Raw genomic sequence first — 72,089 nt, 5'->3', positions numbered from 1 at the left:
TGGTGAGAACAAAAGGGGGGAATGTTAAGTTTATGGCTGATGTCTTTGCTTGAGGACAAGCAAAAGCTTAAGTGTGGGGGTATTTAATGAACCTACAATTTATCTATATTTTATGAGGTTTTTGCATGAAATTTTATGTTGGTTTAATTAGATTTTGCCCTATTTTAGCTTGATTGCAAGAAAGATTTCAGGGGGAGCCAAATCAACAAAAAGAAGGCAAAAGCAAGAAAAGAAAGCCCAAAATTTATCAAGTTCAGCCCGGCCCAGCCATGAGAGCAAGAGAATTTCATTCGGCCCAAGAAGAGCAAGTGAAACTCTTTGGAAAATCCAAGGGAAGAAGCCTAGCAAGAAGGAAATTTCGGCCCAGCCCATTTTTAGCCCAAATAACAGCCTAGAGTGTAGCCCACATGAGCTCAAAAGCAAGCTAAGTTGTAGCCCAAATAGCAGCCCAAAGGGAGCTAGGGGCGGCAACTTCTAGGAGTTTCTTGAAGAGAAGGAGGGAGCACTCTAGAAGGTTCATGAGGGGTGTAATACACCCCATTCTAGAGGCTTCAAGAAGGGGCAAGAGCCCCCTTGAAAAACTATATAAGGAGGCCTCTAGGAGGGGAGAAAGTTGTTCAATTGCTTAAGAGGAAGGCTCTCCCACTCTTAGAGGTTCGGCCACCTTGAGAGAAGAGAAGAGAAGAAGGCTAGGCGCAAGGAAGAAGAAGAAGAAGAGCTGAAGGAAGTTCAAGACAAGCAAGCTAGAAGAGAAGGTGAGTTCAAATTGAGGGTTTGTGATTCAAAGATCTTTTGTAATAAATCATTTGTAGTTTCATTCTCTTTTGATTTGAATTCAGTTTCTTTGTTATATTTTCTTTCTTCTTTCTCCTTGTTTCCATTCTTCCTTGATGTATTTCAGCTTGTAAAATTTTAGTTCAGCAATCTAATTCTTTTTTATTCATTCAAATGGTCATGCATTGTACTTGAAGTTTCTTGAATAAGGGTGTGATTGTAGATTAATTCGGCCAACTAACCTTCAAAACTCAGATCTGAATTCTCAGATCTGAGATTGCAAGATTTGAATTGCTTGAAAGAGAATTCAGATCTGCAATTTTCAGATTGGGCGAATTAATCCACAACTTGGAATTCCTAGAGTGCTTGAGAAAGACTCTAGGAATTCAGATCTACTATTCAAGAACTGAATTGAGTGCAAGGTTAGAGATAACTTGCACAATTCAGTTGGTGATCAATTCAGATTTGAATTGATGCCTTAGAAGTGTTTGAAGAAATGCATGCATGGGGATTAGATTCTTGCTAGAGATAGAAGAACCGTCACTCATGCATAGGATGAACATGCGCTTGAGAGAGGTTGTTCATGACCTTGGGGTTTCACCAAACCAAGGCTCAATCATGATTCATTTGAATGATCCAAATTGATAGATTGCTGAATTCTGAGATTGACATTTACTGCTTACTCTTCTAACCTGAATTGAAGGCAATTGGGCCAATGATTTAGATAGATTTTAATTTAGGATTTTTTTTTAGCTTTCATTAAAGTTTTGATTCATTTGTTGATCAGATAAGAAGTGCTCAATTTAGTATTGGTAATTGTTTCCTAAATCCTCGTGGGAACGATACTTCACTCACTACTTTATTACTTGAACGGCTAGTGCACTTGCTAGTTTCACAATGAGCCACACATCAATCTTTAAGTAGTCCCTGAATTCGTCAAAGATACTCGCCACCTCAATCTGATTGAAGGGCCTTGATTTCTCTCTCTAATTGTTCCTCGACTTCCCGTCTGAACTCTTTGAGCTTTTCAAATGACTCAGACTTGTGTCTCATTAGGTACACGTAACCATATCATGAAAAATCATCTGTAAAGGTGATGAAATACACGCGTTGATTTCGTGTCCTAACACTCAGGGGACCACAAACATCAATATGTATTAGGTCAAGTGTGCATGCAGATCTTTCAGGCTTACCGTCAAATGGCCACTTAGTCATCTTACCTTGAAGGCAAGGCTCACAAGTGGGAAGATTTTCTACAGTTAGAAAATCCAAAGGACCATCCTTTACCAACCTTGTGATTCGGTCAACACCGATGTGGCCAAGTCGGTAATGCCAGAGGCACATGGGATTTACTGTATCACGATTTCTTTTCTTGGAATTTTTGACCGACGTAGTTTCGGTTAAGTTCGTTTCTAGAGAAGGATGTAGAACATAGAGACCGTTCTCCAGTTCTCTGCATGCGATGAATTTGTTATTCTGTTTAACAGTAATCATATTACTAAAATAAATAGTATATCCATCAGCACAGTTTAGAAACAGAAATCAAATTTCTTCTTAAGTTCTGTACATAAAGACAATCTTTAAGTACAAGCACTCCTTCTCTAAAAACTAATTCTATGATTCCTATTGCCACAACTGCAACACTTGCAGTTGTTCCCAAAAATAGTGTCACTTCACCTTCACTCAATCTTTTGCTAACTTTGAACCCCTGCAGTGAGTTACACGCGTGAGTTGAAGCCCCGGAATCAACACACCAAGACACAGAAATAACTAACATATTAGTTTCTATGACACAAGTTTCGATGTTACCTTTCTTAGATTCCAGGTAGGTAGGATAGTTCCTATTCCAGTGGCCGGTCTGCTTGCAGAAGTGACAGACATTGGATGCCTTGTTCTTCTTCTGCTTCTTGGGTTTGGTAGTTTTCTTTTGGGGCTTCTTTGCCTTTCTCTTTTTCTTGCCTGATTTGTTAGCTTCAGCAAGCATAACCACAGGCTCATCCTTCTTTAGTAGATCCTCATCCCTCTGCAACATATTGTTGAGTTCCTGGATGCTGACATTCAGCTTATTCATGTTATAGTTCATTGTGAACACATTGAAGGAAGAGGGCAAAGAATTCAGGATGGCATCCACTTGCGTGCCAAAATCTAGCCCGGATCCAAGGGCTTCAAGTTCATTAATGTAGCCCATCATCCGAAGACAATGGTCATGAACTTTCTGCCCCTTGGACATCTACGCGGTCATGAACAGTTTTAGGACCTTCTGTCGAGTAGAACGGTTTTGCTCTTCATACATTGTCTTTAGACTGTCCAATATGTCTTTGGCTAGTTCGATCTGATTGAACTACCTATGTATTGAGTTGTCTAGTGAGGCAATGACAAAGTAACGGGCTAGAGAGTTCTTATCCTCCCAATCTTGGTAGTCCCTCCTACAGGCCTCAGAAGCCCTATCACCCGGATGCTCCGGGGCAGGATTTTTCACCACCTTATCTAACTTTTTAGAAGTTAGGACCAGCATAAGATTTTTGTACCAGTTGGCATAGTTTGGGCCCTTAAGCTTGTTATCATCTAGAAGCTTTGCGAATTGACCGTTTGCCATTTTTTGATAAAACAACAAAATCATTAGTCTACAACCTTAGTTTGATTCAAGTTACCTACATAGATATGGCTTTTAATCTATGTTCCGTTCCCATTTATTCATCTCTGAGATTTCCCCCCTTTCTTAGTGATGGAGATGATGGAATGTCTCTGGAAATGTGGGAAATCACATGGGGTGCATGAAGCCAACTGTTTCAGCTGCATAACTCCACCACCTTTCTCTGATGGATCATATCCACTCATCAAATGAGTTTTCTTTTGGCCTCTGTCAGACAAGGTTCAGAGCCATTTTCAAGTAACCCTTTGTGTCTAGTGAGTGCACACCCATCATATTCAGGTTACGCCAAAGTACCGTGAGAGAGTTCCCATTTTCTGGTGAAGCCCCTCCCACATCGGTTTATGATGCCCCTATCATCTTATGAAACACTCTAACAGATCCAACAGCAAATGGATAGCCCAATTTTATGGTGCATTTCCTCATTACTGATGGACCCATCATTGTGTTAATGACGGAAGGCCTTTAAAGAGTCCATCATATGGATCTCCCTATCAAATGCATTCATATTTGTTGGAGGGAACAAAATTATGCCCTATTTCTAATTTAGGTCAAACAAAAGTGGTTCCCACAGACTTTCATAAAGTCAGATTTCTAGTGGGCCTTAATCAGCTAGGGGGTCTGTATGCATCTCTTTTCAGGGTTGTGGGGCCCACCAAGAAAGGAAGGGTCATCCAATGACCTTAAGGGACACCATGGCAATGATGTGCATTCAGCCATGGTGTGCGCAAGAGCCACTAACGAATCATCATGGGCCAAGTGCTTATGGCCCATGATCGTAGCACATCAAACATCCAATCATCACATGAAAAAGGAGGAATAAATCCAATCAATCAACTGCTGTAAAGCCCATTAAACAGCCCATAAGAAATCCATAACATTAACAATTAATGTCTACTAGGTGTATGGGCTGAATCGCAGTTAGCAGTTTGGCCCATAAAGCTTTTCTCACAAGTGTGGGCTTTTGCAGTTTTAACCTTTTAAAATTGGGCTTTACAGGTGGGCCAAATTAGTTCCTGTAATTGGACATCAAATTTAGAATGAAAGTGTGAAAAAAGTGGACTGAAAAATAGTCCCTTTCAAACCCCAGATTTGGTCTGAACAGTTTTGGTCCAATCTAGTCCGAAATGGTCCGAAACTGATTTTCAATTCAAGAATTAATTCATGAAAGATCTCAAATTAATAAATTTGATTTTAAATAAACACAAATCAACTATGGACTGTTCACACCACCTGCAAAACAGAAGTTAATCACTAGGGTTGCAGTTTCACAAACTGCAAATCGCAGAGAACGATTTCTCCATCTGCAAATCTCCAATGCCGCCTTCTTCTTCCTTCTTCTTTAATCAAGAAAATAAAATAAAAACAGAAATCCTATCTCTATTAATTAATTACATTCTTGATCAAATCCTATACATTCAGTCTAGAAAAAAAATTATTTACAGACAGAATTGAATAGAAAAGGAAAAAAGGGTGTGTAGACCATCTGCGTCAAATCTGCACTGCGATCTCCAGGTTCAAACAGTCCATTAAGTCAAAATAAATAAAGAATAGTTCTAAATAAATTTTGGATTTAACAGAAATTAATTTCAGATCAATCATCCTTAACAAGAAATAATTTCTTGAAATAAAGAAAACAATCTGCACAAATCTTGGCAGAACATCTTCTGTCCATCTGCGCAGGTTCAGATATGATTTTCTTTTGGTTCAAGATTCAAACATGTGGCTCTGATACCACTGAAAGAATGGTAGGATCCATCTAATAGATGCCAAGAAAGGTGTGGAATGGGTGGGCGGACTTCAAAAATTTTGGATTTAACATAAATTAATTTCAGATCAATCGCCCTTAACAAGAAACAATTTCTTGAAATAAAGAAAACAATCTGCACAAATCTTGGCAGAACATCTTCTATCCATCTGCGCAGGTTCAGATCTGATTTTCTTTTGGTTCAAGATTCAAACCTGTGGCTCTGATACCACTGAAAGAATGGTAGGATCCATCTAATAGATGCCAAGAAAGGTGCGGAATGGGTGGGCGAACTTCAAAAATTTTCCTAACTTCTCTCATCTAGGAATCATATTCCCTAAATTTAGAATACAATATTCAAGGATTCTACTTGAACCATAATCAAACCAGATCTGAACCAAAAGGGAACAAGAAGGATTATACCTGATCCGGAGAAATAGTATCTCCCAAAGTTGGTGTTCACGCTCAAAGAAGATGCCAAGATCCACTTCTGCCGAAGATGACACAGCTGTGGATGGAACGGAACCAGCAGGGTACATCCTACACACTGGATCCTTTGCAAGAACCCACTGGAAACTCTGAACATTGAATCCTTTTCAGTCTTTTCTGCAAGACTGATGTCAAGAACTGATTTCTTGACTTCTTTCTCTTACAAAGATCGAATCTTGCAAGAGGGGTTGGCAGCGGGTGGAGGAGAACTCCTAGGACGAAGATGGCTAAACAGCTTTTCTTCTCTATTGAGTATTTGAGATCTAATCTCTGTATGCAGAAGACTTTCTTCTCTCTTGGAAAAACTTGGTTCAAAATCTAGTATTTTCGAATTGGTTTTCTCCTCCTTTCTTTTTGATTAAGAAATCCTCCTAATTAGGAGTTATCCCAATCCAAATCAATATTTGGATAGGGGATAATCTTAATCCTATCTGCATATTAAGTTAGTTTACTCCTGATCTTATCAGGAGGTTACCAGATTCAAATTTGATTTGAATTTGGTCTCCCTGAGTGGGTAAGGTCAAAAGCCCAATCCTTTTTACTAACATTAATCTCATATTTGCCCCATAGATCGGTGATCATATCAGCCTAGCTCGTAATGGGCTTCTGGCCCATTAAGTGTTCAGTGTTTAACTAGTTTCCAATCTACATATTAAGTTAAAACCTTTTTGCAAATCTTTTGAAACCATACATATACATTTATATATATATTAATTTTGCAAAAACAAAATTCCAACGATTGAAATCAACTGCCGGCAGTTTGGTTTCCATCAGAGAGAGTGCATTCCCAATCATTACCATTGTCCGACAATGGGGCTGATCTTGTCACTATGATCACTCACACAGATGAATTCTCAGACTGCCCCAACATATCTAGCTTTTGACCCCCACTAAGGATCTCACTGATTGACATATCAAAGACAGTCCAATCCGACACCTAATGAAGTGTCATAATCGAGTCCAGGGGTCAGGTGTAACTTTCTAGTTTTGCCCATCTATCTCCAAGGTCTAGAGCAATATTGGAAATTTGGTCCGGTTCAAGGGTTCAAGCAATCCCATACTACATGTGCCTTGGGTCTTACCCTGATGGCTGAAACAAGCCATCCCAACACTTGGTGGCACATCAGTATCATCCTTGGCAGCATTAATCTCCCTAGACTTATCCAATAGTTGTGAGCATTTAAAACTAAAACAAGTTTCTATAAGTGTCCAATTTTAGGGTCTTACACAGAAATATACCAAACAACATGAATCAAACATGTACTTTGTTTATTTACATAAATGTCAAAAGTACATCAAATTGGATTGAAGCTAAGGGCATACAAAACTGTCTAACAGTGGCAATGATGAATAGATCTCCCGAGATGTTAGTGGTTTTCTTCTTAGTTGATGTTTCTGGGAGCCTGCGCGCTGCTGTCAAATATTTCTTGGATCCTATGTGCTCCATATATCGCTGAATTTGTTTCTTGAGGGTTCTTTTATGTATCTATTCTGCAACTTCAATGAAATTCGCTTCAGTATACGCTACCTCTTTCTTGTACTTTTTTCAATTATGCTGAGATATTGTGTTGTACGAACTATCTTTGTGTGATGTGCTTGTAGAAGCGATTCGACAGCTTAGGGGCCTTAGAGCCAAAGAGGCGATTTAGGATTCCCCTTTACTTTCATTTGGCCGAGCTACTGGGGGGTCAGCCTGTGTGCCTTAGTGCTAAAAGCGAATTGGCATCCCTTTAGTTTTATTTGGTCGGACTATTGGGGGGTCGGCCTGGGTGCCTTAGTGCTGAAAGCAAAATTGCATCCCTTAATTTTATTTGGCCGAATTGCTGGGAGATCGGCCTGGGTGCCTTAGTGCTGAAGGTGAATTGGCATCCCTTAAATTTTATTTGGCCGAGCTGTTGGGAGGTCGGCTCGGGTGTCTTAGTGCTGAAAGTGAATTGGCATCCCTTAAGTTTTATTTTGCCAAGCTACTGAGAGGTCGGCCTGGGTCGCTAGAACGGATAGCTTTACTTTCATAATGAGTAAAATTTCATACATTCATGGACATAGCTCAGAACACTCTTTCACAAATATATCTCCTCAAGTTGTCTATACTCTACACATGGGGTACTAGCTTCCCCTCTGGTGTTTCGAGCTCGTATGCATTTTCGCCGATTACTTTGAACACCCTGTAAGGGCCTTCCCAGTTTGGACCTAACTTTCCTACACTGGGCTCAGGTACCATGACCTTCCTAATTACTAGGTCGCCAACTCTAAATTGATGTCTCTTAACTTGGGTGTTATAGTACCAAGCCACTCGTTGTTGGTATGTTGGCGTCTTTTGCCAAGTTGAGGTTAGTTCATAAGTCATCCTCATTGGTCTCCTCGTCGTAGGTCTCGAAACGTAAGGTCGACACTTCGATTTTAATTGGTATCATAGCTTTAGTTTTGTATGTCAAGTTAAAAGGTTTTTCACTAGTTGTCATCTTAATAGTGGTTTGGTAGGCCCATAGGACACTAGGCAGCTCATTTACCCAAAACCTTTAGCTCGGGAGAGCCGAACTTTGAGGTCGTGGAGTATTGCCCTATCTGTTACTTTGGCCTGACCGTTTGCTTGGGAATGAGCGATCGAGTTGAAGTTCTATTGTATGCCCATCTCCACATAGTAGTTTTGGAACGTGATGTCTTCAAATTTCTTACTGTTGTCTGAGATTAGTACTTTGGGTAGCCCAAATCTATAGGCGATGCTTCTCCAGAAAAAAAATCTGCATGTTCTAAGCTACGAGTGAGATTGCAAAAACACAAAATTTAATTAACTGAACTGGAATCCATTAAAATAAAATTCTAATAATGCTGAAAGTAAAAATTGCAGAAAAATAAATAAATAACATAAATAAAAAAACTAAATAAAAAATTAACAACTCGGTCAGAGGTAGTAGTCTCTGGATCTATCCTTTGACCCTCGAACTCCTTGAGTTGGGTCTTCTGTCTGCCTGGGCGTTCTCCTCTTCCTCTACCCTTGAACTTCTCAAGAACAGCATTTCGTCTTACTTGGGGGTAGAATCCAACCAAAATTAAATCTAAAAGATTGCCAGAATAAAAAATAATATAAAAAAAATAAAGAAAATGAAAGGGATGGTTGATTAAATCCGGTGGCAGTAGTTGCAGATTGGCTGGACTGCTTGCAGGAACCCATCTTGACAAGATCTAGGCATCCTTCCCTTTTAAAACCCTAGAATTCCTCAAGAAACCTTAGTCTTGTAAATTGGGTAAATTGACCAACCCCTTCTTCAAGGCCCCTATGGTCCTTTTTATAGAGAAAGGTGGACAAAACTGGAATTAGAGAGAAAGAGAGGGGCGACAACTGGGTTTTTGTAGAAATATGGGTGCCCTAAGGTTGAAAATGGAGGGTTAGTATTGTTCTAAGGTGATCCTAAGGCTGAGAAGAGAAGGAGAGGGCACCCAATATTATGTAGGGCTAAGATTTGGATGCCAAGAATGGAGAGAGCAAATTTGGGCGCCTAGAGTTGGAGAAATGTGATCAGTTGGTGTGATGTGGAACCCTAAGGTGATTGGTTGAGGTTTAAAGAGTAAGGTGTAAAACTAGGATGCTGTCTAGGGAGAGATCTAAGAGTATGAGGGGCAGCTAAGGCTTGGATGGTTGAGATTAGAGGTTAAGAGAGAGTAGAGGGTGGAGATTTGATAGCCTATGGCAGATAGAGTTTGTTAGAGGTGAAAAGAATGAGTAGGGAGGCACCCTAGGGTTTGCTATGTAAAGGGGAGTATGCTAATATAGTAGGAGGGGCGCCTATCTTGGTTTGGAAAATAGGAGGTGCCCTCCTGTGCTCAGCTTTTCATAGAAACACCCCCTTTCTCTGCTGGAATTCACACCAGCTTTTCAAAAATTGCATTTCAGCCCTGAAACTTCACTAGTTTTCCCTAGGATTTGAACAAGAACCCTCAGAGGTCACAATACTGAATTTAACTAGGAAAGTGGCACATTTGGACTATTCTAAGGCCTAAAATACCCCTAAAATGATGCCCTTAATGCATCAAAATACAAAATTATCACACCCAACTTAACCATTGCTAGTCCCTTAGCAATTCAGCCTTAAAATTACACTGAGTACAAAGATCATTCCCATTGTAAGATTATTCCTAACAAAATTAGTCAAGTATCATGATTCTAGAATTCTCAAACTTTCTATAGATCAGTATTAGGCTTAAGGGGTAAAACTGTCATGCTTTGAATATTTCAGAAACTTAGCTCAAAAATATTGTATACTCTTCTATTTGCAGTTTGTCAAGAAAATCTGAGATTGATTTCAAAATCGAACAAGTATTCTTCTTACCATTTTTGGCAATGGATTTCTACCCTTGAACTTTGAGATGCACACTTATTTTTGTTGCTACCTTCCACCGCTTGACGCAAATCTTGACACTTGCCTTAGGTGAGGAGACCCGGTTACTAAGTGTTAGGTGATTGCCGTCGGCATTCTCTTTTCCATTTGATGCGAATCTCGACACTTGACTTAGGTGAAGAGTCCCAGTTACTAAGCTCAAGGTATCCACTGTCTCTAATGACTTGAGGAATTTTTGTCTACTTTCTCAATCTTTCTCTTCTTATCCTTTCAGGGGCAAACTTGGTAGTATTTTCCAATTTCTAAACAGTTTCGACAATATTCAAATAAGACCACTTTTGACTCCTACCACTTGCTACCAATTTCTACAAAATTCAATATTCTTCTATCATTTCCTCAACTTTTTCTATTTAGGAATCTCTTTTAATGGAAAAACTTAAAAATTTCTCAGTAAAATTTTTTGTTCTGCATTTCTAAAGGCTTAGCTCTTATTATTATTTTTTTTTTTCAAATTTTCTCTCCCTTTCCTCACCCCCCAACTTAAGTGCCATTGTCCCTAGTGGCATGACTAGAATGTTGTAGAGGGACTTGGGCCAAAGGGAACAATCAGGAAAGTTTGTCCAAGGGGTTCAGGATTTACGAACTGAATTCTGAAACTTATTCAAAAGAAAAGACAAACTCTAACAAGACAACTAAAATAAAACTTCGTTGGATTGCCTCCCAACCAACGCTATGTTTAATGTCTTTAGCCAGACGCATTCATTCACTTCTCACATCTACACTTCCAGACTCACTTTCTTCTTTACACAGACAGGGCTCAAATTAGGCTAACCAAAGCGTAGATAGGGCATCTACAGGGTCGTCCACTACATCTACCTTGAACTCATCTTCCCCTAGGTTTGGATACTTAGTGGCACTAAATATGTTTAATCGAACTTTCTGCTCCCCAAATGAAATGCCCATTTCTCTCGATTTATAGTTGATGTTTGCATTGGCAATTGCTACCAATGGACGTCCTAAGATTATCGGGTTATGGTTTAGTTCGTCGGTTGGGATCATGTCTAGGATGATAATGTCGGGATAGGAAATCCATCATATGGACGCCCAAGATTGTGGAATAAAGGGGGCAAATTTCAAAAATTTTCTTTCCCTTCAACTGGGAATCGAATTCTCTATTTAGAAAATCTTATTTTCAAGAATCATTCTTGAACCACAAATTAAACTAGATCTGAACCAAAAGGAGGAGAGAGAGATAATACCTGATACAGAGAAATAGTATCTCTCAATGGAGGTGTTCACGTGCAAGGTAGAAACCAAAATCTGCTCCCACTGAAGATGGCGCAGTGCAAGGTGGAGCAGAATCAGTAGTGTCCTTCCTAAGAACTTGATTCTTCCCAAGAATCACCTGGACGGCATGTGAATACAACTCCTACCAATCTTTTCTCCAAAATATTGGAATCAAGATCCAATCTAGATTTATCCCAAGCAATGGAGATCGAATTGCTATAAGCGGCGGCTGCAGGAAAGAGGAAGCTAGAAAGAATTTGCAAGGTGCAAAATTCTCTCCTCTGTGATCTCAGCTCTGAAGACAAGACTTGAGCCTGTTGGATATTATCTCGGATGTCTAAAGGCTACCACCCCCTCTTCCTTTTATAGACTTAAAGGGATCAGCTCCTAATCCCATTAGGAGTTGCTAACCCAACATATCTAGATTAGAAGTCTCTTTAAGATAAGGGATAATCCTTATCTTATCTATAGATTAGATTAGCCAGTTACTAATCTAAGTAGGAACTTTCCAAATCTAAATCTCATTTAGATCTTGGACTCTCTGAGTGGATAGGGTGTGGGCCCAATCCTATCAGCAGATCTTATCTCAAAATTCACGCCTTAAAGACTAATCAAATTAGCCCAGTTCAAAATGGGCTTAAGGCCCATTTAGGGTTATGTATTCATCAAGCCTTCCAAACTACTGTCCAGTTGGGCTTCCTTGTATGGTGTGGGACCCAAACATTGATCTACACATTAGCCACATGGGTTCAGCCCAGCCTTTGTTACAAGGCCTGGCTGAATACACTGTTATGGACAATGCACCCCCTGAAACCCATAAGATGGGCTTTATGGGCCCAACACTTACCCTAAGTGGTCCCTGGGCTAAGCCACCTTGTAACACCTAGGGACTGTGGGCAGATGCAAGATTAGCCCATCATGTATTATCCTCAATGGCCTTACACTTAAACTCTCAGCCCATAATGATCATACACTGCCCGACAAAAGAGGACCTCTCCCTCATCTGCAAGGAACAGTGTTGCACTCTCTCAAGTATGGATCCCGGGAATTAAAACCTATTTGCAAACATTTCGAAACCCTAATATATATATACTTTTATATCTCATATAAAATATATTTTGCAAAACAAATTTCAACGATTGAAATCGGCTGCCGACAGTCTTGGTTTCCATCAGTGAGAGTGCATCCCCGATCATTACCTTTGTCCGACAAAGGGGCTGATCCTGTCACTATGATCACCCACTCAGATGAATTCTCAGACTGTCCCAACATACCCAGGTTTTGACCCCCGCTAAGGATCTCACTGATTGGTACATCAAAGACAGCCCAATCTGACACGTAGTGCAGTATCCTAATCGAGTCTAGGGGTCGGGTGTAACTTTCCAGTTTTGCCCATCAATCTCCAAGGTCCAGGGCAATACTGAAAATCTGGTCCAGTTCAAAGATTCAATTAATCCCACACTGTGTGTGCCTAGGGTCTCACCCTGGTAGCTGAGACAAGCCACCCCAACCGACTTGGTGGCACCACAGTGTCAGCCTTGTCAGGATAGGTCTCCCCAGACCGACCCACTGGTTGTGAACATTCTAAACTAACACGAGTCTCATTAAGTGTCCAGTTTAAGGGTATTACACAAAAACATACCAAGGGAACATGAATCAAATGTGCACTTTTATTCATTTACAATAAACTCATAAAGTACATCATTTTGATTGAAGCTAAGGGCATACAAAACTGTCCAACAGCTCCCACTTGCACTTAGGTCCAATCAGGTACTAGCCAGAGTCCCATGCTTTCCATGTGTTTCTCAAACACTTTCTGTGATAGTGGCTTTGTCAATGGGTCTGCTACATTTTCCACGGATGCTACCTTCTGAATCAGGGCGTCCCCTCTACCAACAATCTCCCTCAGTACATGGTACTTCCTCTCGATGTGCTTCGACTTCGAGTGGGCTCGTGGCTCCTTAGCCAGAGCAATAGCTCCATTGTTGTCACACAACAATGGGATGGGTGATGTGCTGGATGGAACTACTCCCAACTCGTGAATGATCTTCATCCACACGGCTTCCTTGGCAGCCTCACTTGTGGCAATGTACTCGGCCTCGGTCGTGGAGTTTGTAGTGGACCCCTGTTTGCTGCTTTTCCAGCAAACAACACACGATCCTATCGTGAAAACATATCCAGATGTATACTTTCTATCATCTGGATTTGACTGGAAATTGGCATTTGTATACCCTTGGATCTGTAGTGAGCTACCATCAAATACTAGACAAAACTCTTTTGTCCTTCAAAGGTACTTAAGTATATTTTTCACAGTAGTCCAATGCTCCTGCCCTGGGTTGGCCTGAAATCTGCTTACTACACTCACTGCCTGAACAATGTCAGGGTGAGTGCACAGCATGGCATACATGATGCTCCCTACAGCAGAGGCATAGGGAACATCCTTCATGCCATCAATCTCCTCAGAAGTCTTGGGAGACATCTTCTTGGAGAGAGTGACTCCGTGCCTGAAAGGAACATATCCTTTCTTGGAGTTTTCCATGTTGTATCTTTTGACTATTTTGTCAATGTAGGCAGATTGGGATAATCCTATTATCCACTTCGATCTATCTCTATAGAGTCGAAGACCTAGTATATAGGAGGCCTCTCCAAGATCTTTCATGGAGAATTACTGTGAAAGCCATACTTTCACGGTAGTCAACATTCTTACATCATTCCCAATGAGTAGAATGTCATCTACATACAGAACCAAGAAGGTAACCTTATCTCCACTGTACTTCTTGTAAACATAGGGTTCATCTGGATTCTACTCGAAGTCAAACGATTTGACGACAGAGTCAAAATGGATGTTTCAACTTCTAGAAGCTTGCTTAAGTCAATAAATGGATCTCTTATGTTTACATACCATGTTTTCCTGACCTACAACTATGAAGCCTTGTGGCTGCTGCATATAGATATCTTCAGTAAGATCGCCATTTAGGAATGCAGTTTTGACATCCATTTGCCAAATCTCATAATCATGGTATGCTGCTATAGCTAGCAGGATCCTAATGGATTTAAGCATGGCCACAGGCGAAAAGGTTTCCTCATAATCGATGCCCTCTTTCTGAGTGTACCCTTTCACCACCAGACGAGATTTGAAGGTCTCAATCCTACCATCGGGGCCCTTCTTCCTCTTGTAAATCCATTTGCAACTGATTGCTTTTACCCTGGAGGGCGGATCTACTAGAGTCCAGACTCCATTGGTCTCCATTGAGTCCATCTCTGCTCTCATGGCTTCCACCCACTTTTGGGAATCTATGTCCAACATAGCTTCCGCGTAAGTCACGGGATCCTCCTCACTAGTCAAGGTTTCCACCAGGTAACTACCCCGGTCATAACCATAACGGACTGGTGGCCTGGATACCCGAGTGGATCTTCTAGGTTGTTCATTACCTGGAACTTGTGGGACATCTCCCATTGCTCCTGAGCTCTACTCATCAAGAACAATTTCCTGACGATGGGTGTCCAGGATATAATCGGTCTCCAAGAACTGGGCATTTTGACTATAAAACACTTTCTGCTCACTTGGGTCATAGAAAAGGTAACCTACAGAGCCTTTTGGGTAGCCTACAAATAGGCAACGGCTGGTCTTGGATTCCAACTTGTCTGCACTCGTTCTTTTAACGTGTGCTGGACAACCCCAAATCTTCAAGTGTCTGACACTTGATTTCTTTCCGGTTTAAAGTTCATATGGAGTGTTCGGAACCGATTTGGTTGGAACCCGATTCAGCACGTAAATCATAGTCTCTAATGTGTAACCCCAAAAGGATGTGGATAACTCTGAGTGTATGAGAAGCGACCGGACCATATCCAATAAGGTCCTATTCCTCCTCTCTGAAACACCGTTAAGTTGTGGTGTAGCAGGAGGAGCTAATTGTGATACTATCCCATTGTCCTTTAAGTAGTCCCTGAACTCGTCAGAGAGATACTCACCACCTCGATTAGATCGAAGGGCTTTAATTTCTCTCCCCAATTGTTTCTCGACCTCTTGTCTAAACTCTTAGAACTTTTCAAAGGATTCAGACATGTGTCTCATTAGGTACACATAATCATATCGTGAGAAATCATCTGTGAATGTGATGAAATACACGATTCCGTGTCCTAACACTCAGGGGACCACATACATTAGTATGTATTGGTTAATCGTGCCTGTACATCTTTCAGGCTTACCTTTAAATGGTCATTTCGTCATCTTGCCTTTCAAGCAATGCTCATAGGTGGGAAGATCTTCTACAGTTAGAAAATCCAAAGGACCATCCTTTTCCAACCTTGTGATTCAGTCAACACCGATGTGGCCAAGTTGGTAATGCCACAGACACGTGGGATTAACTGTATCACGGGCTCTCTTCTTGGGGATTTCAGCTGACGTAGTTTCGGTTATGTTAGTTTCTAGAGAAGGATGTAGAACATAGAGACCGTTCTCCAGTTCCCCGTATGCAATGAATCTGTTGTTTCTTTAGTAGTAATCGTATTACTAAAGAAGACAAAATAACCATCTGCACATAGTTTTGAAACAGAAATCAAATTTCTTCTTAAGTTTTGTACATAAAGACAATCTTTCAGTACAACTTTTCCTTCTCTAAAAATTAACTCCACGGTTCCTATTTCCGTGGTTGCAACAGTTGCAGTAGTCCCCAAGTAGAGAGTGACTTCTCCTTCACTCAACTTTCTGCTTAACTTGAACCCCTGCAGTGAGTTACATGCATGAGTTGAAGCCCCGGAGTCAATACACCAGGACGCAGAAGCAACCAATAAGTTGGTTTCTATAACACAAGTTTCAAAATTACCTTTCTTGGATTCCAGGTAGGCAGGACAATTCCGTTTCCAGTGGCCGGTCTTCTTGTAGAAGTGACAGGCATCCGATGCTTTGTCTTTCTTCTACCTTTTGCCCTTAGTGGCTTTCTTCTGAGGCTTCTTTGCCTTCCTCTTTCTCTTGCCTGTTTTGCTAGCTTCAACAAGCATAGCTACAGACTCATCCTCTTTAATCGGTTCTTCAGCTCTTTGCAACATATTGCTGAGCTCTTGTAAGCTGACATTCAGCTTGTTCATGTTATAGTTCATGATGAACTGATTAAAGGAAGGAGGCAAAGAATTAAGGATGGCGTCTATCTGGGTTGCGAGGTCTAGCCCGGATCCAAGAGCCTCCAGTTCGTTGATGTAACCCATCATCCGAAGACAATGGTCGTGAACTTGTTGGCCCTTGGACATTTGAGTGGTCATGAACTGCTTCAAGACCTTTTGCCGAGTAGAAGATTATGCTCTTCATACATCGTCCTCGGGCTGTCCAATATGTCCTTGGCAAGTTCGATCTGATCGAACTGCCTTTGTATTGGGTTGTCCAAGGAGTCGATGATGTAACACCGGGCTAGGGAGTTTTTCTCCTCCCATTCCTGATAGTCTCTCCTTTGGGCCTCAGAAGCCCTGTCTCCTGGACGCTCCAGGGCAGGATTCTTTGCCACTTTGTCCAGCTTTTCTGAAGCTAGGACCAGCATAAGGTTCCTATACCAGTCGGCGTAGTTTGGGCCCTTAAGCTTGTTGTCATCAAGAAGCTTTGCAAAAGATCCGTTTGCCATTTTCTGATAAAAGAGAAAAGATCAGTCCACAACCTACTTTGACTCATGTTCATTTCATAGATATGGCTTTTAATCTACGATCCATTTCCATTTATTCATCTCTGAGACTTCCCTCCTTTCTCAGTGATGGAGACTACGGGTTGTCTCTGGAAATGTGGGAAATCACATAGGGTGCATGGAGCCAACTGTTTCAGCTGCATAACCCCACCACCTTTCTGTGAAGGATCATATCCACTCATCATATGAGTTTTCCCTTTTGCCTCTATCAGACAAGGTTCAGAGCCATTTTCAGGTAAATCTTTCTGTCCAGTGGGTGCTTTCCCATCATATTCGTCAACGCCAAGGTATAGTGAGAGAGTTCCCATTTTCTGGTGAAGCCCCTCCCACATCGGTCTATGACGCCCCTATCATCTTATGAAATACTCAGACAAGTCCAACAGCAAATGGATAGCCCATTTTCTGCTGCGTTTCCTCATTACTGAAGGACCCATCCTCTTGCTAATGATGGAAGGCCTTTAGAGAGTTCATCATATGAATCTCCCTATCACATGCACTCATATTAGCTGGAGGGAACAAATAATTACGCTCTAGTTTGATTTAGGTCAAACCAAAATTGCTCCCACTGACTTTCATAAAGCCAGATTTCGGTGGGCCTTAAATCGGCTAGGGTTCCGCACGTAACCTCTCGATGAGGTGTGGGGCCCACCACTGAGGGAGGTCATCCAATGACCAAAAGGGACACCATGGCAATGATGTGCATTCAGCCATGGTGTGCGCAAGAGCCACTGTCGAATGAGCATGGGCCAAGTACTTATGGCCCATGTACGAAGCACATCACACAACCATACATCTCATGCAGGGATAAATTGATCCAATCAACTAAAAATATGTAAGGCCCGTTGGAAGCCCGTTAAAATTCCATAATATTAACCATTAATATTATCTAGGTATATGGGCTGAATTAGGGTTACCCAATTCGGCCCATATAGCTTTATCCTTTAAATGGGCTTTTAGCAGTTTTAACTATTTAAAACTGGGCCTTTACAGGCTGGGCCGAATTAACCATTTAATTAAATATCAATCCTCAGGCCCATTAGTGGGAAAAATTAGGGCTGACTTTCAGCCTTAATTAAACCCTAGAATTGGTCCAAACAGTTTGAACCAATCTTGATTCGAATGGGTCTAGGGTTTGATTTTTAATTAAATCCGTAATTCAAGAAAATAATCTAAAATTAAATAACTGATAAAAGAAAAAAAAATCAGTTAATCAGGGCTATTCGCACACTCCATCCTGCAAAACAAAGGTTAGTCACAGATTGCAGTTTCTCAAACTACAAATCGCAGATTGCGAATCTCCCATCTGCGAAATCTCCTTCTCTGCGCTGCCTTCTTCGATCCAGAATTAAAAATAAATAGAAATCCTATTTCTATTAATTATTACATCAGATCGAATGCCTATACATTGAGTCTAAAAATAAAAAAAAAAAATTATTTACAAACCAAATGTAATAAATAAATTCAATAAACTGAAAATCTTGCAGTTCTCCCTATGCAAACCAAGATTTCGATCTCCTCTTGTACGAACAGCCCATAAATCAAGAAAATTATAAAGAACTATTCTAAATAATAATCAATTTTATTTAAAAATAATTTCAGATTATTTGCCCATTTGTTTTGGGAACAAATTTCCCAAAACCCATATCTACGCAAATTGGGTAGAACGCCTTCTCCCTATTTGCGCAGGTTCAGATCTGAAATAGAATGGTTCAAGATTTGAACCTGGCTCTGATACCACTGTCGGGATAGGAAATCCATCAAATGGACACCCAAGATTGTGGAATAAAGGGGGCAAATTTCAAAAATTTTTCTTTCCCTTCAACTGGGAATCGAATTCCCTATTTAGAAAATCTTATTTTCAAGGATCATTCATGAACCACAAACTGAACCAGATCTGAACCAAAAGGAGGAGAGAGAGATAGTACCTGATACAGAGAAATAGTATCTCTCAATGGAGTTGTTCACGCCCAAGGTAGAAACCAAAATCTGCTCCCACTGAAGATGGCGCAGAGCAAGGTGGAGCAGAATCAGTAGTGTCCTTCCTAAGAACTTGATTCTTCCCAAGAATCACCTGGACGGCTTGTGAATACAACTCCTACCAATCTTTTCTCCAAAAGATTGGAATCAAGATCCAATTTAGATTTCTTCCAAGCAATGGAGATCAAACTGCTATAGGCGGCGGCTGCAGGAAGGAGGCGGCTAGAAAGAATTTGTAGGGTGCAGAATTCTCTCCTCTGTGATCTTAGCTCTAAAGACAAGACTTGAGTCTATTGGATGTTGTCTCGGATGTCTAAAGGCTGCCGCCCCCTCTTCCTTTTATAGACTTAAAGGGATCAGCTCCTAATCCCATTAGGAGTTGCTAACCTAAATCATATCTAGATTAGAAGTCCCTTTAAGATAAGGGATAATCCTTATCTTATCTGTAGATTAGATCAGCCAGTTCCTAATCTAATTAGGAACTTTCCAAATCTAAATCTCATTTAGATCTTGGAATCTCTGAGTGGATAGGGTGTGGGCCCAATCCTATCAGCTGATCTTATCTCAGAATTCGCCCCTTAAAAACTAATCAAATTAGCCCAGTTCGAAATGGGCTTAAGGCCCATTTAGGGTTATGTATTTATCAAGCCTTCCAAACTATTGCCCAGTTGGGCTTCCTTGTATGGCGTGGGACCCAAACATTGATCTACACATCAGCCACATGGGTTCAGCCCAGCCTTTGTTACAAGGCCTGGCCGAATACACTGTTATGGACAGTGCACCCCCTGAAACCCATCAGATGGGCTCTATGGGCCCAACACTTACCCTAAGTGGTCCCTGGGCCAAACCACCTTGTAACACTTAGGGACTGTGGGCAGATGCAAGATTAGCCCATCAGGTATTATCTTCAATGGCCGATCATACACTGCTTGACAAGAGAGGACCTCTCCCTCGGCTGCAAGGAACAGTGTTGCACTCTCTCAAGTATGGATCCCGGGAATTAAAACATATTTGCAAACATTTCGAAACCCTAATATATATATACTTTTATATATCATATAAAATATATTTTGCAAAACAAATTTCAACGATTGAAATCGGCTGCCGGCAGTCTTGGTTTCCATCAGTGAGAGTGCATCCCCGATCATTACCTTTGTCTAACAAAGGGGCTGATCCTGTCACTATGATCACCCACTCAGATGAATTCTCAGACTGTCCCAACATACCCAGGTTTTGACCCCCGCTAAGGATCTCACTGATTAGTACATCAAAGACTGCCCAATCCGACACCTAGTGCAGTATCATAATCGAGTCTAGGGGTCGGGTGTAACTTTCCAATTTTGCCCATCAATCTCCAAGGTCCAGGGCAATACTGGAAATCAGGTCCAATTCAAAGATTCAATTAATCCCACACTGTGTGTGCCTAGGGTCTCACCTTGGTAGCTGAGACAAGCCACCCCAACCGACTTGGTGGCACCATAGTGTCAGCCTTGTCAGGATAGGTCTCCCCAGACTGACCCCCTGGCTGTGAACATTCTAAACTGACACGAGTCTCATTAAGTGTCCAGTTTAAGGGTATTACACAGAAACATACCAAGGGAACATGAATCAAATGTGCACTTTTATTCATTTACAATAAACTCATAAAGTACATCATTTTGATTGAAGCTAAGGGCATACAAAACTGTCTAATAGATAAAATCCACTAGGAAGTAACAATCCTCTACTTTGACAAAGACGTCCTCAATAACACATCGAGGAGTCTTGACTGACCGATCAGCGACTTGTAGAATTATCGGGGTATGTTTTAACTCACCGATCCTGAACCTTTCATAAATAATAGAGGGGAGCTGATTTACACTGGCCCTAAGATCTAATAGGGCCCGATCAAAAGTGATTACAATGATGACACAACTTATTAGAGGAGAACCGCACTAACATTTGTCAAGAGCATCACTTTTTATGGGGCCAGTCGTAGCTCCCTCTTTTGAGTACACAACTCTTTCAAGAACTTGGCGTAGGCCGGGACATGTTGTATCACGTTGAGGAGAGGGATGTTAATATGGACTTGCTTGAATAACTCCTTGATCTCCTCATTGCGAGTCTCTTTCATCTTTTGCAACATCATGGCTATGAGTGTGATTGAAAAGGGAACTACAGGTCGGTTCACTATTGGTTCTTCTTCTAAATATTCTTTTCCTTTTTCTTGCACCCCTTCAACTTATGGTCTTCTTGCTCCTTTTCTTCTTCATTGATGTTTTCAAATTTCTTTTTCTCATACGAGTCCTCTAAAATCCTCCCTCTCTTTAAGGTCGTAATAGCCTTGGCATTTTCAAACTAAGGGTTCTTAAGAGGTGGTTGAACCTTCTATGGAGGAAAACCCGGTGGCTAATTTCTAGGATCCATAACCGGTTGACTCAGTAGTTGTCCTACTTCTCTCCTCGCAATGGCTTTGGCTAGCTATCCTATTTGGCTCTCTAATCTAGCGATGGATTGCTGCTGAGTTAGAATTAGCTACTGAAGCTACATGAATTTGTCATTAACTGTACTGGTTTGAGGAGGTTGTGGATAAACCTGATAAGGTTGGACCGGCTAGTTCCTAGGGTAAGTCTGTTGGAATTTGCTCTACACTTGTGGCCTCCAAAATTTCTGGGCCATGGAGTTAGATGGATGGTACTACTGGGACTGTGTGTTAGGTTGGTGTGTCCTCCAAGAAAAGTTAGGGTGGTTTCTCCACCCAAGGTTGTAAGTATTTGAAAATGGGTCATTATTAGGCCTCAAGAAACTCATGGTTGCCTGAACCTGCTCTTGGATAAATGACAGAATCTAGGCCGCTATTAGACAATCATCAACTTGGTGGGCCGGGCTGGTACAAATGGAACAAACTTCAGGATAAGGTGTAGATGGGCCCCGTTGCTGTTTATAGGTGAAGAATTGATCAAGCTTTTGGACTAGAAGATCTACCTTGTCCAATTTTCTAAAGATTGCATTCAGGTCCATTCTTGCCTCGAGCTCTATACTATTCCTAACTTCGTAGAGCCCTACCCTCACCTCTCATAAGAATATAATGATGCATTGTTGATGGAATTTTCACTCAATGTTTCAAAAAGAGCATATGCTTCATCTTCACTTTTACTCATAACTGCCCCCTTCCCCACAGGATGCATCTACCATTTGCCAGTATTGATTAGTCAAACCTTCATAGAAGGCTTGGACAGGCCATGGTGTGGGAACTTTCTCAACAACTCTTTCATTCTCTCCCAAGATTCGTGAATTTGTTCGCCTGGTGTTTGGGTGAATCCAATGATGGCTCTTTTCATGGTGTTGGTTCGTCCTATAGGGTAGAACTTTCTAAGGAATTCTTGCTACATTTTTGCCCAAGTTCTAATAGGTCTCCCTATAGTTCCCAACCAGTGCTTGGCCTTTGATAACCATGTATTTTGATGCCTTAAGGGCACTATTTCAGGGGTATTTTCAGCCTTAGAATAGTTAAAATGTGTCATTTTCATAGTTAAATTCAATGTTGTGACCTCTGAGGATCTCTATGCAAATTCTGTGGAAAACTAGGGAAGTTACATGGCTAAATTGCAATTTTTGGGAAGCTAGTATGAAGTCCAACTAAGAGAGGGGGTGTTTTTGTGAAAAACTAAGAACACGAGGGCATCTCCTATCTACTAAACCCAGAATTGCACCCCTCCTACTGCATTAGCATGCTCCCCTCTCCTTAGCAAACCCTAGGGCACCTTTTAACCAATTCTTTTTCTCCTTAGCAAACCCTAGGGCACCTTTTAATCTATTCTTTTCCTCCTTAGCAAAACCCTAGCTGCCCCAGTTGTTTAATCTCCACCCCCACTCCTTCTAATCTCCACCCTCCAATCCTTCTAATCTCCACCATTCATTCTAGGGCACTCTCTTTGTAGTTTTTAAACCATAGGGCACCCATATCTTTGCTAAAACCCAGTTGTCGCCCCCCTCTTTCTCTTTAATCCCAATTGTATCTACCCGTCTCTATAAAATGGACCCAATGGCTCCTAAGAAAGGGTTGGATTCTGCCCCAAGTAAGATGGAAGGATGATCTTGAGAAGTTCAAGGGTAGAGGAAGAGGAGAACGCCCAGGCAAGAGGAGGGGTTCCTGCTTGCAGTTTGCCAAAGCCACTACTGCCACCTCTGGAATCGGATCCCAACGATTTTAATTCAGTTTTAGATTTAACTTTTGTTCTTTAATTTCCAGTCTGATTTTTCCTTCCTACAAATTTAATTTTTGCTTTGTTTCTTTTTTGTAGATCTGGAATTTGGCCAAGTAAGATAGAAGGCCTAGCTCGAGAAGTTCGAGGGTCAAAGGAGAGATCTGGAGTCTGCTACCTTAGATTGGATTATAGATTTTTTTTATTTAATTTCTTGTATGTATTTATTTCTGTTATTTATTTATTTTTATGCACTTTTCACTTCTAGCACTTTTTGAATTTTATTTTAATGAATTTTATTTTAATGAATTTTAGTTTTATTAATTAAATTTTGTGTTTTTGCAACTCTAAATTGTGTTCTCTTGTCCGAATTTGAGTACGTATTAATTTTTCCCTTGCTTCCATGTGGATGCGACCCGTTCTCCCCATTTACTACATTGGTAATTGTTTGAAGTAGTTAACAACAAACTTTCAGATCACACCAAGCTTTTTAGCGCCGTTGCCGGGGAAGCAGTGGAGAAATTTTTTTATTTGCTTTGCCCAGATCTGTTTCATTAATTAATTATTTTCATTTGATTACTTGATCTGTTATCTCAATTTAATTCTTGTTTCTATTTGATTTTGCAAGATAGAATAGCGAAAGGTGTGGTACTGGAGCATTGCGAGACTGCAAGAGAGAAGAAAAAAGATGATTAATTGGATTGCATTTTAGGTGTAGTCAACCCATTTTATTTTTTATTTTTTTTTACTTTTATTTTTGAACTCCTTTTTTGTTAGAATAGTGATTTTTGAAATTTTAATTATTTTTTCTAGATTCGATTTATCTTTTTTAGTACTATTTTTCTTCCATTTTGTTTCTAGATCTATTTTTCTTTCTTTTTTTTTAATTTCTTGTTCAAATTTCTATCTTATTAGATTTGTGTTTTTTCTTTTATTTCAGATAAAAAAAAATTGTTTATTTTATTTTATTTTTTATTGCCGCATAATTTTCTTTTGTTTTTTTTATTTTTTGTTTAACTTTTAGAATAGCAATTTTCTTATTAGAATTTATTTTGGTAGTTGTTAATCATTTTAGCATAATTATTTCTTTCATTTTCTATTTTTTATAATTAATTGTTACCTTATTTATTTTTTTACAGTTATTTAATTGAATAATTAATCGTTAAATAGGAAATTGTTTAAATTTTCGAATTTAGTTTAAATTTTGAATTTGAATTTGAATTTTAATTTTAATTCGAATCTGAATTTGAATTTGAATTTGAGTTTAAATTTAAATTTCAAATTTTAAATTAAAAAAAAAACAAGAAAAAATTTTAAAAATATATAAAAAATAAAAAAAATTAATTAATATTTTAAAAATTTTTACATTTGCATTCCTACATTTAGGGTTTGAAATTGTAGAGCATGCATCATACAAGTTTAGTTAATTGCTGAAATTATTTTGTTAGTTGTGAATGTGTTAGATTTTCCACATTATAATTGTTCATGCATTGTAATTAGTTGAATTTGTTGTGGTTATTTTGTCTTTCCTTTAATTCATTTTAAGGGCATCCAACTTAAATAAGATAAGATGGGGATTTCATCACCCTTCCTTGGCCCAAAAATCACCACCCTTCTCGTGCGGTTTACCCTAAACCCTAATTTAAAATTTGGATAGCAAGACCCTTTAGGGAGCCTCACATTTGGTTCAAAGGTGTGTTGAATTTTAGGGAAGCTTGTAATTAATTTCCATAACCGCCGGTTGGTGTCTAAGGAAAGAGGTTAGATGGCTACACTTAAGCGGGTCTTGTGGTTACTTAATTATGTCCTTGCGAGAGCAAGGGGAGCCTCCCACATCCCGACCTCTTACCTAGCTAACCAAAGGATGTGGTGTAATTCCAAGTGAACCTAATAGGATTTGCATTGGTTGAACCACTAGTTTAGGAAACCCTACGTCGGCCTAGGTCGGCCCTAGGTCATGTGGTTGATTTGCTAGCATTTTTTTGTTAAAATTTAAAAATTCAAATTTGAATTTAAATTTCAAAATTTGAATTTGAATTTAAATTTCAAATTTCAAACAAAAAAATTAAAAATTCAAATTTGAATTTAAATTTCAAAATCTGAATTTGAATTTCAAAAATCTAAATTTCAAATTAAAAAAAATAGAAAATTAAAAATTAAAAAAAAAAGAAAAATTCAAATTTGAATTTAAATTTATGGAATTTAAATTTCAAAATATAAATTTCAATTTCAATTTCAAAATCTAAATTTGAATTTAAATTTCAAAAATTTAAATTTTGAATTTCAATAAAAATCAAAAAATAAAAAATTTCAAATTTCAAATTTGAGTTGTAGAATTTAAATTCCAAAATCTAAATTTGAAATTAAAATTCAAAATTTAAATTTCAAATTTCAAAACAAGGGGGTTAAAACAAAATAAGATATAATGAATTCAATGGCCAGAGTTTTTGGGATAAGAAATTACTTCCAACCTAAGCCACAGATAGATTAAAACCATGTGTCTTGACAACTGGACAAGATTAATGGGATGGCCCATAGAATTGTCCAAGTCCTTGTATATCATCAACAAAATGGCCCATACCCAACCTTGTCATCCTATCCATCATATTCCATCTGTGCAAGCCCGACCCATCATGTTAGCCAGTGCCCTACAGCGGGCCCATGTCAATCAGTCATTCCAAACCAAGTGCATGCGACCAACAATTTTTTCCAACCCAATGCTAACCCATTCTTTCGCCCATATAATCCTGGGTGGGAAAATCAACCCAACATCACCTATAGGGCCCAAGTCCAAGAAACTCCCCCTACCAAATGTGCACTCTTAATGGTTTAAAGCCCAGACTCACTAGGAGTACAATGATTACCTTAGGACTCAACCGACTCAACTATGTCAAACCTACACACAGTCCCAATAGTATCATCATCCATCTAACTCCATGGCCCAACAATTTTAGAGGCCACAAGTATAGAACCAATTCTAGTAGATGTACCCTAAGAATCAACCAACTCAAGCTTATCTGGTTCACCCATAACCTCCTTAGACATGTACAGTAGATGACCAATTCATGCAACTTTAGTAGTTGATCCTAAATCAGCAGTACTTCATCGATAGAATAGAGAGTCGAATAGGACAGTTGGCAAAAGCCAAGGCAAGGAGAGAAGTAGGGAAAATACCAAGTCAACCGGTTGTGAATCCTAGAAAGCAGCTACCAGGTTTCCTCCCTAGTAGATTCAACCACCTCCTAAGAACACTAAGCTTGAACATACCAAGGCTATTACAGCCTTAAGGAGTGGGAAGATTTTAGAGAACCTGTGTAAGGAAAAGAGAGTTAATGAAGAAGAAAATGAGCAAGAAGACCATAAGTTAAGGGGTGAAAAGGGAAAGGAAATTTTAGAAGAATAGCCTATAATGAACCAACCCATAGTTCCCTTTCCAACTGCACTCAAAGTCGAGCCAATGCGAAAGAACAAAAAGACTTACAACGAGGAGAGCTGGGAAGTCCATATTAACTTCCCTTTCCTCGATGCGATCCAACATATCCTGGCCTATGCCAAGTTCTTGAAAGAGTTGTGTACTCAAATGATGGAGCCGCGATTGGCCCCACAAAAAATGATGCTCTTGGCAAATGTTAGTGCAGCTCTCCTAAACCAACCTCCCAGAAAAATGGAAGACCCTAGTGCTCCTCTCATAAGCTGTGTCATCTCTAGAATCACCTTTGATCGGGCCCTATTGGATCTTGGGGCCAATTTCAATATGCTTTCGTCCATCATCTATGAAAGGTTCAGGATCGGCAAGTTAAAACCTACCCCGGTAACTCTACAACTCGCTGATTGGTCGGTCAAGACTCCTTGAGGTGTTATTGAGGACATGATTATCAGGATAGAGAATTGTTATTTCCTTGTAGACTTTATTGTCCTAGACATGACCCCAACTGAGGAGCTGAACCATAACCTGATAATCCTAGGACGGTCATTTCTAGCAATGGCCAATGCCAACATTGACTGTAAATCGGGAGAAATGGACATTTCATTCAGGGAGCAGAAAACCCAACTGAATGTTTTTAGTGCCTCTAAGTATCCAAACCTTGGGAAAAATGAGTGCAATGTGGATATAGCAGATGATCTTTTGGATAGCTTGTCTACCCCTTGGTTAGACCAGTTTGAGCCCTATTTGTATTTTGTATGATAAAGAAAGTGAGTCTGAGAGTCTGGATGGAAGAAATGAATGAATGTGTCTGGCTGAAGACGGTAAACTTAGCATTGGTTAGGAGGCAATCCAACGTAGTTTTTAGTGTTTCTGCTGTTAGGATTTAAGCTTTTTTTTTTTTTTATTCAAGACCAGGCGGTAGACCTTGAACCCCTTAGGAAAACCCTATTGATTGTTCCCTTTAGCCCAAGTCCTTTTTGCATCATTCTAGTCATGCCGTTGGGGACAATGGCATTTAAGTTGGGGGTGAGGAAAGAGAGAGAGAAAATTTGAAAAAAAATTGAGAAGCTAAGCCTTTAGATATGTAGAATGAAAATTTCACTAAAAAATTTAAAAAATTATTTCCATTAAAAGAGATTCCCAAACAGAAAAAGTTGAGGGAACTAATAAAAGAATATTGAATTTTGTAGAAATTGGTAGCAAGTGATAGGAGTAAAAATTGGTCTTATTTGAATATTGGTGAAACCATTTAGAAATTGAAAAATACTCCCAAGCTTGCCCCTGTAAAGATAAGAAGAGAAAGATTGAGAAATTAGACAAAAATTCTTCGAATTGTTAGAAATAGTGGACTACCCTGAACAATATTTCAAAAAAATAAAAAAGAGTAAAAGGTCAATGAACACCCTAGACTTAGTAACCGGGTCTCTTCACCTAAGTCAAGTGTCGAGATTCGTGTCAAACGGAAAAGAGAATACTAAAGACACTTACCTAACACTTAGTAACTAGGTTTCTTCACCTAAGACAAGTGTCGAGATTCACGTAAAATGATGAAAGGTAAATATAAAAATAAGTGTACCCTTTTCCCAGTTAAAATCAATTATGTGACCTCTGAGGATCTTTGTGCAAATTATGTAGAAAACAGGAGTTTTCTAAGCTGAAGTGCAGTTTTTGGGAAGCTGGTGTGAAGATCAGCTAAGAGGGGTGCTTTTGTAAAGAACTGAGAATAGAAGGGAGCCTTTTTAACCCATTATTTTCCTCCTTAGCAAACCCTAGCCGCCCCCAGTCGTACAATCTCCACCATCCATTCTAGGGTATTCTTTTTGTAGTTTTTAAACCCTAGGGCACCACCTAACTACTAATCCTTACCATTCATCCCCTCACCTCCAAATCTAAGCCACTCCCTCCATCTTATATCCCAACCATTCAATCTAGGGTGCCACCTATTCTTTTAATCTTAACCCTTCAAACCTAGATGTTCTAATCTACACCCTCTATTTCCAGGCGCCCAAATCTCAGCCCTACATAATATTGAGCGTCCTCTCCTTTTATTTTCAGCCATAAGATCACCTCAAAATCATTTTAACCATCCACTATAAACCCTAGGGCATCCCTAAATTTGCTAAAACCAAATTATTGCCCCCATCTTTCTCTCTATTCCCAGTTGTGTCCATCATTCTCTATACAAAGGATCCTAGGGGCTTTGTAGAAGGGGTTGGTCAATTCACCCAAGTAAGAAGGAAGGTTGTTGTTAAGAAGTTCAAGGGTAGAGGAAGAGGACACCCAGGCAAGAGGAGAGATTCCTACTTGTAGTTCGCCAACACCACTACTGCCACCTCTGGATTTGAATCCCAACCATTTTTTCTTCAGTTTTAGAATTACTTTTTGTTCTTTAATTTCTAGTTCATTTTTCCTTCCTACAAATTTTACTTGTATTAGATTTAATTTGTAATTTATTTCTTTTCTGCAGATCTGAAATTCGGTCAAGTAAGATGGAAGGCCTAGCTCGAGAAGTTTGAGGGTCAAATGAGAGATCCGGAGACTGCTACCTTTAATTGGATTCTCAAACATTTTTATTTGTTCCTTTTATTTATTTATTTATTTTTATGCACTTGTTATTCTCAGTACTGCTCAAATTTGGTTTTAATGAATTCCATTTTTTACTTAATTAATTTTATATTTCTGCAACTCCCCTTTGTGTTCTCTCTCTCGGATCTAAGTACGTAATTATTTTTCCCTTGCTTCCCTGTGGATACGACTCATTCTCATCCCTTTACTACATTAGTAGTTGTTTGAGAAATGGTAAAAACTATAAATGTTTAAACTGGTGTTGCGAAGTGTTTAACGACATGCTTCCGGACACACCACCCATCACCCAAGACCACTAGGAAATAATCAACTAGAGAATCCCACCACGAATCTTCAACAACCAACCACAAAAACATCAAGATTCCATGGCCCTGAATGATTACCAAGGTTGACCATATATTTCTCATATCAGAACCATCCACTTGACTCCTCACCCTAATCCATTCCTACCTACCAAATTGTAGCTCAAAATTCCCCCTTTTGACCCACCATCAAGCCAAGATCCTATTTCAACAAATCTCATCAAAGTGAAGCTTATCACCTATCATCCCAACCTCATATGGCCAATCAAACCTTACCATTGTGTTCAAAACCCCCAAAAAAACCTAGCACATCAAATTTTACGACCAAACACCTCCGTTTGACTGTTAAAAAGAGATTTTATTTCAAGCCTTCTCGTTAGTTGATAAATAATTAGCTAAAACCTAGACCCAAATCAAATCAGTCAATCTACACCTATTATCAAAGATCCATCACTTCCATTAGATTCAGAATGTTAAAAAATGCCTACCCACCAAATTTTATCCCAAAATTCCCCCGTTTGACCCTTCATCAAACAAAGATTCTATTTCAGCAAATATCATTGATCCGAACTTGTCAGCCATAGATTTTAATCATCCTGATTCCATTTTTCTGATCAAACCTCACCACTGTGTTCAGAGACCCAAAAAACCCCAAGACACCAAATTTCACATCCTAATTCACCCATTTTGACGTGCCAAATTAAATTGTCGTGTCATTTAGCCCAACCCAGAGCCTTAAAAGGGTGGTGGCTGATGTCAGACCCATTCTTGACCCATTAAAACACTTGGACCAATCAAACATAGCCTAATAAGCTTAAAAAACCCAAAATACCAAATAGGCCCCCACTTAAAGCTAAGAAAAGATAATCACATTTAAAAGTTCATCAAATTTATATTTTCTGCCACTAACAATCCCAAATACGAACCTGCAATGTCTGGCATGCCCTCAACTTCCATTGGCCGCACAAAACCCATGAAAACCACCCCCAAATCAAAGAAAACATTTCACCAAACAGAAAAGCTTGATTGGGTATCTATTTCTTTGAAGAATCTTTGCCTATTTCAATGAAAGAACTCTGCTCAGTCACAGACACTGTAGCTGAGCGAATTTTAGACCCATCTCCCTCCATTTTTTCTATAAATAAAGGCCCAACTCGAGCTTGAAAGGGGGGAACTGAAGAAAGGGAGGAAAGGAAACCTAAGAGAGGCCCTAGAAATGAGAAGAAAAGGGGAAGAGGGCAACTTTCCAACTTCTGTAACCCACCTGTTCTACTTGAAATCCTGCTCCTGTCTTCCAAACTTAACACCAAAAAGCTCAACTCAGTTTTGTGCCTTACACAAGTTTCGTTTGAAGTCCTTTTAACAGCTAGAAATCTTTCAACAAGGTACATACAAAAAGATGAGTCTCTTTTTTAGTTTTTCTAGGTTGCTTGAGGTTTTGAAATGTTAGAGAAACTTGGCTTGCAATTCCCTCTCGACTGAGAGTAGAGGCAGAGAGGCGAGAGTCTTAGGGACATCAGTACCTAAGTCTCGATAGCATCACATCAAAATCAGTCCTAGGAGAAGTTGAAAGCATGCTCCTTCAGATTTAAGAAATTCTTGCAACCATTTCTATTTTTCCCCAAAAGAAGTTGAGTCTGAATTACTCCCATATCAGGTTGCTACAACAACTTAGAGAGAGGGGTGCCTAATACGTTCCCTCTTCCAATCCTTAGAACTTGAAATATCTTGGTTGTGTGCCTTTCCCATGGAAAACGGAGTCACTATCAAAGACTTAGGTCGATTTTTCACAGCTGAAAATGAGGGCCTATTTCTTCTAAAAAATGGGTGGTGACTCCAACTCTTTGAGTCAGCCATGAGCATCCCAGATCTTACAATAGTTTAATTAATCATATTAACTGTGGGCTTTAGGCCCATTATCTATAAGGCTCATGACCCATGGTTGTTGCATCGCCAACTTATGCCTGATTTGTATGGCGTGGGACCCCAAAATGACTTTACATAAGTCCACCTAGCCTCTGTAAAATGGCCTAGCCAAATTCACTACTAAACGCAGTGAGCCCCTAAGCACATCACTATGGGATCAAAATGGGCCCAACATTTACACTTAAATGATCATTGAATTCTGCCATCCTATGAAGACCCAAGGATAATGGACTTAAGTAAGATAAAGCCCATCAGGTAATCATCCCTATAATTGTCTCTTACACTTAACCTTTCAGCCCATGATGTGAATAAAAATTATCATATTCTTATCTCTGATATTCAGTATTTTTACACTTAATTTACATTAAGTTAGACTCATCACTTTGGCATTTTGATTCAGGGCATGAAAAAAGGCATCAGGAGAAAAGCAAGGCAAATCGAATGATTTTTCATAGTTTCAATATCGTTTAGTAATCTGGGCCTAACTCTTGTATACGAGATCCGATTGGGCTGACTCAAGACTCACTGGAAAGATAAGAGAGAAAGCAACAACTTTCATGTTTTGGGCTTTCGCAGAATCGGCATAAATAAAAGCCAAATCTGGGCCCAAAGTTAGGAAAATTTTGTAAGAAGGCCCAATTCGCAGCTGAAGCCCAACTTGCAGAAAAGCCTTGCAGCAGCCCAATTCGCAGAGGAAGCCTAATACGAATGCAAGAATAAGAAACTGAGAAGAGTCTTACCAGATTTAAATTTGTGATATAATCCTAGAAAGATAAGGAGATTGAGTTCACTAGATAAACAGATAAGAGTAGGATTAGACTAGGACTTTCTATTTTTGAAAGATAAACTCCAAGAAGGAATCGGAGACCACCCCCTCCCCTTTAAGCTATATAGGGATGGGGGGCAGACTAGAGGCTATCAGGAAGCAGAGGAGCAACCAATCTATCAAGCAAGAAAGCATCAAGAAGGAGGTGGCGGCAAGAAGAAGAGGAGATCTTAGCTCCATGGGCGAATTCATGAGTTCTTTCTTTCCTCTTGTTTGCTTTATTTCCTTTATCATGAATTGATTTGTTTTTAGCTAGGGCTGTGGAAAACCTAACCATGATAATGAATATATTTTTATCATTATGATTTATCCAAATCATGATTTCCATATAGTCTATGAGTTATTTGCTTAATGCGATTAGGAGTGGCCATCTCTTAATTGATTAGGTTTATATGAATGAATCGGAAGAAGAATTTATATATACGACCACATAATTCATGGTGTGAATTGAATGGTATATAGGGATATATACACATGATTCATCTGAATATATGAGTTTTTCTTATACTTAATGCATTTCTATCATTGAGAACTCTAGTCGAGGGATCGAGGGGTTAGGTGGACCAATGGTCCTAGTGGTTTCACTCAATCATTGCATATTCGGTTATTGATTGCCCTTGCTTCTATTTTCTTTTTCTATTTTCTATTTTTAGTAGTTCTTACTCTTAAATCTGAAATTTGATTGTCCAAATAATTAGGGAAGGTTGTAGTTCTAATACTTATTTTGTTAAATCCCCGTGGGAACGATATTTTTATACTACTTGATAACTAGTGCACTTGCTAGGGATATAATCATAGCTATCAGCCCATAATGATCAAACACTACCCGACAGGGAAGGAGCTCTCCCATGACTGCAAGGTGTAGTGTCACACTCTCTACTTGGATGGATCTTAGGAATTAAAACCCTTTTGTAAGCAATTTTTGTAGAATATAATATATATATATATATATATATATATATATATATATATATATATATATATATATATATATATAGATAGATAGATATTGCAAAAACAAATCTTAAACACAATTGAAATCTAATGCCAACAGTTTAGGTTTACATTAGAGAGAGTGTAAACCTTATCATTCACTTTGTCCGACAAAGGGGCCAATCCTATAACTATGATCACCCACTTAAGTGAATTCTCAAGCTGCCTTAGCATACCCAGGTTTTGACCCTCAATGGATCTCATTGATTGGCATATCAAAGATAGACCAATCTGACACCTAATGCAATACCATAATCAAGTCTATGGGTTATGTGTTACTTTCCAATTTTGGCCATTAATCTCCAAGGTCCAAGGCATAACTAGAAAATGGTTTGGGATCAATGTTTCAACCAAGTACACACTGCATGTGCTTTGGGTCTAACTAAAGCAGTTAAGACAAGCTACCCTAACTTCTTTGGCAGCACATCAATGTCAGCCTTGATAGGATAAACTCCCCAAGTCTATTCAATGACTGAGAACATTCTAAACTAATACGAGTCTCATAATTGTCCAGTTTCAGGGGTAATTTCATAGAAACATACCAATATCAACATGAAACAATAGTGTAGTTTTATTCATTTACCATAAATGTATCTATACATCAATTTGATTGGAACTAAGGGCATATACTGTCTAACAAAATGCTCTTATTTTTTGTGCTTTTAGTAAATATTTTAAAGTTATTATATAATTTTATTAGAATATTTAAATAATTTTTAATTTTTTTATTCAAACTTTCTATAGATAAATATATATAAAAAGTGGGGAAAAGGATAAATAGGAATTAGAGATGATTTAAGAGAAAAACTCTCTACTAAATTAGAGATAATTTAGGAAATAAATAGGAACCAATTAGAGATAATTTAGGAGATAAATAGGAATTAGAGTTAATTTAGGAGAAAGTGGGGGAGGTAGTTTAGTAGAAATTTTAGGAGAGGATATTATTTAGGTTATTGAGAATGTGTGGGATGGAGAGAGAGAGAAAGAGTGAGAGAGAGAGAGAGAGAGAGATAGAGAGATTTTAGGTAATTTTTATGGGGAAGGAGAGCATCTCATTGGTTGTTTCAAAAATGACGGAATAAAAAATAAAAATATCAAAAAAAGGAGAAAATTTTTAGACTATTGTGTTTTAGTATATATATATATATATATATATATATATATATATATATATATATATATATATATATATATTTTTTTTTTTTTTTTTTGAGTTCACAATATATACATATATGTATATACTAGAGGGCCTTGTGTAGTGCACGGAATTGGACTTAAAACTTATTGTTCTATGGAACTACACAACCCGGGGATAGGGATGGGAATTTTCTCCATTCCCACTAAGTACCCAACCTCACCAATCAGGTGTGGATGGGATGGAGATTGCCTTAGTGGGGATAGGGTGGGGATGGGATTAATCAGAATACCTAAATGGGGACAGGGAGTGAAGTCCATACCCCTCCCCAACCTTGATTAGGGGTAGAAATTTTTTACCCAACCCACTTAACCTTCCTAACCCACCCAATTATTAATGGGTCGAACCCATTTATTTATTTCCAGGCCGTTGTGGGTCAGTTAACCCAATAAGGATGGGCTTTAATGGATTGGGCGGGTTGGGTGATGGTTAACCATCAAATCCATCAAGGAGCATAGAGTCAGAGTCTCAAAGACAATACTCGATACAACATGCAGAGAAGTGAAGACTAGAGTTGAACAAGAAAGAAGAGGGAACTCTAGCTTTTAGTAGAGACCACTCGATCAATACAAGTATACAACAATTTAAGTTGTTGGAGAATGAAGAGGGAACTCTAGGATTTAGCATAGATACAACGATTAAGGCTATTGGGGAACGCAGAGGGAAGGATGAATTCTAGGGCTTACCAGAGACCAATACGGCGATTTAGGCTTTCATCTCAGGTACTCTCTCTCTCTCTCTCTCTCTCTGTGTATCTTTAACATTGTCTGCTCACCAGTGGGTGGAGAAGCAGGGTTTACTTCCATCTACATCTAGCGAGGAACTTCCACTGACTGAGAGTTTTCTAGGTAATGGAAGCCTTCTTTTTGGTTTCTGCCTTCTGCTTTCCCTCTATTAATGGATCAACCACCCTTGGTGGGGTGGGGGTAGCCGGGTAGCAGAAAAGCTCCTAGCTGCTTGGCCTATAGTCAACATCTAATCCATTGCTTTAGGTGCTAGCACTTTTAACCATTGGTTCATTGTAACATATAACTAGTTCATTTGCTTTCTTTTTTCGGGTGATTGATAACTCTGTGTTTTGATGCCTTAAGGCATCAGTTCAGGGGTATTTTCGGCCTTAGAGTAGTCAAATTGTGTCATTTTCCTAGTTAATTTCAATGTTGTGACCTTTGAAGGTCTCTGTGCAAATTTTGTGCAAAACTGAGAAGTTTTCATGGCTGAAATGTAGATTTTGGGAAGTTGGTGTGAAGTCTAGCTGAGAGAGGGGGTGTTTTTGTGAAAAACCGAAAATAGGAGGGCGCCTCCTAGCTGCTAAACCCAGTTTGGCGCCCCTCCTACAGTATTAGCATGCTCCCCACGTTTTAGCAAACCCTAGGGCGCCTTTTAACCCATTCTTTTCACTCTTAGCAAACCCTATCTGCCCCTAACTGATTAATCTCCACCCTCCACTCCTTCTACTCTCCACCATCCATTATAGGGCACTCTTTTTTGTATTTTTTAAACCCTAGGGCACCACCTAACTGCTAATCCTCGCCATTCATCCCCTAACCACTAGATCTCAGCTCTACATAATATTGGGCGCCCTCTTCTTTTCTTCTCAGCCCTAAGATCACCCTAGAACTATCCTAACCCTCCATTAGAAACCCTAGGGTGCCCATAACTTTGCTAAAACCTAGCTGCCACCCCCTTCTTTTTCTCTAATCCCAACTATATCCAACATTCTCTATAAAAAGGACGCCCAGGCAACAGGAGGGGTTCCTACTTGCAGTTCGCCAACACCACTACTGCTACATCTGGAATCAGATCCCAACCACTTCTACTTTATTTTAGTTTTAATTTCTGTTCTTTCAATTCTAGTTTCGTTATTTATTTTTTGCAATTTATTTTCATTCCGATTGATCTTCGTTTTATTTTTTGCAAATCTGCAATTCGGCTAGGTAAGACAGAAGGCCTAGCTTGAGAAGTTTGAGGGTCAAAGGAGAGATTTGGAGACTGCTACCTCTGATCGGATCATAGATTTTTATTTTGTTTCTTTTGTTAATTTATTTCTGTATTTATTTATGTTTCTGCACTTTTAACTTTCAGTATTATTCGAATTCTATATTTTTCTCATTTTAATTAATTAATTTTTATATTTTTTGCACTTCCCTCTTGTGCTCTCTTGTCCAGATTTGAGTGTATATTAATTTTTCCCTCGCTTCCCTGTGGATACGATCTGTTCTCATCCCTTTACTGCGTTAGTAGTTGTTTGAGAATCGGAATAAAATTATAAATGTTTAAACTGGTGTTCCGAAGTGTTTAACAATGCGCTTCCGGAAACATCAATGATCAATTGAAAAATGCAGGCTAATTCAAAAGGAAACCCCTTGGAAACGTGGGGGGAATGGGAAGCTTCAAAATAAACTTAAAACATTTCTTCTGGATGGAAGAGATTGAGGATAACTGATTTTTCTTATCCTACACATAAGCCTGTTTGGTAGAGAATTTTCTAGATGAACGAGTAGTCCAAATCCCCCAAGGGTCTCCCTACTAAAATGAGATTGGAGGGCTTTTTGATCCCAAGATCCATCCCCTATAAAATCTGAGATTGAAGTATTCATTAGATTTGCAGGAGTGGACTAAGGTATCCAACCAGTCAGATCCCAAGATCCATCCACAATGAAACTTTCCATGTTAACAACAAAATAATATACTGCTGATTTGTTTTAATGCAGTTGAGAATCCCACACCATATGATCAGCCATTGCTTACATCTGTTTTTTATTTTTCTTTTCTTTATTTTTCTCTTTTCCATTTCTAGCTAAAGGTTAATCAACTCTGTGGAAATTTTTGTGCAATATCAGAATTCTGGTTTTTTCTAATCTTAAACTCTTCTATCAAATGAAGAAAATGAATTGTTTTCTTAGAAAGAGTTTAGAAATTCGGATCTGCTAATCAATAACCAAATTGAGTGCAAGGTTAGAGATAACTTGCATAATTCGGTTGGTGATCATTCAATCTAAAATGATGCCCTAAAATTTCTAGATCTTAATGCATAAATGGGGATTAGATTCTTGCTAGAAATAGAAGAATCATCACTCATGCATAGAATGAACATGCGTTTGAGAGAGGTTGTTTATTGCCTTGTGGTTTCACCAAACCAAGGTTGAATCTTAATCTAATCGAATGACCTAGAGATCTAATTGCTGAATCAATTCTGTGCATAGTTACCTTGTCTTCTCAATTTGCTTGCAAGATGTTTGATTTAATTCCTTAGAGATAGTTTTGTGGTTAGGATTTCAGATTTGCATTAGATTTACATTTCGGTTAATCAGATAAGAATAGGCTGATATACTACTAGTAGTTGCTACATAAGTCCTCGTGGAAAACGGCTAATGCACTTGCTAGTGTAGCAAATACGCATCAGTTATGGACTTGAAGCATTGAATTTGTTTGATGAGATGAGACATGTGGGTGTTGATCCAAGCAATGTCACCTTTACAGGTGTATTGTCTGCCTGCAACCATTGTGGATTAGTCAGTGGGAACAGAGATGGTGTTGTACAGTGAAAGAAGATTATCATATTGAGCCAGAGATTGAACACTACTCATGCATGACTGATCTGTTTGCTCGTGCTGGTTTTCTTGTAGAGGCAATGAATCTAATCAACTGCATGAAATTTGAGGCAGATGCAAGCATGTGGTCCTCAGTTTTGAGGGGCTGAGTCAGAGTTTGATCAAGTTTCTAGAACAGCTTGCATCGTTACAGAAGATAACGATGTTCTGCACTTCCTAAATGAGCTTGGATGGCTATTCTAAAGGAAGAGCAACCCTTCTAAGCCAGAGGGTCCCAAGTTCTCCCATTCACGGTTCAAATTTCTCTTCACCTTTTCAGTTGAGAAAGACTGGTGCGCTGTGGTTAAAACGCTCCTGGACATCCTAGTGGAAAAAAACTTGGATCCAGATGGGCCACCCAAAGCATCCATAGAGTTGCTGTCGGATATCCAACTCTTGAACAGGGCAGTGAAAGAAAGTGCAGGAACATGGTTGACTTACTTATCCATTATTCTGTGACTCATGGTGACAACACCAAGCAATATCTTTTCCCCCCAAATTCGGTGGGACCAGGTGGAGTGACCCCCTTACATTTGGCTGCATGCATACACGGGTTGGAGGAGATAGTTGACTCTCTCACAGATGACCCGCAACAAGTAATCTTAGTCAGCTTTCACCAAGATTTTTTTGATCTCAGATTATTCAGCTCTTAAGTGTCAGGCTCTTGGGTTAAGAGACAACTTTGAGATTTAATTTCTTTGCCAAAGTTGAAATTTTAATAGTGATTCTCGAATTTCTGTTCTTTTTATCTGCATTTTCCAGTTTTTCTTTGGTTTTTGTAATTTCTATTATTTTTCTTTAATTTCTATGTTTTTCTATAATTTTTACTATATAATTATGCAATTTCAGTTTTTTTTGTAATTTTCTGTTTTTTCAAGTTTTTATGTAATTTCCATTTTTTTGATGAATTTTTATGTAATTTCTATTGATTTTATGCATATTTTGTTTTTGTTTAATTTCTATTTTATTTCATGCAATTTCTATTATTTTTGTGTAATTTTCATTATTTTATCTAAATGGGTTGGATTGGGTTCAGGTGGGTTTGGGTTGAACCCAACCCTTTAATTCTATCTATTTGGGTCATTAATGGGTTGGTGGGTTAGATGGTTTGGAACTCAACTCAAACCGAACCAAACCAAACCTGCCCAATTGCCACCTCTAACCCCGATTATAGGGGTGACCACGAGCCAAGCTTCTCACGAGCTATTCAAGCTCGGCTTGGTTTGGTTTTAACCGAGCTTCGAGCCTGATATATAGGCTCATCTGCTAATCGAGCTGAGCTTGAGCCCAATGAAGCTTGGCCCGTGAGAATCGCAAGCCTAATCAAGCCTAGTATAATAAATAAATATTTTTATTATATGCATACATATACATATGCATATACATATACAAATATATATAATAATTTTTATTATATATATAATAATATTTGATGTATAATATTTTTATTTTTTATGTATAATAGTAAATAATTTTTATAATTCTTATTTTTTGTATGTTAAATAAAAAATATTTTTATATTTATAATTTTTATTGTTTAGAAAAAAACTTGGCTTGCAATCGAGCTCGGTTGGAATAGCCAAGTATTCGGTTCAGCTCGGCTTGAATCCACCCCTACTTGATTATATATATTAAAGATATGTAGTTACATATTATATTAAATATATAATATTATTTATGTTACTTATAATGTTATTTATTATATATATATATATATATATATCAAAATATATTTAAAATTTTATTTTCATTTTAATTTTTCCTTTATATTAAATAAATACCTTTCTTAAAACAAGTTTTTAATTAAAAAATTCAGGGATTTAGGTCCCTAATGGGGAACCCTATCTATCGAGAAACAGATATGTAGGCTAAAATTTTTGTTAGGGATTAACTTAAAAATCAAGGTCGGGATGGGGAGTATGATCCCCACCCCGTACCCGCCCATTGTCATTCCTACCCTAGGGGTCATCTTTTAAACCCATAACACCCCCCAAACCCATAAATATAGTTCCATTAATTATGGTAATTATAAATGTAGTATCCAATACTTATGGAAATTATTAAAATTTTCCAATTATTTATTTGAAAAATTGGAAGTTTTATTGCTCAAAAATCACTAATTATTGCTAAAAAATTATAGTAAACATCAAAATTACTGAAAATATAAAAAATAAATTTATATTTATTGGAAATTATTTTCCACTAAAAAATTACTAAAAATTTTTAGTTATTATTTGATAATATCATTAAACATTAATAAATTGACCGAAATTACTGAAAATATCAATAACTACTTATTACTAAAAATTAATAATAATTTTTAATTATTAAATTTGTATTTATTATTATTTTTTTAGTAATTATTGATTTCAATAATTAATTTTCAAAAAATTCTGAAATTAAATTACTAAAATCAGTCGTTTTCAGCAAGTAATTCTTAGTAATTAAATTTTTTCAATTTACCAAAATACAAAAAATCATAGTTTAGGTGTTGATATTTACTAAATAAAATTCAATAATATCAATAATTATTAAAAATATAAAAAATATTTAACAAATTAATTTAATTAATTAATTTAGCCACATTTATGGTTTTTAGATGGTTTATAATATAAATTAAGAGGTGTTTTAGGAGGAATTAAACTAAATAAAATTCTTTCTTCCTTTTTATGCGAACCATGATGGGCTTTAATCTTGTTTTGTAATTAAACTTAGGCAGATCCGATTGAGTATGATTTGTACTTGGGATTCTTGATTAGGGTTTTAATTTTTAGAATGATCTTGACCGAATTGTTCTTGCATTTGTGATTATTTTAATTGCTTGAAAGTATTAGGTAATTAGATAATCTAATCAAGAAATTGACTGAATGCATTTTAGAGATAAATTGCATGGTTCGGTTGGCAATAATTCATACCTGAATTGTTGACCTGCAAATTCTTGTTCTTAATGCATCTTTGGTAAGTAAAATTCTGATAGAGATATAGGATTTGTCATTCAGAGATAGGGTGGGCTGTGCTCGAGAGAAGTTGCTCATAAATTAGGGTTTTGCCAACCTAAGACTGATTTCACCTCAGCCGGATAGCTTAAAGATTTGATTGTTGAATCGGTTCTGTCAATTCTTGTATGCAATGACTTCTCTTATCATTAAGAGTGGTTTGATCCGAAATTAATTAGGGTAGTTTGCTTATTCTTACTTAAATAATGAGGGTTTAGGTTTTTATTGTTAGGGACTAATGCTTGATCATGCATTGAATTCCATTCATTAATAAAACCAATGAGGTTCTTGTTATATTGTGTTATTTGCGCTGATTACTTATCATTGATTGATCACCAATGATTCGTTCTTTAATCAAGATTATGCATCGAGAGATGATAATCGAGGTGGAACTAATAACACTTGTTCGACCAATAATTAGGTAGAGATATCATTTGTTGGTAGAATTTCCTTATAGGTGTATTAACAGCTTGTGTTTATGCAAAGAGGATTTCAATTGAGAGAATGAGAATTCCTTGGTTGTAATTCCATTTAATTAAACATAGGTTTAGCTAATCGACTCTTGAGAAAGATCGACTAATGCTTTTAGGAAACACCTTGGAATATAACAGAACTCATGAGATTTTATTAGTATTGAATCTTGATGATCGTGATAGGATTAATCCCTAGCAACTTTGCTATTGATTTTGTTCAAGTTCTTATTTTTGTCATTTAATTTCCTTAATTAGTAGTACTAGTCTAAATTCCTTAATTCACAACCCAATTGATTATTGCTTTAAACAAGTTGAGAAGAAATTTATAGGTGGTTAAGTAATTCATTCCTCGTGGCAACGATTATGTACTCCTTACAATATTATTTGCACGACTCCGTACTCTTGCGGATAGCGGTCAATTTCTCATTTCTTAATTTTTTAAATAGTTCCCAATTCCCAAAGTTCATAGGAAAGTTAAATATTTTAGTTTTACAATTTTACTTAAAAAGAAATCAAAATTTTAAAAGAAAAATAAAAAATAAAAAAAAAACAATGCAGCCCAGTTCAGCCTAGGCCTAAGGCCCGCCCTGTGGCCCAGCCCGACACGGTCCAAGCCCACAACACAGTCTGCAGCCCGGCCCGACTCAAGCCTACGTGCTGGCATGGCATGACACAGGCCCGTGGCAGCTCATGGGCCAGCACGGCACGACCCGCCTTTAGGGCGGGCCACCCATGCGTTGTGTTGTGCTAGCTTGGCACGACCCACTTTACACCTCTAACTCTACGGTCTCTCTCAACCTCTATTCTCATACCTCCCTCTCCACTCTCCGGTCTTTCAGTAAATTATTCTGTAATTTCAATTTTGATTAGACTCCATTGAAATGGATTCCCGTTGCATGTTTAAGTTATTTTATTTTGAAAATTTGAAGAAGAATAAAAGGTAAAATAATCTTTTTTATCTTTATGTTAACCAACGTTGACAATAAGGGAAGTATTAGTCAATTGTTAAAAACAGTAAGGATTGCGTTAGTCAATTTTCAAACAATAAGGATACACTTAGTCAATTAGCTAGACAAATAAGGGTAATTTAAAAAATTCTCTTATGATATCCAAAAAACACCTGACCAATCAATTGGAATCATATACTTGGTGGCGAATCAGGTGTTATTTATCAAAATTCATGGGTGGATTTTGATTGGTCAAAACTCTTTCCATACCATATCTTTTCCGTATCATAGATTTTATTATTATAAGTTTTAATTATTTTACATTTTTACTTTCCTTTATAAATCCCGTACATCGCACGGGTCGCCGCTATTGCAATCAAGAGCCGGGGAAATAGGCTTATGCGCTTGCTACTCTCTTATCCGTTACATGTAGATGTAATTGAACTTTTCATGCAGCACGCCCATTATGGCCAAGGCGCTTCTTCACTCTTACTCATCCTTGGCCACCTATCCTACCTTCCCCAAAACCAAGAAAAGTCCATCTCTCCAACTCTCCAAACTCTCTGAACATCGCGCTACTACTACGTCTCTCAAAGAAATCTGCAAGAATGGAGATCTCAAAAGAGCTTTTCTCTCTTTCACTTCTTTCTTTGCCAACCAAAGCCCCCCTCCATTTCCTCTAGACGAAGCTTATTCCTCCATTTTAGATCTTTGTGCCCTAAAAAAAGCAATAGAACAAGGTCAGCAAATCCATGCCCACATTCTGACATCCAATTGCGCCTTTGATTCCGCGTTTTTGAGCACCAAACTTGTCTTCATGTATGGAAAATGTGGAGCTCCAATGGAGGCTCAGAAGTTGTTCGATCAAATACCTCACAGAACAATTTTCACGTGGAACGCAATGATTGGTGCTTATGTTTCAAATGGGGAACCCTACAGAGCACTTCAATTGTATCGGGAAATGCGGATGTTGGGAGTTACTCCTGATGCTTGCACCTTTCCTTGCATACTTAAAGCCTGTGCTGGGCTCAATGATCTTCAGTCTGGGGCTGAGATTCATGGTCTAGCGATCAAATGTGGGTTTGACTCTTTTCTATTTGTTGCCAACGCACTTGTGGCGATGTATGCGAAGTTCAATGATTTAAATCGGGCAAGACAGTTATTTGACAGGATGGTAGTCAAAGAGGATGTTGTGTCATGGAATTCTATAATCTCAGCATACTCAGCAAATGGCCAGCCTCTTGAGGCACTGAGGCTTCTCCGGGAAATGCAGAAGGGTGGTGTTTCCATGAATTCATATACTGCTGTTGGCGTTCTCCAAGCTTGTGATGACCCATCCCTTATTAAATTGGGTATGGAGATCCATGCCGCTGTCCTGAAATCCAGTCTGTATCTCCATGTTTATGAGGCCAATGCACTGGTTGTCATGTATGCAAGATGTGGTAGAATGGATAAAGCAGCAAGAGTGTTCAATAAGATGGATGAGAAGGATAATGTTTCATGGAATTCTATGCTTTCAGGTTTTGTGCAAAACGAACTTTATGAAAAAGCTGTTGGATTTTTCCATGAAATGCAGGAAACTGGTCAGAAACCTGACCTGGTTTCAATCATAAATATTGTTTCTGCTTTAGGTCGGTTGGGGAGCCTGTTTAATGGGATGGAGTGCCATGCTTACGCAATTAAACACGGACTACATTCTGATTTGCAGATAGGGAACACACTTGTTGATATGTATTCCAAGTGTTCTTCTGTAAGTTATATGGAGCGTGTGTTTGACAACATTCCTGATAAAGATTTGATATCGTGGACAACAGCCATTGCAGGTTATGCTCAGAACAAGTGTTATTTGGAGGCCTTGAGAATGTTTCAAGAGGTACAGATGAAAGGGATAAAGGTGGATGAATTGATGATTGGGAGCGTCCTACTTGCCTGTAGTGGATTGAGGTGCACTTCCCATGTGAAGCAAATTCATTGTTACATAATGAGACGGGGGTTATTTGATCTTGTGCTGCAGAACATTGTTCTGGATGTATATGGAGATTGTGGAGATATTGAGTATGCATCACGAATGTTTGAGGAGATGAAGGATAAAGATGTTGTGTCTTGGACAAGCATGATATCTTGTTATGTCCATAGCGGGCTCGCTGATGAGGCGCTTGACCTCTTCTCTGATATGATGCATGATGGCATTGTACCTGATATGGTATCAATAGTTAGCATACTCTCAGGTGCTGCCAATTTGTCTGCTTTGAGGAAAGGAAAAGAGATACATGGATTCCTCACTAGAAGGGACTTCGGTTTAGATGGATCCCTTGCAAGTGCCCTTGTGGACATGTATGCAAGGTGTGGGACCATAGATAGCTCTTACAAGATATTCAACAGAATTAGATCCAAGGACTTAATTCTGTGGACTAGTATGATCAATGCATGTGGAATGCATGGCCGTGGTAAGCAGGCAATTGGCTTGCTTGAAGCAATGAAGGAAGCAAATCTTATACCTGATCACATTACTTTCTTAGCACTACTATATGCATGTAGCCATTCAGGATTGATTGATGAAGGGAGAAGATATCTTGAACTTATGAAAAATGAATATCAGCTGGAGCCATGGCCTGAGCATTATGCATGTCTGGTTGACCTTTTAGGACGTGCAAATCGTTTGGATGAGGCATACAAATTTGTGAAAAGTATGCCAATTGCACCAACAGCTGTTGTATGGTGTTCTCTCCTTGGGGCTTGTCGGGTTCATTCTAACAATGAACTGGGAGAAATTGCAGCACATAAGCTTCTTGAACTTGATCCAGAAAATCCAGGGAATTATGTGCTAGTTTCAAATGTTTTTGCTTCCATGGGAAAGTGGAAGGATGTTGATGAAGTTAGAATGAGAATGAAAGGAATGGGATTGAAGAAGAATCCTGCATGTACTTGGATTGAGGTAGGTAATAAGGTGCATGCTTTCACTGCAAGGGACAGGTGTCATCCACAAACACAAGAAATCTACTTGAAATTGGATCAGATGACTGAGATATTGGAGAGTGAAGGAGGTTATGTGGCTGACACAAAGTTTGTTTTGCAGAATGTGCAGGAAGAAGAAAAGCTTAAGATGCTTCATGGTCATAGTGAGAGGCTTGCCATTGCATTTAGTCTGATTGGAACCTCTGAGGGTACACCCATCCGAATTACAAAGAACCTCCGGATCTGTGGCGACTGCCATGTGTTCACAAAGATGGTGTCAAAGTTCTTCAAACGAGAAATTATCATGAGGGATGCCAACAGATTTCATCATTTCAATGGTGGGGTCTGTTCTTGTGGAGATTTTTGGTGACTTGAGTAAATACTTTGGAACTGGTATATGAATACCTCTATTACACATGGACCTTCAGTTATTAATCACTTAACCCTAATTCTGCCTGAAGATTGCGAAGGATTGTGCTAAGAAAACAACTGCATAGTCAGATAAAAGGCCTAATGGTTGGTCACAGCATGTACAACTAGCCGTGCTACAATTGCAAAGGAAGAGTTTAAGATAGAATCTGGAGGAAAAGTTTACTGCTCTTGTCCTTGATGGAATTCTTGCGGGGGGGAGCTATGGAGTATGTTCGAGCAACGGGACTTGGCTCTTGATAGAGTGCAATTCTGCAACCGGAGAAGAGGATACATGTAGCAAACCTCAAATTTTAGGCTGCGTTTGGAAACGAGGTAAATACCAGTTCAGTGCATTATTGCACCCCAGTCCACAATTCGATGCGTTTGGAAACGTTGTAAAAGCACCCCTAAGATCGATGTAAAATCGCAAACATGCCAGGATTTACATTGATTTTGGGGTGAAAAACTACTTCGATTTTTTCGAAGTAAAAATTCATGCCCTTCTTTCATTGAGGGAAATAGGCGAGGAGTTTACTCTCATCTACCAGAACGATGCAGTCGAGTAACGGCTATTTCCCATTCGCAACGTCTGAGACCTGAGATTCTGAGCATCTGAGCGTCTGTCTGAGTGTTCGAACCTCTAGCTATATTCCCATTCAAGTTGCTGGCAACTTCTACATTCTATCTGAGTGTCCAAGCTTCTAAGTCTGTGTCAGAATCCAAGAAATCATTTCGGAGAACAGTGAACCTCTTCTGTCCACTCGTTCTAGTGCTGGTGAGGTTTCTTATTCATTTTTTTTTTCCATCTGACCCATCAAGTAGATACTGGTCTAGTTTTTTTGTTGTTTTTGTAGTTTTTCTCTTGTTTGAAGCTTCTTCAACCTCGTCATTTCCAGATCCCCTTCAACATACCCATTTCCAGGACCTTCTTAGACCACTTGAAAGTAAGAAATAGAATGTTCCTTACCTATTTAGTGAACTTGCTTTTTTTCTTTCCATTGTTGGATTCTCTTCTGTTTTTTTTTTTTTTTTTTTTTTTCATTTTCTCAATATGATCTGTAGTTTTAACAGATTTGGGAAAATTTTCCCGTATCTTGTAGTAACATTTGCAGATATGTTCCTTTGTACAGATCTATTCAACATTTCCCCTGTATTTTGTAGTTATTATTAGATCTGTAAAATATTTTTCCTGTATTTGTAGTTATTATTAGATCTGTTCAACATTTCCCCTGTATTTTTTAGTTATTATTAGATATATTCAACATTTCTCCTCTATTTTGTAGTTATTATTATCAGCCCTTTGAATTGCATTGAGTACCACATGCATTGATACTTTTAACCATTCTTGCATCAGTCACTAATTGACATTAGATGTGCACAAATATGAATTAGATATGTATCTCTGTTCAATTAAGTATGAGAATAACATTTTCTTCTTGGAATTGCCTAAGGTTCCATATGATCCTAATCGACTTTATACATGCACAAATACTACAAATGATTCCTTCCCACCCCTTGTTTAGCTAAAACATCAGCAAAAGAATTTGTGTGATGATGAATCAATTCTCATCTTTAATTGAAGGCAAGTATTTATGGAGTGGGGAAAAACTTGAGTATTTCTACTGATTGTTGCATCTGTCTTACCAATTTGAAGTTTGAACCGCAAGTCAGTGATCTAACAAACTAATTACTGCTAAAACAGAGAATGCATTTTTTGGGTGATGTAGATGCCAGACTAAAGAGTAGGGATATCATTCCCAGACCTGGCCCAACCTGCACGTTGGATTAGAAATATAGGCCTGGGCATGGCCCTATATGAGCCTGGGCTTTCTGAGCAATCATGCATAGGCCTAGATCCAGAAATTCGCATACCATGCCAGGAATGATAATCCCTATCAAAGACAACAAGAATTGGATTCACATGCAGGCTATAGTTCAAGCACAACAATTCTAGGCTAATACAGAACAGTAAATAGCACCTGAATAAAGCAATTAAACAATGAATAATTCAGTTTCTGAGAAACCGTAATCATAAAATCTAGTCAAGGCAGATCAGTTCAGGAGACTCAACCAGAGCATAGATCATGGTTCTTCTTCATAGAGTAAAGATGATTTATATGAGGATTACACCAGGATGGAAATTGAAGGGGACTCAGAGGGAATTATTGGCTCAATGAGGGAGGGAGTTAAGGAATTGTGGCATTTGTGAAATTTTACTAGGGAAGCTAAATTGGCTTCCTGAGTGAACCTGGATCAGTTAAAACCAGCTGTTAATGTGATTAGTCAGGTTTCCAAAGATCTAAGACTTTTTGGGGCTTAACTCTAGCATTATAGTATTTTGGGCCATACATAAGCTGCTCTACTTTAATTTTCTTTGGATGTAGATGAGCTAATTAAGACCAATATTGGTTATTGTTCATTGCTGGAATTCAGGTACTTTTCTTGCTCTGAATGTAACTCACTGTTACTGATCGATATAAATATATAAATACATAGACATATCATTAATACATATGTATATATACGGACATATACACCTACATGGACACACAGACATATACACCTACATGGACACACATATGTGTGTGGGCCCAGGAGTCAATGTCTGCCAATCAGGTTATTTAATAAGCTTCCTTGAATGACCCATTAATTTTCCATGTGGCAATCTAATTGGATGCCCCAAAAGGACCCAACATGTTTGTCTTGCTGGAAAAGATTCATGGGGCAAATTTCAGCCTCAAAGTACTTTTCACATGTCAATAGAAGTCTTCTTTTCCGGACAAGTTTACAATAAAAAGTTGTAAATACAAACTGCTAATATTTGTCTGGGAAACCACCAATACAAGGTGGAGTATATGGCTGCTATGCCCTGGAGAGTTGAACATTTGGCCAATCCCTCCACATGAAAAAATGGGGTAAGTTGTGTAGGGAACTACCTACTTAATCAGTTTTTTTCCCTGTTAATAAAGAAGAAATCAATAAACTGATACAGAATCAAATATAAAGAATATTAACTAAACCATCTACACTTTAAACCATTAGCATCAGATGATTTTATCTTTCCAACAATAATCTCTCCTACAAATGGCCGAAACATAATCAATCAGGACTGCACCTGCCAGGATAAAATGACATGATGAGTCATCTGAAAAGGGAAAAGAAATAAGCAAAACCTTAATTGTTTCTTGATTCTATCAGGGGAAAATAAGATACAGACTATCTAAATATCATTATAAGTGGTCCTTGCTGATTTTTACTTCTTAAGTGGTACTTTCTGGACTTTTCCTTGTAAGCTTGTTCCCTTAGAGTGCTTATTTTTCATGCAATCATTAGCCTTCATTAACAAGTTCATACCTCCTCAGCAAACTCTACCTTACACCAAATGGATGTAACTCCAAATTCTTCTGCTTCAGCAGTGTGTAGGTGGGGAATGGTTCAGGGTGGGATAAATGGGTGATTCAAATATTATAAATGCTAACAGATATAGAATAATGTTAAGATTAGCCATGTTTGTATTTGGAAATAATGGACAAGACATCTTCAAATCATTACCTCAAATCAATATCTGGACCTAGGAGTGATATGTAAAATTCTAATCAGAAATTTGCATTAGTGACAACTTGAGCTGCCGTATTCTCTTCTTGCTATCAAATATTTTCTCTAGCAAAGGTTTTTTTTTTGCTAATGAATACAAGTATATTCTGCTGGCTATCCAAAAAAACAAAAGTACAAGGCTTTATTGGTGTTTATGGTACCATTGTTAAGAACATTACTACTCTCTAGTACTGCTTTCTGTACTTGTTGATCCAGGATGGTTGGTGTCTATGGTATCAGAGTTATGTCTTTTTTTGTTAACATAGAGTTTATATTTAATTTGGGAGTTTTAAGGGGATGCAATATATTTGGAAATTGGAGATATTAATTTTTGGTAGGCATTTAGCTATTACCTTCTAACAGTTTCATCAATTATCAGTGATAAGAGGTGCCATCATTTTTTTTTTTTGGGGGGGGGGACGGGGGACGGGGGTATTGGGTGAAATTCCTGATAGGAATTAATATTATTGTACAGCTAAAGTATCTAATTTCTGCTTTCTAATTTGTTACACCAAAATATTCGTTGAGAAGCTCCCATTAGAAGATCCATAATGAATATCCTTGCCTATTACAGGTCAGAGACAAGGATAGAAGCTCATGCAAGCTATCTCTTTGTGTATAATTGTTGAGACATAAATTCATGTACATTATGACATTAGAGATAAACTTTTATGTTAATATGTAGTTTGCTATGTGCATATTAACATGTATTATATTATTGCTTTATGGAAATTTAGACATGCATCCAGAACCTTACCCTTTTTCCATTCCCTGCTTCAAAACGCCCTCAAAGCTTTACTAAACAGGTTATACACCTGTTTTATTCACTTCCAAATGGAACAGCCATAAGTTTGAAAAGCAGCTCCAGGCTCCCAATCCATATTTCTCACACCATGCTTAACCTGAATTATCCTCCGCTGTTCATCCTACTGTTCACCAATGCTTATTGCTTTATATGCATATTTTCATACTTAAGTTGATACAACATATATGATTGTTTATTTGTTATACACTTGTTGAGTTTGGTTTATGCATATTCTCATACTTTAGGAATATTGTAAGTGTTACATCTCTAACTCAGGTTTTGGACATGTTGATATGGTTACATATGCTTTTTTTTTTCCTTTTCATTATTTTATTTTGTTGATGAAACAAATAGGTAATCAGGTTTTGGATAGGAAAAAATTCATGGAGAGGGCTAGGTTGAGGGTTTGGACAGGTCTAAGTCCATGTATAGGTATGCTGTATGGGTTTAAGATTTTGACAGGCCTAAGTCCATGGACAAGGATGGGTTCAAGTTTTGAATAGGTCCAACTCCATAGATAAGGGTCGGTTCAAGTTTTGGGCAAGTGCATAGACAATTGTATGGGTTTAGGGTTTGGACAAGTACAGAGTTTTGGGCAGGGATAGCTTCAGGTTTTAGTGAAGTATAAGTCCACAGTAGTGAATAAAACTCGGACCTTTTTCTAGTATAAGATTTCAGGTTTTCAATCTGAAGTTTGTGTAGTTGTGGTTCCAATATGCTGTTACAATTGAGTTCTTCTTCAGGGGTGCTTTAGTTCAGGCAACAACAGTGAAACTTTATGGTAGTGTGTGGTTCGTCTATGGACAGGTAGAGTTCTATATGTGAGACAAGCAATGGGAGGTCTAGCACTGTGCAGTATAAGTAGGGGTTGCAAATATATGCCTGAAAATAGTAGATATCATAATAAGTTTTACCAACCATCTCTGAAGTGAAGTAGCTTGAACATCAAAATTCTGGTTAACGAAGATTAACAAAATGAACAGGAACCAGCCACTAAGATTGACCAAATGTCTAGAAGAACTAGTACATTGTATCAAATCTCTCTGAGTTCCTGAAGCCCACATGATATAGAAAGCTGACAATCTCCTCATACTTGCCTGGTTGTGATTCTTGAATTTTCACTGACATTATGCCATGCATAACGTGACATGACAATACCACAGAAGAATACTATGAGAATCCCACTGAGGTGTAAGAGCTGCACAAGGAAAATACAATTAAGATGAACAATGTGATGACATGTTCCTAAGATGCACATAAACACAAGATTGACAATACCGTATTTGATTCAAGTGTAGGATACCACTGAACACTAACTTAGTGCTATTAGTAGTTGATAAATAAAAACACAACCTCTTTGTTCATCCACCCTTAGTTTAAGAGACACATACAGGGATTGGGCATCCCAGCAAAAACTAGCAAGATAGGAAACCCTCAAGTTGGAAAGTTCAGCCCAATCAGAACAGAATAACTGTTTGGTCAGTCTGACATTTTCTAAGTCAATGAGTGGCCATTTACATGGAACTTCATTTGTGCCTGCATATAGCAGAAGGGTGAAAAAGCATGAACTTTATCTTTCCTGCATGATCAAACTTCACTCCCATCAACAAAGGTTCTTTTCCAGCTTTGAAAGCCAAGATGTTTCACTATCAAGACGTGATGTAATGACTTGAATTCTCTCTTTTTTCCCTCTCAAGGTAAAATGAGGATATTAAACTGCCATAAGACTTCAAGATTAAAAATCATGCATGAGTATATATATATGTGTAGTTTTATTAGACATTTTTCTCCTATATCAGATGTTTACCTCAGGCAGCATGTAGGACAGATACGCCATTCTGTAAGGGAAGCCTTAACCTAAACATTAAAACAGCAGCATCAAGTCAGAAAAGGAACCATTCTGAAAACATTAACTTGGGTCCATGGATGAGAAGTGAAGATCCTTGGTCTGAGACTGTACTCCAAGTATTTATATATTTCCTAGATTCAGCCAAAATTGGTTGACTTTGTATAAATGTGATTGCAATCTATTGTGGGCTTTAGGTGAAAACCGTTCATGTCCATGACAAGCCATTTAGCTTGGATACTATTGTGGGCGTCATGTGAGAAAACGGTCCATGTGAGTAACTAGCCTAAAAGCCATTGACACATGTTCAATAGCACAATCCACAATCAAACAAATGGTCAATTCTTTTTTCACATCAGTGTAAATTTCATGTGGCAGTCTTGAGAGATTATTCTCTAAAAAATTATTATTTCAGGTATACGGGCCGTCTTGACCCATTTTTGAATTTATAGGTGAGGATGATTAAGGGTCAATATGGATGGGTCAAATGAGTCAATATGGATGGGTCAGGGTGGGTTATGACCCTTTAACAATGATTGATGATGTGTCATGGTGGATTGGTGGTAGGGGTGTTAGTTGAATTGGATTTGGTCCAATCCGATCCAGTTCAATGTGAGTCCATTATAAATGGACCAAATCCAATCCAATCCGATGAATATTTTGGACTGGTCCAATTCAATGTCTAGACTGTCCAATCTATTCAAATTTATTTTGATTTATATTGGTTTCAACCCAAACCCGGTCCATTGACACCTATATTCTTATCTTATATCAATGGACCAGATATTGACTTAATCCATTATTCAATCCTTACCTAACCTAACCCAATCCACCCATTTGCCACCCCTATGTGAAAATAACAAATACAACAAGAATAATATCCTTCTCCTTTTACAATAGGCATGCTATGGTGGTTTTAAAGGTCCTCGTCATTTTGAGATTTTGTTGTGTCAAGCGAAGGGTAAGCCAACAGCATCCCTCACATTGTCAAGCAAAGGGATACCCCTATTTAACGGTAATATTATGATACCTAGCACGTCACAATGCCAAAGCCAAAAGGCCAGCTCTTGGAAAAATGTCAAACAGGAACCAAGTCGATCCTTAATGTTTGGTGCTACCCCTACCACAAATATGACCACATTCCCCGTAACAAAAACTGATACCAACATTTTAGGTGTTTTTAGTTCATGGTTGCTTTTGTTTTATCAGTTCAATCCAGGCCAAATGGATCAATTCCGTTGTCAAAATTGGAATTTTGGACATATCCATAAACAGAACGGAATGGAATGGTGCAATAAGATTCATGTAATTGACTTCATATTAACTGTGATAAGGCAATCATGGTCATGATCATATTGAACAAAATAAGTGATATGAAAATTATTTTTGTTAATGATAAAAACAGTTAAATAATAAACAAAAACAAGAGAATTAATAAATAATTCATCACCTAGTGACCTATTTAAACCGTTCAACCATTCAACTAGTCAGGTCAATAGGTCATTATTAGGTCACTCTTTTTTTTTTTTCTTTTTTTGTAAACAAATCTGTTCACTAGCGAAATGGATTTGGAATTCTAACTGGGTATGGTCAACCAGTTTGTCTAGTCGATTCAATCCTGAGTTATAAACACTGCTCTCTTATTCTTATTACCTAAACACTCTTTCTCATCATCATCATTTAAACCCTATCTCAACTATATTGCCCATCCCCCCCAACCCTGGTGGCAAAAGGGATTGTTTAATGCCATATTATGAGCATTTAATCGTTTCTTATTTATTCTACCGAAGTCATTTTAAAGCACTGCCATCATCTAGTGACCAAAAATTCACAGGAAATTTTAATTGGTCAAAACCTTTCTAGTATAATGTTTTTCTGGTATTTACCATATTTAAAAGTAACGAATAGAGTAGATCCCCTCAATTCAGCATTTTTTTTCTATTACCTCTTCAAGTGCTTACAGGAATCTCCTTCTAGATGATTTTTTTTAGTAGAACTTCTAGATTAATTGAAACCACACTTTTGGTGACCAGTGTTGCTCCTTGAAATTAAGAGATAAATTACAGATTGCCATCATATACTTGGTGGTAGCAATGCTTACTCCCCTCTACCCCCCTCAAACACAAATTTTGAGACAAAGGCCCACCTTTAACTTTTTAGAATCTAACACTCTCTCCTACCGTTAGCATTCCATCAATTAACTTCAAAAAAGTTCTCTTGTGATTGTTATGTTTATGCTTAGCATTTTTAAAATCATTTTATTAGACCATTTTGCAAAAGAAATGATAGAATACAATGAAAAAAAAAAAAAGAAAAGAAGATAAAAGTGAAAGTGTAGAAACTGTAGAAAATACTATAAAAATGAAGAAAATGGGGAAAATACAATAAAATGCAGGAAATGGAAAATTACACAAAATACAATAAAGTAATAGAGGAAAATATAGAAGAAATAGGAAAACTACAAAAAACACTAGAAATTACAAAGAAAAAGTAAGAATACAACAAGAGATACTGTACTTTAACATGCTTAATTTTGTTACTTTGGTATTTTCTTCTCTAACACATGGAACTTTGAATGGACATTTAGTAAATTTCCCTTTACCATCAAGCCTGTTAATGAGGTAATAAGGGAGAAAAGTGCTGGAATCTGAAATTCAGGGTAGATCATTTATTAAAATAAATGAACATTTAGTAAACTCTCCTTTACTACCAACAGCAACAATGCATTAATTACGAAAAAATAAAAAGATCATTTATTAAAATACCCCTATTGTTTCATAGATTTGTTAAAACCTACACTATAAATTGCATTTTACTAAGATACCTCTATAGTTTAAAACAAAAAATAAAAAGATCATTTATTAAAATACCCCTATTGTTTCATAGATTTGTTAAAACCTACACTATAAATTGCATTTTACTAAGATACCTCTATAGTTTAAGACAAATTTAACGGACCTTTCTTTGAGAAACCTTTGTATCGCTGTATAGAAATGGGTCATGTAACCACCTAATGACTACATCGAGCGGAAAATGATTAAGGGCATGGTTTATTTCAAAAATACCCCAATCATATCAAATTAAAAAAAATAATAATGTTATGTTTCATTAATAGAACGAAAATGAAAAAAGAACAACATTATTCAGGTTCTTTGTCAACATTATATCTTCCTTTTCTAAAACAATAGACACACTGCTCATATGACAAAATGGTCAACCACACTTTACCAATTAAATTTATTCAAACATTAGGATCGAAAGTTTCATTTTTGGCTTCGATTAAGTAAATTGGCTGCAAATAAGGGGGGTCTAGTAATATGCAGAACCATAGGTGGGTTTTATTATATTCATTAAATTACAAACGATCAAAAAAAAAAAAAAAAGACAAAGAATACAGTGCATTGTGAGCTCTGCCTGCATCCTGGTAGGTCCCACGAGTGACTCAAACACGTGGTTCTCTGAGAGGCAGTGACGTGGAGGGATCCACTGAGTCAGGGACTCGTTGTTGTAGATGGATTTGGACCGTTTGGTGTTCTCCCTCTCAATCTATATAATTCACAAAATGCCCATCATGATTCAGTCAAACAAGATGAAAGTGACTGAATAAGCTATTAAGCTGAACCGCCGATCTATTATACTTTTTTTATGGTTCATCAGCCACATGTCCCACTCCTCATTCATCCATAGATTATAGCCTATGACGATAATGAATTAATAAAATGTTAAAAACACTTGGGTTAAATTTGAGAGTGTTTATTTGAAAAATAAGTGTTTATATTGTTTATTTGCATTTGGTGAAAAATCATTTATTTCAAATAAGGGTAATATAGGCATTTTCAAAATAACATGGTGGCCCATCGCATCAAAAAGCATGATTTTGAAAATTGGACCCGATCAAGCGGTCAGACCAGTTGACCTAAAAATAGTTAGGTAACTAATTACGTTTTATCGTAAAACTATTTTTTTCTCCGACCTGTCAACTTAAACAACATTTTCTGTTTTTTTTTTTTTTTTTTAAATCAAAATGAATCATCCATTCAAACCGAATGGTCAAATCATTCAACGTTAGAAGGATCCCAGAACAGAACGGTTCCATGTCCGGTAAAAACCTTGCCAAAAAGAAAATAAATAATTTAGGCTTATTTTTTTCTCAAACACAAATAAGCGCTTATTGATATTGATATGTTCCCGGCCTAAAATAAGTAATTATTCGACTAATCGCTGATTTTTAGGCTCACAAACTTAGCCTTGGCTTTGTAAGCGGATAAAATTGTCTCGTCCATTTGTCTGACCATTAACATTTAACAGCCAGCCAAAATCATAGCGAATGTAACATGTAATTGGTACCATGTGAAATCTTATCTCCTCTCAATCTCCAACCGTCCATCTCAGTTTAGACGTCAGACTTTCAAGAATGTCAAATTCCGATTTTTAAGGCTCTGCAAACTGCCACACCCAGTTTTATAAATCTGTGTTTTTCACCGTTTTAAGAACTTTCTCTCTGTCCACTTCAACCATACTCTCATTGATCACCTTGCATTCAAAGGCCCAAACCCGAGGGGAGCAGAGATGCTGGCAGTGTTCGACAAATCGGTTGCCAAGAGTCCTGAGGGCCTGAACTGCCCCCATGCGGAATCTGTTTCTGCATTGAAGGATGGGACCCTGGTTCATCATTTCTCCTCTTCTCATCCAGGTTCCATCGCCGTTAATTTCGGAACTGCAGGTTCCATGGCTTACTACACTGGTGAACAAAATCCTTTCCTCCCTAGGTAAAGATTTTAGATCCATTTTCTTCGACGTTTCTTCCTTTCGCAAAATTCGGTTCTTCGATCATGTACTTGCGTTCTAAATAGTTTCTGGGTTTTTCGATTTTTGTTGTTTTGTAATGGTGATTGTCTCTAGATCAGAAAAATCAAATGGTAAAAGTAAAAAAATCCAGATTCTTTTACATATTGATATGGATTTGGGACAAATAAGAGGGCCCATCTCCAAAATGTTATTCTTGTCCCATTCTTTGCATTAATTTTCTACTTTGAAATGTATATTGATCTGGGTCTAGATCTTAGATGATTAAACGATATCTAATAAGACAATTTATCCTTAAAAAATTTCTGTCTATAACTCACTGCCTCTTGTTTTTTTATTTAGACGTACATACTACATATTAGATATTTTACATCCCATATTAATAAAAACTGTATTTTTTATTTATTTTTTATATTTGATCAATACAAAATCTGGTAATGCATGGTTTTCTGTTTACTAGATCAATCTATGCCAAATATCATTATTCGGGCTTTGAATTAGTAGACCTAATTAATCTAAAAAATATCATCTATTTTGCCCTGATCAACTGCCTAACTTTACACTTTGTTTCTGGAAAAAATGAAAAATAATCTAACGTAATAGTAAAAAGGGTATTTTGAACTTTTGCTCTCGCAAGGTAAGGTAAATATTGAAGTCAAAAGGAATTTTTATATCATAGTCGAATCTAGATGGAAAAATCTATGATACAGAAAAGATACGATATTGAAAGAATTTTGATCAATCAAAATTCACCCATAAATTTTGATAAATAACATTTGATTCGCAACCACATTTATGATTCCAGTTTATTCTGAGATTTAAATTACTCAGGCCAGGCATAAGCAATTATTTGTAATCTCGACTCCCCCTTTTGTCTGCCAGACTATTTGCTGTTATAGACGACATCTTCTGTGCGTTTCAAGGAAATATTGAGAACATTGCTCTTCTGAAACAACAATACGGATTGAACAAGACAGCAAATGAAGTCATCATTGTAATAGAAGCCTACAGGACCCTCAGAGACAGAGGTCCTTTTCCTGCAGACCAGGTCGTGAAAGATCTCAATGGGAAGTTTGCTTTTATCCTCTATGACAGTTCCTCGAAACAAACTTTCGTTGCTGCGGTGAGTAATAGTTCTACGGTTCTACCCACTAATTTTGTTATTCAATTCTTGATTAAGCTTTGCCTCTGCTTGTTTACAGTACAGTTTTAAACCGGATACAATTTTTGCACCAGTTTCAGCTTTGCGATTTAATTCCCTCTTTCTTTCTCTCTTACTCTCTTTCTCTCTCATATAATCATTATAAAGTGGGACCACATCATTTTGACTCCTACCTTACCCCTCCCAAACAAATAGCTTTCATGTCATCTCCCTCCGTTCTCTCACATGACATAAATTTGGGGCCATGCCATTTTATTTCTGGCAAACAAACAAGACAGAATCAAAAGAAAAAGTAAAACAGATTTTGCACTCAGGAAATTACACACTCCTGCGTTTGCATCAGTGCAGATGAACCTAGGCTCAGATTGGAAAGAGTATAAATATGTATGGTATAAATGTATACAAAATATAAGGGTTTGTATAGAGTGTAAATAGAATTATGTACAATACAAATATAAGTTTAGAAATATCCATTACAAGGTTTTACGCTGAAAATATTTGTGTTTGTAATCTTCCCAAACTGAGCCGAAGTTATTATTTTCTTTTCTGTTTTTATATTCACTACATTCTTATTTCCTATGGAGCTGGTGACTTGAGATGTTAACACAAATGTGGGTAACCTGCTGACACAAGGAATTTGTTTGGGGTTAACTTTGCTAACCTCAGGATGTTGATGGGAGCGTTCCCTTCTTCTGGGGAACCGATTATGATGACAATCTAGTTCTGTCAGATGATGAAGAGACCATGAAAAAAGGTTGTGGGAAATCTTTTGCACCATTTCCCAAAGGTATACAATGATTAAAAACAGATCTTTCTTGTACATGTAAGGTTTTCCTCTACGACTACAGGTCATGTTGTAGCTTATTCTGTAATCTTGTTTATTAAATCTTCGTCAGGGTGCTTCTTCACGTCGTCTGGAGGGTTGAGGAGTTACGAGCACCCTCTGAATGAGATGAAGGCAATGCCAAGAATTGACAGTTCTGGCCAGGTCTGTGGTGCAACTTTCAAAGTTGATGCTGAAACTAAGAAGGAAAGCAACATGCCAAGGGTTGGAAGTGCCGCAAATTGGTCTGAACAGTACTGACCCCACTATTTACTGAATTATTCCATTTCAGTTCTACTTTGCTTTTGTTTAGCTTCCTGGCAATAATCTGTCGGTATCATGGTGACATTAATGGCATGGCCGAGGTTTCTGCCACATCTCTTGTGATACATTGTATTCCTCTCCGAGGAATTGAAAGGAACCATGCATCTTATGTATCACAATGTTGAGTAGTTCTTCAGTTTAAACCGCACTTGAGGCTACTTCGGTTCAGGTGTTATTACCGGGAAACCATGCTTGTGGTAATTATTAAGCATTTTGAATATCAAATTTTCCATCAATTGTTGACTTTTTGTTTTTTCGGTAGTGAAGCAATCGGGGTGTAAGGGGACCAAAGAGAGGAAACTATATATTACGTTTTTGTTGCCTTGCCCTCTGTTAAAATACTTAGTTTAGTTTGAATTACCTTAGACTGGTCCTGCGGTGGGCTATAGTTTTTTACCCAATCAAAGGAAATTGATCACTATTTTGTTAGCCAAGCGGCTCTCTGGTACAATATTTTGTATGCCAAAATCAAACAGGTAAAAGAAGTTTCATTCCATACAGGGAAAGAGATAAGATACCTTTCATATACTGCATGGTCAGTCTGGCTCTAAACAAAACAAATCCCTGCTTTTGCCTATTTTACTTCTCTTCTGTTAGCAGAAAAGAGGAACTGAGCTTCAATCTTTCACGTCTGAAATGCCCCCCGGTGTTATCTGAAAAACGTGCCTCTCGGTAAAGGAAACTCACCAACAACAAATGGAATGTGTAAACTTAAAATCCACTCGATTTCATAAATTTTATCCAAATTCCACCTCAGTACAAGGAAAATCGAATTTGATATGATTGTGTTTAGTGATGTTTGTGCAAGTTGTAGTAGTTGGAAGAAAGTATGAAGATGGTGTTCAGTGAGAATCGGCTTCAGTGATATGCTTGTGAAAAATGTTAGCAGCAAGAGAAGAGTGTGGAGGGGAGGATATAACTTCGTTCTCGGGCAGATTCGGGGCATCAAACACCTTGCAGATGCGCTGTTCGCCTTTGCCTTTCCTAAACATCAGTCTAATCGTGGCTGCATGGGCAAGAACATGTCCTCCCGCTGGTTTCTTTGGGTCCGATATGAATACACCCCCACCAGGATCAGCAATAACTGCAATGATGAATCGGTTTCATTTGTTTTAGTAACGAGAGGATCAACAAACATGCGTATCGGCGACTATTACCTTGGTTAGTCATGTAGACCGCAACATTAAACTCTTCAGCTATCTTCGTCAAACGAGAGAGCATCTGCGCCAGCTTTTGCTGCAAATTCCCAAATGACAGAACATCAAGACGAACACGATTAGGAAAGTTTGCACTCTACAGCCAGAGAGAGAGAGAGAGAGAGAGAGAGAACCTGGCGCTCTGCCAGCTCCCCTCTTCCCGTGAAATCCACGCGGAAGAGAGCAATGACGGAATCAACAATCTAAATTCATCCAAAAATATGTATTAGCACCTTAAAAGCTTCATCCATTCATGCAATCTGCAAAGTAAAACCCACCAGAAGCCTAAACGGTTCTTCAGACATTTTAGCTGCTAGGCCGAGGAGGAGGTTGTACTGATGCTCGTATGTGTAAGCACGTGCATAGATGATCTATTCATTATCACAACCAATAAAAGCCATCAATTCTATATGCCAATTATAAAAAGAGCAATGGCCTCAATCCCCTGCATCTGTTGCCCAGATGGGAGACGAGGCATGAAGGTTTCATATTTACTGCATCTGTCTGAACTGAATTAGGGGGTGACAATAACATGTAAACGTCAGATTTGTGCCTTACGTTGTCGAGGACTGCCCCTGCATCCAAGCCAAACCTCTCTGCTATGGTGACAATACGATCGGGTCGACTGTAAATAGCATGGGGTTAAGAAGAAAACATACAAACACCTGACGACCTTCAATCCCTCGTTGCTGCCACCTAAATGGTTTGTCCTTTTCTTTAGAAATTTGTAGTTAAAAGTGCATGTTAGAGAGGAAGCGAACGGAAAAAGGATACAAGGTTCCTTCGGTATCGATGTAAGCGACCTTCCCATTGCCACCTCGCATACTTAGAGGAAGCTGTAAAAAAAAAAAAAAAAAAAAAAAAAACGGTTTAGAAAGAAAGGTTCAGACTCTAAAAACTGAGGGTTAGATTACACTTCAAGCGCGTATTAGCAAGAGTTGGGGAAGAAAGAAACCTGCGTGGAAACGCACAGAGTGTGCGCGAGTTGAGTCTTCCCCGACCTAACAAGAAAGGAGAATACGAATGTCAGCTATATGGCGAGAAAAGACGAGTTGGCTTGAAGGTTTCTTACCGGAACTCCCCAAACGCTTCTGTAATAGATAAAGTTTCGATCCCCCCTTCAAAATTTTAAAAAGGAAACTTATTAGTTAGTCCAGGACTTGACTTCCGGTCCGGTAGTAAATAGAAAATACCACTGTATGGAAGCAAATCAAATAAACGAAAATTTACCGCCTAATAGTTCGTCCAGGGCTTGGCTTCCAGTAGTAATTCGAACCACGGATTTCCTCTATAACAAAAAACAAATAAATAAATAATTTCCTGCAAGTTCTTCTTGAATCTTGAGGACATAAATAAATCTTCAAAAGACACTTTCACAATATACGGTATTAAAATATGCGCATGATCACAATAGAAACATAAATTATGAAGCGTATTCCAACTCCGAAAGACGACTCTCCAGATCCAGTTTCAAAAAACGCACATGATAGTGTTCTGCAACTTGAGAAAATAAATGAACAAAACAAACAAATAAACAACTAGGTCCGTGGATTTTACTCTGAGAAGAACATCGCTTCCAGTTATGTAACCGAAATTCTGAAACGAAGGAAGAAAAGCGTATCAAGTTTTTGAGAGGGAATAAGATGAATATTCTTAAGATCAAAACGATTCTATGGATTGGCGTTTCTTTTTCTCGAAGACCAGAGCTCTAACCACTATCTTCTCGGCAGCTTCGCATATCTTATCCACTTTCGCTTCGGATAGTCCCTTTATCCCTGTCAGACTCTGAAAACAGGAAGCCTTCATCAAGAACAGGTGAAAACTTTCACAGATGGTGGACTTGAATTGTAAATCGTATCACCTTCTTCGTATGCATCATCAAGCCATTACAAGTGTATATTCCGGCATCTTGGAGCTTTTTGACATCTCCAGCGTTGATTCCTTGAGAGATCACTACATAGCCAAGAATTAAATGAAGAGAAATTGAATTGAGATCTAATGCAAAATAAAACTGACGATTAAGGGAACAAAATTCGCTGAAGTTTTCTAGAATTTAAGAATATACATTAATGGATTGAATTACAGAGAAAATCCTGATCAACATCTACTTGCGAAACTAAGAAGAATTTTGAAAATAAAATGAGATCGAGCTCCCGTTCTCGTCTTCCACAAAATTCGAAACGAGAAATTCAATAACTGCTGCCGACGAAAAATGCAAATAGATTCAACCTCAATTAAACGAGTGAGCGAAAACCACAGTAAAATCCAAAAATCTAGTAGAATACAGAAATAAAATGAAACTAATTAGATAATTTACGTTTATCGATTGCTTCAAACAATTCTTCTTCATCATCAACATCTTCTCTTTCAACGAGCTGGAGCTGGCTCTGTTCTTCGGATCTGAGCTCCAACCACAGAGAGAGAGAAAAAGAATATATAATTAAGTTTCTGTAGGTCTAGAACTGAAACCAAATAATAGCGAAGACGACGATACTCACTTGAATTCGATCATTTTCGCTTTAGTCGTCAGATTGAAGGGAGAAGGAAATTTTCGCTTCGCGAGAGCTGTAGAAGTAGAACTACAGGCTTCTTCAAACTTTCGAACAGAATTTGTTATTTATAGGCCGCTGAGTACGTATATATAGAGCTTTGGCCTTTGGCGGGAAGATTACTTACCGTGGATACATTACATTGGGATTGGAGTTTTACTTCGTTAAGCGTCCTAGAGACGCATTTCATTCGACCACGTTCAAGTTCAAAATAATCACGAAAAATCTATGATGCGGAAATGAGATGGTACCGAAAGAGTTTTAAGCAATCAAAATACACCATAAATAACACCTGATTATTTATGATTCCAATTTTTTTTTTAAATGGTTAATGATTCCGATATCATATATTTTTCATATCATAGTCGAATCACAGTTAATCGTTCAGGTTCATTGGACCACACGCATTTTAACTTGTATATCCCGTTCAGCTTCATTGGACCACACGCATTTTTACTTGCATATGCCGTCCAGGTTTAAAATAATCACAGTTAAAACAAATACATAAACCCATTATTTCGAAGGAAAATCATACAATTGGTATCTCTCACTATTTCCTCATCCTCAAAATCGCAGCTGAACCTAAACAGGGTCGCCTTTGCTCATTTAACAATAATGATCCCAGACCAAGAAAATAAAAACAAGACTGATTTTCAATTTAGAACATCTACGAGGAAGTTAGGCTTTTTACATGGGTCGGCAGGGCTACAATGAACTCCACCATCGGCTATTAAAGATGAAAATTAATCAATAGTTTAAAATTACTTGATTAAAGATCAATACATCTGAAAGGTGTTTTAACAAGTTTTAATTTTAAAAACTGGATATTGGTATGGAAAACCAATTCTTTGTTTTCTAAGAACAAGTAATTAATCAAGAGAAAAAGAATGATGGGACATAGATTCCAAGTTAGATTTTCTAACTTTTTTATGGTTGAGAAAAATACTTAAAAAATAGTAGAAAAAAAGCAATTCTGAGATGGAGTTCACTCTTTCACTGTGTCAGAAGCTCGGTAGCTTGTGTTTTGAACTTTTCCCATTTGGTTGGGAAAAAATCTAATCGCCGAAATTCGCAGTCCCTAAAAGATGCGATAAGCCCACAAAATGGAGTTTTTTTCCCTTTTTTTCCGATTCATCTTCATATAGAAAGACGCACAAACAGAGGCGCCTTAAACAAACAGTCTTCAACTCCTAAAACTACGTTTCATTTTCTCGTGGATTTTGATTCTTCTAGTGAGAAAAACGATCATACTTAGGTCATACTGAGATTGAGTTTCAGGGAGGTTTAAATCCTTTACTGTGATTATTTTGAATGAACGGAATAGGCAACTAAGAAATCTTAACAGCGTTTGTCAAACTGTCCCAACGCCGGTGATATGGCATAAGAAGGGACGTGGCAGCCTAGTGAAACGTATATTTAAAGTGACGAGATCTGCTCCTCACAAATGGGCACTTCATAGGCACATCCACTGTGCATTGGGAATATCTCCCATGAATAATAACAAATAAGTATGGGAGATGCTCCCAATATATGATAGGATGTGTGTGTGAGGAGTAGATCCAGTCTCATTTTTAGGAGGCTTGAGTCTTTTGCTTAAGGAGCAAAGAACTTCTTGATACATTGGATTTTGAAATCCAGAATTTTGGGGAGTGTTCGTCCAGACTCAATAAAGCAAGGGGATGTTCTACAATATGAATGATTTTGTTTTCATTTGTTTTTTGGAATCGCCACTTCAGAATAAAAAACAAAAAACATGTTCTAGAATTCTGTTTTTGTTTTCAAATGAAAAAATATGTTGATTTTGTTTTTTTTTTTTTTAAATAATACTTTGTCTTAGAAACAACAAAATATTGTTTTTTTATAGAAATTATATAATTTATGGAACATGATGTAGAATAGTTAGATGAAAACATGTCTTTAAAACCAGATTTGATAACATGTTTTTGGTTTCAGTTTTAAAAGCAAAAAACACGCATACAACCAAGAACATGGTTTTATGTTTTTGTTTAAGAAACGATATGTTTTCAAATAAGATGGTTTTGATTTATTTATTAAACCAACAACAAGAAAAATAATTCATGTTATAGAACGCCCCCAAATCAACTGCCACTCTTTTTGTTTTGAAAAAAAAAAAAGAATAATAAACACAGATTTGCTTTTCTATAAAAACCTTGTTATGTGACTTACTTTCTAGTTTATGCCTCAAATACGTAGCCATGTAAGGCTGCAACTTAGGCAGATCCAACACAAACCCAATCCGACCCAACTCGAGTTTTTGCATGGATTGGGCTAGAGTTTTCAAGCTACGAATTGGATTTGGGCCAGAAAATTGGGCCTGACCAAAACATGAATTAAGTTTGGATCGAGTCCTCGGGTGCTTAAGCCTGACCCAACCCAACCAAAGTCTTCCCAGAAATATATATATATATATATGCATGTATTTTATTTATATAAAGGAGTTATTTAAATCACCCATAATCAATTCTCTCTCTTCTCGGTATTAGATAAATACATTATACATAATGGGACATAGAGTGTGGATACATACCACGACACCTCCATTTGCCTTTCCTTATTTCAATTCCCAATATAAAAAGCCTAGGCACTTTTTAACACCAGCCCTAGAACAAATTAAACATTGGATCTACCTATATTTGATTCAAGTTTATCTGTTTGTGGTTTGTATCATTATACGTCAAGAATACATCTAAGCTAAAACAATGTTCATGCTAGGGCACATGAATACATCTAAATATCTAATATTGGATTTTCGGCTTTGACAACTCATATACTTTGTGAAAATGTTACTTTTGCTCTTATACAATTGAAGGGGTCAATTTAGATCTTAGACTTTAAAAAGGCCACCGACTACTGGTAACCCTAAAATGCACAGTATTACTAACATTATTCACAATCCATTAAATAATGAATTAAATAATATATCGAAATCCGATTCTAGGTTTTGAGATTTCAGGCTGTAGTCTAGTGAAAGCTCTGAAACATCTATAATTTAATTGAGCCATTTCTCATGAGATTTTACCTGTTGTAACTTTTTAGAGATTTTAGTTATTCGAAAAATTTTAGGTATTGATACCTTCAAATTTCCTTTTCCTGAAGGTACCTTCCTCCAGAGATTGGCTATCTTAATAAACTGGAATATTTAGATCTTTCCTTCAATAAGCTGAAGAATTTGCCTAAAGAGATTACTTCTTTGGATGCATTGAAATCATCGAGAGTTGCTATCAATAAACTGGTGGAACTGCATTCAGGATTGTCTTGTGTAAATAATTGGCTGACATCACTGGGTTCTCTTCTCTCAATCTTGAATCAATGCATACCCACCGTGACTTAAACCTTCAAGCATTCACTTCTGTGTTCTGATTTTCCAGATCCTCTTGGTTTTCATGGCTGGGGCTGGGTTAAGATGCTTGGTGATTTCTTTCACCATTTATAGTTTCCTGCTGCTCCCTTCCGTTGTTATTGTTTGGGGATCATGATATCTTCGTGTCCTTAGGTTTTCTCATGTTCCTAAGAATTTATTGGCTGGTTTTAATTTCGGTGAATTAAATTCAAAATAGTGATGCTTTTGCTATTTATTTTATGGTCCTGGATAATCTTTATACAAGGATGAAAATTTCATGCTCTTCATTTCTGTCATGGTATCTATGTGTGAATTGATTTCTATGGATGTAACGTTTTTTAGTAATGTCCTTATTTCTGAATTATTTTACAATACAATAAGCTTCTTGGTTCAAATGGTAGATGTTCTGCTTCACGAAGAAGGAAAAATGGGTGAAAGTGATGTGGTTATTTGCAACAGCGAGCTTGCCAGGAGTGCTGTTTGAACGGCAGTAGGAAGTTGAGTGGGAAAGATGGTAACCAGATAAGGATTATGAAGGTTGTTTGAAATGTAAACTATGCAAATTGCCTGCAGCTTTTTATTGCAGATTGATGTATCAATTTTTTGTGCTAAGTACCTCGTCATTTGGTCTGTTTCCAAGTGGTCGATGACTCAAAGGCCAAAGTGAACTTTTGCTGGATGATGACCTAGATGTCAAGCTGACTAGGCCGAGCTAGGGGCAGATTAGGTATCGAGTTAACTGGGCCGAGCTGGGCAGGTTAGGTGCCGAACTGACTGGGTCGAGCTAGGTAGGTTAGGTGATGAGCTGACTGGGCCGAGCTATGCAGGTGAGGTGATGAGATGACCAGAGTGTCAAGCTGCCTATTAGGTGCCAAGCTTACTAGAGGGCCGAGCTGACCAGAGGGCCGAGTTGCCTATTAGTTGTCGAGCTGACTAGAGGGCCGAGTTGCCTATTAGTTGTCGAGCTGACCAGAGGGCCGAGTTGCCTATTAGTTGTCGAGCTGACCAGAGGGCCGAGCTAGATTGATTGTTGAGCTTCGTAGTTCTTTAGAGACCTGCAAGGAATCCATGTTAAAGGACCCGGGGTGGCTAACCCAGCGAGGTCACTCCGATGCTTAAGTCAGTACTCTCATAATAGACTACGAGCTAAAAATCAAAAAGTATGAGAGCTAGAATATGCTTACTTGCCCCCCTCATGTCATTGGGGTTGGTGCCTTTATATAGGCATTGTTTAGTGTGGGCTTCACGCACCATATCCGAGATTTTCGAGAAGTCACCTAAGTGATCCGAGATTCCTAGAGGCAACCACCATGCACGTTCACCACCCTCTGGATCGTTTGGCACGTGGACCAACTTCCAAGGATCGTGGGAGTGTTAGGATATGCAAGCCAAATTTATCAGGGAGCACGTCTCGCAGGTTGCCAGGTCAGCACCTGTGCCAGGCCACCAGGTCGGCGCCTAGGCTAGGCCGCCAGGTCGCGCCTGGGCCAAGCTGCCAGGTGGGACACCATCAACTTGGCTAAGGCAAGTTGTTGCCTAAGTGGTTTTGAGTGTCACCTAGTTGTTCCGATGTTCCACGTGTCACAATAGCATTGGAGGGCCAAATCCGCCCTCATCATTTGCCCCCACTCCCGAGCTGAAAGTAACTCGGCGAAGGGAGTAGATTGCTCCTTTTGGCCTGAAATGCCTAATTCGATGAGCTCGTAAGCATCGATTCAATTCCTTAGGCTCTTGTAATGACTCACAGTTCACTCTCCTTACCCTTGATTTTGCCCATGCCGAAGAGGCGATTGGATCTTATGTGGTGCCGAAGTCTTTGTCAGTTCGGCACTTTAGCCCTTAAGCTCTGGGAGCGACTCGTAGTCCACTCTCCTTGATCTTTGATTTTGCCCATGCCAAAGAGGCGACTGGGTCTTATGTGGTGCCAAGGTCTTTTATTAGCTCGACACTTTAGAGCTATGGCTGCGCTGCATCAGCCTCGTTAGTGACGTCGGTTATCCACTCCTACAAGAAGCTATTAGGAGCTCGACCTACGGTGGCAGCACTACTAACTTTAGGTCATCAGCTCACATGGGAGCCTTGGAAGGCTTGACCAGTAGGGGCGTCATGCAGTCTATGAAGGGATGAGATATCAATTGTATGGACGCCTGAATCTTGCGGAATAGAATGGGTGAATTTCAAAAATTTCTCTCCATCCTACTGGGAATCATATTCCCTATTGTAGAAAAATCATATTTTTCAGGGATCAATCTGAAACCAAGAATCGAACCAAATCTGAACAAAAGCAGTAGGAGAGGGATATACCTAATACGAAGTAAAAGTATCTCCCAATGGAGGTGTTCACGCCCAAGGAAGGAACCAAAAACTACTTCCACTAAAGATGACACAGTGTAGGATGGAGCAGAGTCAGCAGTGTTCTTCCCAAGAACCTGATCCTTCGCAAGAAACAACAGAACGACACGTGAGCACAACTTCCTATCAGTCCCTTCACAAGAAATTGATATCAAGATTCAATCTTGATCTCTCCCACCTAACTGGAGATCGAATTGGTAGGTGAGGCGGTGGCAGTAAGGAGGTGGCAAGAAAGAATTTCGCAGGGTTGCTAAATTCTTCCTTCTATGATTTCAGCTCTAAAGACAGGATGTGAAGTGTGTCAAAAGGCTGCCGCCCCCTCTTCCTTTTATAACCTTAAAGGGATCAGCCCCTAATCTCATTAGGAGTTGTTGATCCAAATCATATTTGGATCAGAATTCCCTTTAAGTGATAAGGGTAAACCCTTATCTTATCTGCAAATTAGATAAGCCCCCTCTCAATCCTATTAGGAGGTTTCCATACCTAAATCACATTCAGATCTGGACTCTCTGAGTGGATAGGGTTAAGACCCAATCCTATTAGTTAATCTAATATCAGAATTTTCCCCTTATTTAACTAATCAAATCAGCCCAGTTCGAAATGGGTTTTAGGCCCAATAAGGTTATGTGCTCACTTAGCCTTCCAAACTACTGCCCAGTTGGGCTTCCTTGTATGGCGTGGGACCCAAACATTGATCTACACATCAGCCACATGGGTTCAGCCCTAGACTTTGTTACAAGGCTTAGCCGAATACACTGTTATGGACAGTGCACCCTCTGAAACCCATCACATGGGCTCTATGGACCCAACACTTACCCTAAGTGGTCTCTGGGCCAAGCCACCTTGTAACACCCAGGGACTATGGGCAGATGCAAGATTAGCCCATCAGGTATTACCCTCAAAGGTCTTACACTTAACCTCTCAGCCCATAATAATCAAACATTGCCCAGCAATAGAGGACCTCTCCCTCAGCTGCAACGAATAGTCCTGCACTCTCTACTCACATGGATCCCGGGAATTAAAACATTTTGCAAACATTTGGAAACCATAATATATATACTTTTATATCTCATATAAAATATATTTTGCAAAACAAATCTCAACAATTGAAATCAACTGCCAATAGTCTTGGTTTCCATCATAGAGAGTGCATCCCCGATCATTACCTTTGTCCGACAAAGGGGCTGATCCTGTCACTATGATCACCCACTCAGATGAATTCTTAGACTGTCCCAACATACCCAGGTTTTGACCCCCGCTAAGGATCTCACTGATTGGCATATAAAAAACAACCCAATTCGACACCTAGTATAGTATCATAATCGAGTCTAGGGGTCAGGTGTAACTTTCTAGTTTTACCCATCAATCTCCAAGGTCCAGGGCAATACTAGAAATTTGGTTCGGTTCAAAGATTCAATTAATCCTACACTACTTGTGCCTTGGGTCTCACCCTGGCGGTTGAGATAGGCCACCCCAACATTTGGCAGCACACCAGTGTTAGCCTTTGTAGGATAAATCTCCCTAGACTTATCCAACGGCTATGAGCATTCTAAACTAACACGAGTCTCATTAAGTGTCCAGTTTAAGGGTATTACACAAAAACATACCAAGGGAACATGAATCAAATGTGCATTTTTATTCATTTACAATAAATTCATAATGTACATCATTCTGATTAGAGCTAAGGGCATACAACTGTCTAACAGTCTATTGGCCGCCTACTCCCGTGGAAGCCACAAAGAGCTCATCTTTGTAGAGGGTACTGTTAGACAGTTTTGTATGCCCTTAGCTTCAATCCAATTTGATGTACTTTTGACATTTAGTATAAATAAAGAAATTACATATTTCATTCATGTTGTTTGGTATATTTCTGTGTAAGACCCTAAAACTGGAAACTTATAGAGACTCGTGTAAGTTTTAAATGTTCACAATCGTTGGATAAGTTTGGGAAGATTTATCCCGCCAAGGCTGATACTGATGTGCCACCAAGTGTTGGGATGGCTTGTCTCGGCTACCAGGGTAAGACCCAAGGCACATGCAGTATGGGATTTATTGAATCCTTGAACCGGACTAGATTTCCAGTATTGCCCTAGACCTTGGAGACAGATGGGCAAAACTGGAAAGTTACACCTGACCCCTGGACTCGATTGTGACACTTCACTAGGTGTCGGATCGGGCTGTCTTTGATATGTCAATCAGTGAGATCCTTAGCGGGGGTCAAAAACTGGATATGTTGGGGCAGTCTGAGAATTCATCTGAGTGAGTGATCATAGTGACAGGATTAGCCCATTTTTCGGACAATGGTAATGATCGGGAATGCACTCTCTCTGATGGAAACCAAACTACCGGCAATTGATTTCAATCATTGGAATTTTGTTTTGCAAAATTAATATATATATATATATATATATATATATATATATATATATATATATATGTGTATGTATGTATGTATGTATATGTATGGTTTCAAAAGATTTGCAAAAGGTTTTAATTCCCGGGATCCATGTGAATAGAGAGTGCGACACTGTTCCTTGTAGTTGAGGGAGAGGTATTCTCTTGTCGAGCAGTGCTTGATCATTAAGGGCCGAGAGGTTAAGTGTAAGACCATTTATGATAATGCCTGATGGGCTAATCTTGCACCTACCCACAGTCCCTGGGTTTTTATAAGATGGCTTGGCCCATGGACCACTTAATGTAAGTGTTGGGCCCATAGGGTCCATGTGATGGGCTCAAGGGGTCACTGAGTTTTTAGTAAATTCGGTTGGGCCTTGTAATAAAAGTTAGGCTGAACCCATGTGGCTGGTGTGTAAATCAATGCTTGGGTCACACGTCATACAAAGAAGTCCAATTGGGCAGCAGATTGGAAACTAGTTAAACACTGAACACTTAATGGGCCAAAAGCCCATTACGAGTTGGGCTGATATGATCACCCATCTAAGGGGTGAATCTGAGATTGATGTCAGTAAAAGGATTGGGCTTTTGACCTTATCCACTCTAGGAGACCAAATTCAAATTAGATTTGAATATGGTAACCTCCTAATAAGATCAGGAGTAAGCTAACTTAATCTGCAGATAGGATTAAGATTATCCCCTATCCAAATATTGATTTGGATTGGGATAACTCCTAATTAGGAGGATTTCTTAATCAAGAAGAAAGGAGGAAAAAACCAATTCGAAAATACCAGATTTCAAATAGAGTTTGCATACAGAGATTAGATCTTAGAACTCCAGAGAGAAGAAAAGCTACTGAGCCATCTTCATCCTAGGAGTTCACCTCCAAGTCGCCGCTACCCTCTTGCAAGATTCAATCTTTGCAGTAGAAAGAAGTCAAGAAATCAGTTCTTGACATCAGTCTTGTATAAAAGGCTGAAAATAATTCAGTGTTCAGAGTTTCCAGTGGGTTCTTGCGAAGGATCCAGTGTGTAGGACACACCCTGCTGGTTCCGTTCCATCCACAACTGTGTCATCTTCAGCAGGAGCGGATCTTGGTGTCTTCTTTGGGTGTGAACACCAACTTTGGGAGA

At 38.3% G+C, this 72,089-nt stretch overlaps 3 protein-coding genes across 4 annotated transcripts; 2 read left to right on the top strand and 1 right to left on the bottom strand.

Annotated features, from left to right (window-relative positions):
• Positions 1 to 42,792: 42,792 nt before the first annotated feature.
• OTP86 (Tetratricopeptide repeat (TPR)-like superfamily protein) lies at positions 42,793 to 47,017 on the top strand. Its single transcript, XM_088960505.1, has 2 exons — positions 42,793 to 46,519; positions 46,599 to 47,017. Exon 1 carries the CDS (start codon positions 42,845 to 42,847, stop codon positions 45,701 to 45,703), a length of 2,859 nt encoding a protein of 952 aa, XP_088816631.1. The 5' UTR covers positions 42,793 to 42,844; the 3' UTR covers positions 45,704 to 46,519; positions 46,599 to 47,017.
• A 9,284-nt stretch (positions 47,018 to 56,301) lies between these two features.
• On the top strand, positions 56,302 to 59,340 carry LOC148879102 (stem-specific protein TSJT1-like). The gene is made up of 4 exons (XM_088960503.1): positions 56,302 to 56,758; positions 57,678 to 57,918; positions 58,624 to 58,744; positions 58,854 to 59,340. The coding sequence occupies exons 1-4, from the start codon at positions 56,559 to 56,561 to the stop codon at positions 59,039 to 59,041; spliced, it is 750 nt and encodes a 249-aa protein (XP_088816629.1). The 5' UTR covers positions 56,302 to 56,558; the 3' UTR covers positions 59,042 to 59,340.
• Positions 59,341 to 59,472: 132 nt separating this feature from the next.
• DMC1 (DNA repair (Rad51) family protein) lies at positions 59,473 to 62,909 on the bottom strand. Of its 2 annotated transcripts, XM_088960502.1 has the most exons (15): positions 62,799 to 62,909; positions 62,618 to 62,700; positions 62,162 to 62,253; positions 62,014 to 62,085; positions 61,858 to 61,896; positions 61,531 to 61,588; positions 61,373 to 61,418; positions 61,256 to 61,301; positions 61,075 to 61,136; positions 60,859 to 60,925; positions 60,579 to 60,671; positions 60,435 to 60,503; positions 60,262 to 60,340; positions 60,022 to 60,188; positions 59,473 to 59,766 (listed from the first exon to the last, which is right to left on the bottom strand). In XM_088960502.1, exons 1-15 carry the CDS (start codon positions 62,810 to 62,812, stop codon positions 59,722 to 59,724), a joined length of 1,032 nt encoding a protein of 343 aa, XP_088816628.1. In that variant the 5' UTR covers positions 62,813 to 62,909; the 3' UTR covers positions 59,473 to 59,721. The 2 variants fall into 2 exon arrangements, with proteins under 2 accessions (XP_088816628.1, XP_088816627.1); XM_088960501.1 differs by lacking the exon at positions 59,473 to 59,766 and having other exon boundaries at positions 59,814 to 60,188.
• Positions 62,910 to 72,089: the final 9,180 nt, after the last annotated feature.

This window comes from Nelumbo lutea, chromosome 1 (genome assembly GCF_056320005.1).
Source record: "Nelumbo lutea isolate HS-2025 chromosome 1, American lotus-T2T, whole genome shotgun sequence".
Taxonomy (NCBI): domain Eukaryota; kingdom Viridiplantae; phylum Streptophyta; class Magnoliopsida; order Proteales; family Nelumbonaceae; genus Nelumbo; species Nelumbo lutea.
This window is presented reverse-complemented; position numbering and strand designations above follow the sequence as displayed.

Excerpts from the sequence above, each read along its gene's own strand:
- OTP86 (XM_088960505.1), top strand. The coding sequence starts at position 42,845 with ATGGCCAAGGCGCTTCTTCACTCTTACTCATCCTTGGCCACCTATCCT.
- LOC148879102 (XM_088960503.1), top strand. The coding sequence starts at position 56,559 with ATGCTGGCAGTGTTCGACAAATCGGTTGCCAAGAGTCCTGAGGGCCTG. Across the intron at positions 57,919-58,623 it reads AACAAACTTTCGTTGCTGCG|GATGTTGATGGGAGCGTTCC; the intron begins GTGAGTAATAGT and ends TGCTAACCTCAG. Across the intron at positions 58,745-58,853 it reads TTTTGCACCATTTCCCAAAG|GGTGCTTCTTCACGTCGTCT; the intron begins GTATACAATGAT and ends AATCTTCGTCAG.
- DMC1 (XM_088960501.1), bottom strand. Across the intron at positions 60,926-61,074 it reads ATCGATACCGAAGGAACCTT|TCGACCCGATCGTATTGTCA; the intron begins GTATCCTTTTTC and ends TGCTATTTACAG. Across the intron at positions 60,341-60,434 it reads GGGAGCTGGCAGAGCGCCAG|CAAAAGCTGGCGCAGATGCT; the intron begins GTTCTCTCTCTC and ends GGGAATTTGCAG.